Source organism: Oxyura jamaicensis, chromosome 20, assembly GCF_011077185.1.
Source record: "Oxyura jamaicensis isolate SHBP4307 breed ruddy duck chromosome 20, BPBGC_Ojam_1.0, whole genome shotgun sequence".
In the NCBI taxonomy this organism is placed as follows: Eukaryota; Metazoa; Chordata; class Aves; order Anseriformes; family Anatidae; genus Oxyura; species Oxyura jamaicensis.
This window is the reverse complement of record NC_048912.1, coordinates 15,007,847-15,073,828: the sequence shown is the minus strand read 5'-3', so window position 1 is coordinate 15,073,828 and position 65,982 is coordinate 15,007,847. Positions and strand designations below refer to the sequence as shown.

At 58.2% G+C, this 65,982-nt stretch overlaps 7 protein-coding genes across 8 annotated transcripts in view; 2 read left to right on the top strand and 5 right to left on the bottom strand.

Moving 5' to 3' along the window:
• The window catches only part of PLAGL2 (PLAG1 like zinc finger 2), a 9,150-nt gene extending 2,342 nt beyond the window's left edge, over window positions 1-6,808 (top strand). The window contains exons 2-4 of the mRNA XM_035343736.1: window positions 45-265; window positions 1,658-2,061; window positions 2,993-6,808. Coding sequence (XP_035199627.1) covers window positions 1,799-2,061; window positions 2,993-4,214 — 1,485 coding nt within the window. The 5' untranslated portion in view covers window positions 45-265; window positions 1,658-1,798 and the 3' untranslated portion in view covers window positions 4,215-6,808. The remainder of the gene's footprint in view (window positions 1-44; window positions 266-1,657; window positions 2,062-2,992) is intronic.
• A 5,790-nt stretch (window positions 6,809-12,598) lies between these two features.
• On the bottom strand, window positions 12,599-27,952 carry TM9SF4 (transmembrane 9 superfamily member 4). The gene is made up of 18 exons (XM_035344046.1): window positions 27,834-27,952; window positions 24,244-24,357; window positions 22,589-22,688; window positions 22,018-22,186; window positions 21,808-21,937; window positions 20,426-20,549; window positions 19,938-20,056; window positions 19,633-19,744; window positions 19,078-19,148; window positions 18,376-18,508; window positions 17,741-17,822; window positions 17,559-17,634; window positions 17,138-17,221; window positions 16,769-16,944; window positions 16,390-16,453; window positions 15,707-15,826; window positions 15,086-15,175; window positions 12,599-14,714 (listed from the first exon to the last, which is right to left on the bottom strand). Exons 1-18 carry the CDS (start codon window positions 27,915-27,917, stop codon window positions 14,565-14,567), a joined length of 1,998 nt encoding a protein of 665 aa, XP_035199937.1. The 5' UTR covers window positions 27,918-27,952; the 3' UTR covers window positions 12,599-14,564.
• A 1,595-nt stretch (window positions 27,953-29,547) lies between these two features.
• HCK (HCK proto-oncogene, Src family tyrosine kinase) lies at window positions 29,548-37,913 on the bottom strand. Of its 2 annotated transcripts, none has more exons than XM_035343753.1 (13): window positions 37,810-37,913; window positions 35,949-36,066; window positions 35,578-35,614; window positions 35,302-35,401; window positions 35,026-35,124; window positions 34,738-34,841; window positions 34,211-34,360; window positions 33,802-33,954; window positions 33,277-33,459; window positions 32,971-33,047; window positions 30,949-31,102; window positions 30,561-30,692; window positions 29,548-29,768 (listed from the first exon to the last, which is right to left on the bottom strand). In XM_035343753.1, exons 2-13 carry the CDS (start codon window positions 36,063-36,065, stop codon window positions 29,566-29,568), a joined length of 1,509 nt encoding a protein of 502 aa, XP_035199644.1. In that variant the 5' UTR covers window position 36,066; window positions 37,810-37,913; the 3' UTR covers window positions 29,548-29,565. The 2 variants fall into 2 exon arrangements, with proteins under 2 accessions (XP_035199644.1, XP_035199645.1); XM_035343754.1 differs by having other exon boundaries at window positions 35,578-35,616; window positions 35,954-36,066.
• Window positions 37,914-38,502: 589 nt separating this feature from the next.
• CCM2L (CCM2 like scaffold protein) lies at window positions 38,503-42,082 on the bottom strand. Its single transcript, XM_035343750.1, is given in 13 exon segments — window positions 38,503-38,551; window positions 38,616-38,912; window positions 39,138-39,276; window positions 39,400-39,544; window positions 39,654-39,708; window positions 39,829-39,964; window positions 40,096-40,494; window positions 40,496-40,551; window positions 40,976-41,159; window positions 41,254-41,337; window positions 41,643-41,705; window positions 41,707-41,811; window positions 42,038-42,082. Coding segments are annotated over 12 exon segments (1,674 nt in total). The 5' UTR covers window positions 42,068-42,082; the 3' UTR covers window positions 38,503-38,551; window positions 38,616-38,634.
• Window positions 42,083-45,387: 3,305 nt separating this feature from the next.
• XKR7 (XK related 7) lies at window positions 45,388-52,615 on the bottom strand. The gene is given in 4 exon segments (XM_035343752.1): window positions 45,388-46,102; window positions 46,104-46,738; window positions 46,911-47,110; window positions 52,167-52,615. Coding segments are annotated over 4 exon segments (1,602 nt in total). The 3' UTR covers window positions 45,388-45,784.
• PDRG1 (p53 and DNA damage regulated 1) lies at window positions 52,599-59,170 on the top strand. The gene is made up of 6 exons (XM_035343759.1): window positions 52,599-52,763; window positions 57,543-57,641; window positions 57,749-57,824; window positions 57,945-58,019; window positions 58,349-58,429; window positions 58,749-59,170. The coding sequence occupies exons 1-6, from the start codon at window positions 52,614-52,616 to the stop codon at window positions 58,829-58,831; spliced, it is 564 nt and encodes a 187-aa protein (XP_035199650.1). The 5' UTR covers window positions 52,599-52,613; the 3' UTR covers window positions 58,832-59,170.
• A 476-nt stretch (window positions 59,171-59,646) lies between these two features.
• Window positions 59,647-65,982, bottom strand: part of TTLL9 (tubulin tyrosine ligase like 9) — an 11,365-nt gene continuing 5,029 nt past the window's right edge. The window contains exons 7-13 of the mRNA XM_035344160.1: window positions 65,907-65,947; window positions 65,709-65,820; window positions 64,835-64,893; window positions 63,803-63,999; window positions 62,006-62,119; window positions 61,398-61,519; window positions 59,647-60,846 (exon numbers count right to left, since the gene is read on the bottom strand). Coding sequence (XP_035200051.1) covers window positions 60,776-60,846; window positions 61,398-61,519; window positions 62,006-62,119; window positions 63,803-63,999; window positions 64,835-64,893; window positions 65,709-65,820; window positions 65,907-65,947 — 716 coding nt within the window. The 3' untranslated portion in view covers window positions 59,647-60,775. The remainder of the gene's footprint in view (window positions 60,847-61,397; window positions 61,520-62,005; window positions 62,120-63,802; window positions 64,000-64,834; window positions 64,894-65,708; window positions 65,821-65,906; window positions 65,948-65,982) is intronic.

The window sequence follows — 65,982 nt, the reverse complement described above, 5'->3', positions numbered from 1 at the left end:
CTGACTGTTAAAGACAGCAAAGCTGAAATTTTGTCTTCTTTCAGGTAGCTTTGAAACTGGCACAGATGGCTGAGCTTGTTCGGAGGGGAATAAGCAAATACCTGGAGGAACTGGCGGAGAGACCTGGAACGTGTACGCGGCCCTGAAGCAGGACATAGGGAACGTTTATCATTCTCGGCACCCATCTCAGAGGTGAAATACTCACAGTCCTACACGCCAGCAAAGACAGACCGCTCCGAGACACGGGGTTCCTGCAGCCTAAAGGGTAGGAGCAGCCGCCATGTCACGCTGTGTCGTACCAAAGTGGCGCTCAGCAGTCCCATCCTTTTTTGTTGTGCTCTGCCTGCGTAGATTCAGCCCGCCCAAACCTGAATTCTGCTCCTAACGGACGCTTCCACACCTACGCAGGGACACATTGTCGTGGAGCCATCCCGTTTCCCGGTGTTTTGCACCCCGAGGGGCCGGCGGGCGGTCGCGTGCTGACTGTAGCTGCCGTTATTGTCAGCTCAGCTATTTATAACGTTTGGCGCTGCCCTTTCTTCATGGGGGTTGGTTGGTTCCCTCGTAGTTGCACATCCTGCCCACAACTGGCACTCTTGTTGATGTGCAGGCAGGAAGTTCCTCCCTCTGAAGCAATCATGGAGTGAGAAAGAGCTTGAGGGTTTGATGCTATTTTAAGGAGAGTTTCTTAGGTAGCTAAATTCAGCGAGAGAGCTTTTCTGAGGTTTTTGTTGCATCTCACCAGGTACTGGTGTAAGCGCTGCTAGAACCTGATGGAAACGCAGTGCTCTGCCAACGAGACAACCGAGATCCAGGAACAACCTGCTAGCGGAGATCAGTAGAGGTTTCCCTCTGCATAAAAGTCAGCAGAGAATCGCCGTAGGTTATGGGGATGCAGGAGGTGTGTTGGGTTGAGCGGGTGATAGTCTGAGGTTCCACAGCGATGGATAAGCGTGTAAAAGAAAAAGGTATTTGTTTGTTACTGTAGAAAACGGGGAATGCAGGCAGGCAGAATTTGCCCCACAGAAGAAAAGAGAAAATACAGTGACTTATCACGCCCTCGAGAGAAGTAGCACCTGCTGCCTTCCTGAAGGGGGTGGCTGCGTGGCGGTGCTGGTAGCACCAAGCTTTCTTCCGCAGCCCCGTCCACCCACGTGTGGTACCGCAGACTGGTTTGCTAGGAGACGGTCTCGCTAGTGCAGCGTGGTGGTAGGAGAGTGGATGAAAAAAGAAATCATAAAGACCGTAACTTTCTGGTCCAGGGGAGCAAAGATCAAGAGCAGGGGAGAGTAGACGTGAAGAACGTGAAAAAGGGGATGAGGAACGGTCTGCAAAAGGTGCTGGGAAGGCGAGGTATTTAGAGCTGCAGAGACAAACCCGCCTGTTTCAGGAGGAGACGCACACAGCAGGTAACGCTGCCTCTAAATAGTTGCACAGACGTTGTTCAAAGAAGCTTAACATCATTTTATTCAGGGACACGGAACAGGGGTTAAGAGAGGCAAGAACCAGGCGTGTTCTGGAGCTGGGGATTTCCCATGCCTGTGAACGTGCAGCACGAGCACCTTCGCACGTTGGTAGCGCTTGCTGACGCTCACCCGCGTTTGTGTGCTCAGGTGGAAGATGTAGTGGGTTAACGCCAACTCTTCTGTGATTCCAGATGATGATGATTTGCTGTTAACGCAGTTTGGTCACAGAGGGTTCCAGCTGAAACTGCACCCAGACAACATCACGGCGAGACGGGCAAGACGCCTGCAGGCTCGAGTTGTGCTTGACATGGCCACGTTCCACTAGGCCTGCCATGACGGCATTTTTTCCCAGTGTTCCCAACTGGATTCAAGATGCAAAGCAGGAGGAGGAAGAGACAGGCTGGAAATTAGCTCCCAGGCCAAGAGGTGAAGAGGCCGCAAGTCAGGGAAAATGCCAATGTGAACTATCAGAGACCGCCTTCACTAACGTGGACAAGCTGAGAACTCACACGCTCTCTCACACTGAGCAGAGACCGTACAACTGCCCCCAGCTGCACTGTGGCAAAGCCTTTGCTTCTAAGTACAAGCTGTATAGGTAGGTAACTGCTGAGTGCCTCTGCAGAACAATGCTCCTCTGCCAGAAGAGAGGGGAAAACCCCTCCATCATGTTTTTTTGATTGAATTTCTGAGAAGGTGGAGGAGGGGGAATGCCCTTGTTACCTTGCGAAGCAGTTGAGTCCCAGACATGACCATACTTGGCATCTCTTTAAGCACCTTCCAGAGAACCTCAGTTAATGCTTTATCCTGAGCTCAAGACGTTTTCTGTTTTACTAAGGAGGAAATTGAAGCAGAAAGTGAAGTTCACAGATTAAAAACCAAAGAGAAAAGCAAGAATAGCATTCACATTTCATGAGCCCTACCTCTGTAACTTTAATCACAGAAACATTCCTATGGCACCATTGCTCTAGCGTGAAGAAGTAGAGCTCCTATTTACGTGCTGAAATATAGAATAGAATAATTAAGCGATACGGTCGTTAGGAACTCGAAGACTAGATGAACAGTGTCAGAGTATAAGGTACCGAGGTAAAATCACTCCACAGTGGCTGTCAACAGACATTGCCACCGTCCGATGCTTCCTGGTGAAATGAAGCCATCTCATCAGCGGACGAGCATTTCTCGTCCTAAACTGCTACGACTTTCTTTGTCATTTCCCCCCCCTTTGATAGCCTCAACAGAGAGCAGGAGCCGAGTAGGTGACTGAAGTATCCGTCTGCAGAGGTGGTGCGTTCTAGGGAGGACAGGAACTGCTGAGACAGACCCTGACCGCGGCTCGAAATGTCGTGCTTGTGCGCCTGGAGAGTCGCTGCCACCCAGGCTGTCAGTTCAGCCCCGCTTAGTGGCGTTAAAATGCCCTCTGGGATTTCTGTGGCATACAGTGTAGGACGCAAGGAACATTTTGAAAAAGTAGCATGTGTTCTCCTGGGGGTTGGACACTAGTCTAAACTTTCCTGCTTTTCTCCCAAAAGGCATATGGCCACTCACTCTGCTCAGAAGCCTCATCAGTGCATGTACTGCGAGAAGATGTTTCACCGGAAAGATCACCTTCGCAACCACCTGCAGACCCACGACCCCAACAAGGAGGCCCTCCACTGTCCCGAGTGTGGCAAGAACTACAACACCAAGCTTGGTTTCAGGCGACACCTGGCCATGCACGCGGCTGCCAGCGGTGACCTCAGCTGCAAGGTATGCCTCCAGACGTTCGAAAGCACCCAAGTCCTGCTGGAGCACCTCAAAGCTCATTCTAGACGGGCTTCTGGCGGGGCGAAGGAAAAGAAGCATCCGTGTGACCACTGTGACAGGCGCTTCTACACCCGGAAAGACGTGCGGAGACACTTGGTGGTGCACACGGGGCGGAAGGATTTCCTGTGCCAGTACTGTGCTCAGAGGTTTGGGCGGAAGGATCATCTGACCAGGCACATGAAGAAAAGCCACTCCCAGGAACTGCTGAAGATTAAGACGGAGCCCGTTGACATGCTGGGTCTCCTAAGCTGCAGCTCATCTGTAGCAGTAAAAGAAGAGCTGAGTCCCGTCCTGTGCATGGCATCCAGAGACATGATAGGTGGTAAGAGCTTCCCTGGCATGCTGCCCGTGGGCATGTACAGCACGCATCTCCAAACCATGCCGAGCTCAGGAATGCCCCACTCTTTGGTTCCTAACTCTCTTCCCATGGGAATGAGTTACCCTCTGGAGCCTTCTTCTCCCATCTCCTCCCCACCGCAACCTCCTCCAAAGTATCAGCTTGGATCTACCTCATATTTGCCTGAGAAACTACCCAAAGTAGAGGTGGACAGCTTTTTGTCAGACTTCCCTGGCAGCCTGTCTCTCTCATCTGGTGAGCCTCAGTCCTCCTCGCCTCAGCCACCCCCTCTGGATGAGGCTTTGCTTTCCAAGAGCCCTGCTAACCTTTCAGAGGCTCTCTGTGCTGCTAACATGGACTTTTCTCATCTTCTTGGCTTCCTCCCCCTAAATCTTCCTCCTTGCAATCCACCTGCGTCTTCAGGGGGATTGGTCATGGGCTACTCACAGGGGGAGACACAGCCACTGCTTACCACTTTGCAACATCAACCTCAAGAATCTCCTGGAGCTGGGGCCTCCCTGAACTTTGGGCCCCTTCATTCATTGCCCCCCGTCTTCACCTCCAGCCTGAGCACAACCACGCTGCCACGTTTCCACCAGGCGTTCCAATAAGCTGAAGATAGCACTGGAGAACAGATCTTTCAGTCACCCTTCTGTGGAGAGCCTTAAAAACGCACAACTCTTACTTCCCTTTGGGGTGCGAAAGCTTTGCAAAGCTGTTTCAGACAGGAGGTTTCAGATCTCTGCAGGGAGCACTTGTAGACTGGAACAGCAGAGATCCCCATGCGAGTCCCAGTCCTGTACAGCAGAAAGTTTTCAGCTGATAGACTGGATATATTTTATCTAATTCTTAATCTGTGAATCAGGAGCCACACTTAGCACTGACCTTCCCTGAGGTCCTGGAGCGATGTTCCTCTTTGGGAAGGGATCGTCCCTGAGAAGGAGTTGAGACTCGTTCATCCGGGGCTAAACTTTTGAAGAGTCCAGCTTCCATTTCACGTTATGACACTGCAACTCTGGCAGAACAGCCAAACCCTTCACACGGAGAAGGAGAAGTCAGGACACCCGCTGTGTATGAAGCCAACGGGGAGGAGGCTGTCCTTCCCCACTACCTCTCATCACCTCGTACCGCTTACTCCACCGAATACCGCTTACTCCGCATCAGTGTTAAGCACCGAGTCCGTTTACATAGCGAGTTCAGCTACGTCACCTCGCTCCTCTTCGCGGAGCCGTTAGGTTAAACTCATGACAGTGACCTTTGTTTACACAATGCAAATCTGCTCCCACCGTTACAAACATAGGAGGCACCAGGATACACTGGCTTTATATCTGGTGTAGCTAGAACACTGTTTACACGAAGTCAGGTTGCACTGATTTCTCTTCACTTATCACGTTCTTCCCCCATGGGGAAATACACTGCTTTGTCGGACCATTTCAGCCCCTGCCCCTGCAGGCAGCAGCTTCCTGTGTATTTTCTCTGACTACCCCCGTGGCAAGGGGATGGAGCAGCTCGCAGAACTTAGCTTGTTTTTGTGGATAAAGCCCTTTTAAATATCTCCCCCAGGCAAACATCGTGCATCTGTTCTGGAAACCAAAGCATGTGAAGAAGCTAGGTGAGGAGGGGGGCAGCAGCACTGAGACCCGTCCGACCAGGCACGGGTGGGAACGAGCTTCAGGCCCCCGCTCCATGGGTTCCCTTGAGATGAGGAACAGAGTACGAGTTTCTAGTGGTTGGTTTGTTGGTTGTTGGTTGCCGTTTTGTTTTGTTTTAGCCACAACAGTTTGGTGAGGTCAGTACCCTTTTGGCTTCTCTACGAAGCAGTCTCAAGAGATAGATTTTTTTTTTTTTAAACCTCTCGTAGGGTGATAACAGCAAGGAATTGGGAGGAAAAATTGGTCCCAGCTTCATTTACACTCTGTTACTGTATTTGAAGCATTTTTCCCAACACTAATAGTTGCAACAAGTGCTGAGAGTTGGGGCCTGCAGTCACCCTTCCACTTAGGATTGGTTCCCCCGGCCTTTTTGTTCTCTCCTTTTTTTTGAGCCTTGCCTCTTGAAGTTCTGCTTCCCTTGCTCCCTGCCCCACCTCTTCAGTTCTTTCCCGGACTGTCTCCCTCCCGAGGGTTACGCTGCTAAGTGGCAGCGAGCTGTGGACGGCGTTTAGCACTGTCTCGTCTCCTGCTCTCGTTTTCCTGGGCACTTGTTTGAAGCAATGACGCGCGGAGCTCACTCACCGTACAGTAGTGCGGGTTTTTGATTACAGCCACGCAGACCCTTGTACCTCAGCACGCAGGAACCACTGTAGGCCACTATCAAGCAGGAAACCTGTCAATATTGTTCTCCATAAATCCAGAAAGTGCAAAATCTACCTCTATTCTGTTATCTCAGCTCCTTCTGTGAAGCCAGATACTGCCCTTGCCCATCTCCCCGAGCGCACCCGCTTCAGGCAGGACGCGTTACCTTCTGCCGAGCCACCGCTGGCACGGCCTGACAGCAGCCGTGCCTCGTGTTGTATGGGCTTGTCCCCGTTCCATTTTACTCACAAATTTTATTTGAATTTAGCTTAGTGACTCCTCCCAGAAGGACTGTTTAGCGATCCGTTGTTTCTCCAAACCATAGCTCATTTGTTGTAGGTTAGCCAGCGATGCTGCAGATACGACTTTTGTATCAAGATGTAATATAAGATTTACTTACCTCAGCAATATCCCGTGGCAATGATCTCCCCGAGTTAAACGCAGTACTTCCTTTTCTCCCCTGTAAAACGTTGCCTTTCAAAGTTCAACGAGTGCCTTCTTGTTCTCTAACGCAGCCAAGGTAAATCGGGCATTTCAGCGACTCTTCTGTTTACCACCACTGAATACCTCAGTCCCCCCTCCTGCCACTTCTCCTGGCAAACTGAAGAGTTTCTCCACGCTACCAGTAACACGCGAGCCTTACCCTGGTCTTCAGTTGAGATTATTTTTTTTTTTTAGAAATAAATGGCCAGAGCTGGTCACTTACTGCCAGTGAGGATCAGCAGTTATGCAATGCCATCGCACGCCTTCTGCCCTTCCGAATATTCGGCTTTCTTGCTTTTTGCCTGCATTGTACTCTCAACAGATGTCACCACTGGAATTCCTTTAGCAGCGGTAGCTAAACTTAGAGCCAGGCATCTTTTTCCTACCAGTAGTCTGTCAAAGAATAAATGGAATTCATTTCCCTGTTATTTGCATGTGTGATTTGCTTTCCACAGCCACTCTAACGATCTGACCTGCAGTAACATTTGTTAATTAAGTGGAAGTTTAAACCAGCCAGGGGAGCGTGTTTGCAGACAGCGCGTACAAGCCGATACCAGGTACTGACGCTGGAAGCTGGAGTCAAAGTCGCTGTTCCACAGCAGAGCTTAGCACTTGCAAGGAGTTTGTCAGCCAGTCCAGAACTGCAGCGTCTGAAACACTGAGCGTACACAGAAGGAATTGGAATTGCTTTCTGATCAGCGAACATCTTTTAGCTGATGGTAACAAAAGACTACGACAATCTAAGATACGCCACTTAAATCTAAATTCTTTAGGAGGCGGGCACTGAGCTGTTAGAAAAATCAGTAGAAGTCAGCTTGGACAAGCACTATTTGTAGGTAAGGTGCAGCCTCATGCCTGCCCCAGCACAGCCCGGACAATTGCTGTGGTTGTGCACAGGATATTGGTGCACGAGGGAACAGCTCCCACTACGATAGCTACATGGTGATCAAAAGTTTCAGCCCGGAAAGGTTTTTTTTTAAAGCCAGGTTTAGGGAGGTTTAAGCCAACGTGCTACTTTCTCCCATGACACCGTGATTAACAGGGAGTGGGAGACTGCACGGAAAAATGGTGAGCGTGAAGGCGTCCCTTAACCACAGACCCAGAGCGCCAGTGCCAGCGAGCACAGCACCAAACCTCACGGTTACAGAGCCGCCTTCTGCGGCAGACCGCTGAGGAGCACGAGCGGGGCTGCAGGCGCTGGGTACCTCCGCGAGCCACACGGGACAAACACAAATTAGGGCATCTGGAGAGGCACAAAATACTTCGATAGAAGAGAGGAGTTTTTAAAGCAGTATTTTCATGGAGGCTGAATGAAGATAGGAGACGGCAAGTAGGTTGGGTCTCAGGCTGAGATCGGGCAGCGGGGACGCGCCAGGAGTTGAGACGCCAAGCGCCAGTTGTAGGAGAGCAAAACTCCGAATGACTCCGAGAACTGATGAGACTTGTCTGCAATAAACACCGTGCCAGCAGACTTCTCATTCTCGTAGCCTACCAAGTACCAGGCAGACTCCAGAGATGCCGAGCATTTTAAGTGCTACGTGGACTTCAGGGGGACGCCCCCATTGTGCCGCCTTTATTCCAGGCACGTCTGTGGCAGAAAGGCGTCACCAGATTGAGCCCAAAAGGAGCAGCTACAGCAAATAACCGGCCAGAAGGGTTTAGTTCAGTAAAATATTCTGAAGTGGGGCTGACTTGAGGGCTCAAGACCTGCAGGAACTGTGCAGATGCCTGAGATACAATGAGAGAGCACGAGGCTGTGAAAGGACAGGACGTGACACAAACATGCCAGCAATTACAAATCAGAACGTCCCTCAGTCATCCAAAAGGCAAGGACACGGTGTCCCACGGAGAACAAGAACAATTCCAGCTCGTTCCTTAGGACATACGCAGGACAAGCCACGGCTGGGGCAGCGCAGGGTTAACCCACCTAGCCAGCCCTTCCCGGGCTCAGGTTTCTGGAGCTGTGTGAAAGGCTGAAGATCTTTTTCCCCATGGGATTACAGCTTGCTCAGAATCCATCTGTATGAAGGAACAAGATGTTAACTTGCATTTGTTTCCACTGAATTTCACTTGACAGAATGTCCACGGACGGCGTTCTGACAGATGCTGTTCAGCTGTCTCACAATAGTGCCTGCTCTTTAGCCTCCGTGTTGAAAAATGTTGTCACTTCAATGGGAATCCCTTTTTTCCCTCTGGTAGATTGATGATTTCAGTACTTTTGTTGGGAGCTCAGCTCTTTGTTCTTTAATTCCTTCCTTGCTGACAGGTGAATAGCAGCTGCTTGGAAGAGTTCCTGCAGCTCGCTGTTAAAAATCCCCATTTCCTTTCTCTGACATTGCATCACTTTTGCTATCTGGAAAGAATAATCCCACGGAGGCATTTTCCACCGCCTGCAATTAAAATTTTTACAAAGCAATCTTCAAAGATGCTCTCCCCATCACCCGACCTTCCTGCTTATCCTCTCTAATCCTGGCTACTCAGGCTCACTGAATTCGCCCTTGGGTGCCTATTTTTCAGCTAATTGCTTGCCCGAGCCCAGCAGACACCGCCACCAGACTGCGAGTGCACGGCTCCGAGCAGAACGGCTCAAACAGAACCACTTCATTAAAACTTCGTGGGTTTCCACCTTTTTCCAAGATCTGTTTCTTCTTCATTACTTTTTTAAATTTTATTTTTCCCCATTCTCAGAGATGGGGAAAATCCCCATGGATGGGTGCCCACGTGCAGGAGGCCGCCTGGGCTGCCAGGCTGGGGCTCAGGAGCCGCACTCTTTCGCTGGACTCACCGACCCAGGCACCTCGCGGCCCTTCTGTGCTCTTCTCCCTGTGCCAGGTCACAGCAACAGCGAGCCTGCGGCGTAAGGCAGCTGGAAGCTGCACCCTGAAGCACGCTGGTACTGCCGAGGCTTTCCTGCAGGACCTCTCGTTCCCATTTCTCACCTGTTCCCCTTCTCCCCCTTCTCGCTGCTGTCGGTAAATTCAGGTCCCGCTGTTCCGCCTGCGCTGTCAGCAGGTGCTCGGGGTCAGCTTCCCTCTGCGCTATTGCCCCAGCCCCGCAGTGTAATCGCTTCCTTCTGGTGGACAGCCCGGAGCCTTCGGGAATCCTCCGAATCCTCCAAATTTTGTAGCTTCAGGTAGAAAGTTTTCTCCCAGAGCATTTCCTCAGCAGCCTCCCGGGTGATCTGCACCCAGCGCCGCGCGCTCACACAGACCACGCACCACTGAGCGCTTCGGACCTCGGGAGCGGGTCAAGCAGAATTCTTTCTGGGTCTGATTCTGCGATGGCCAAATAGATCATTTTGGGCTTTTCACCAATCACACCCTGGAATTAGCTTTGCTTTCCCACTGAGAGCATGCTTTGTTTCTGTGCGTACAGGTAGCCTTCTGCATCGTCTGACACAGCTGAAGCGAGGGCTCCAGTCCTCTCCAGCAGTGCCTAAACACGCAAAGGACTTGACGTGGAGGTACCTTCTGTGTAGCTGGAGCTCACTGTGACAAGGAAGCTTAAAGACACTGCAAAGAAAGAGCAGGGAATTTGGAATCCATTTTTTTTTACTCGTCATTTTCAGTTAGGGGAACAATCCTCAATACGAAAACATCTTGTTAACACCCCCCCCAGCCTCCCATTCTGTTGTCCTCACCTTCACTCTCGCCCTGTTTCACGTACCGTGTCTGTGTCTTTGAAACTACTATGCAAGCGGACAGCCGGGTCCGATGGATGCTGTACTGAGACAAAAGCTCCGCGCAAAGCCCACAGGACAGGAATAGCTGCCACGTGCCGCTCAGCACAGGGGCCCAGGTGAAAAGCTCCCACGCAGGTGCCTGCCCCGGCTTCCCCTTTCCCTCTGCAGCTCCCTGTCCTGCCTTGAAGGTAACACCCGGGCTGCTGCTTTCCGTGCAGACGCCGTCGCACGCAGGCAGAGCTGGCCCTGGGCAGCTGCAGGTACTGCTGGTGGAAGCCTGGCCTGAGGTTCTGACTCCTCCTTGCCCTACTGAGTGCCTACGCCTTGACTTTTTCTTGTGCTAGTGTTCCCTAATACCTAGAAACTATTTTTAGAAAGCTTGTTTTGTAATATTTGTACTGGCATTTTACTTGAATGAGGATATTGAACAGAAAAGTAGAGATGTCTGCCTTGGAGCAGTCATGAGAGGGAACCTGTGGAAGCCACGAGGATTCACCTGGGAAGCTGTCACGCACCCAAACTGCTGCTGGAGGAGAAGCTGCTGCAGGGTGTTCCAGGCTGGGTCCTGCTGAGAATCCTGGCCCGAAAGGGCAGCACCAGTTCTGCTCCTGTTGGAAGCTGCAGGTGCAGGGGGCAGCACCTGATCCGGAGCCTGCAGAGGTCCCACTGAGGCAGAGGGCTTGGGATTTCTCAGCCCTGGGAGCTGATGGCGGGGGTTCAGCATCTTCCACTGCAGCTGCAGGCCGTGCCCGACCCAGTACCTGACCTCCTCCTGCAGCTACAGCTTCAGAGCCAGAGCTTCCCCTCGTTAAAGCTTGAGTGGTTTTCTGAAAAGAAACTTTCTAGCACTTTTACACACGCTGAATAACCTCTTAACGGAGTATTTTGGGGGCTATAAACAAGGGTTTTAAATTGTAAAAATACGAAGTGCCATTAGGAAACGTACAGCTCACGACTAAGATTAGCTCTTGCCTTGTCTTACAGAATGAACTTCACATTGGAAGTTTTTTTAATAAGGAAGGTGTTTATTAAAAGCATTTGAATTACTCAGCCTGAGTGTCGTTTGGGAGGGGAATGGGGTTTTTGGTTGGCCTGTTTTAAAGCAAAGACAGAATCATAAAGCAAGCCAAAGACCCAGCTTCCTACCTGGATCCGCACACACTTTGAAATTTCTTCCAAGCAGAGAACAAGCACCAAGGAAGGACAGGGCAGCCTGCCCGGGACGAGCAACAGCCAGTGCCACGATCTTGTGTCAAGGAGAAAAACGTTTGTCAGACAGGAACTTTGGTGATCTGGTTCCACCAAAACCGTCAGCCCCTGGGGGAGCGTTCTGGCCGAGCACAGCCCTCCCTCCCCCCCCCCAAATAACCCAGAACCATTCAGCTCCCCAGGACCGTGCCCCGCACAGAGGGACCCAGAACCAAACCTTAGAGCTTCAGCCATGCCCGTCTGGCTGACACCAGCTGCAGAGGCGTTTTGGCAGAGACAAAAAAGGACTCTGCCCTCCCAGAAATCCCTTGTCAGGCCATGGTTTAAAAGCTGACAATCACCTTCACTGCTCACACGCTTTTCTGGGTACGATCTTGTTTTTGTTCTTAATACAGACAGGAAAAGTGGAGCTGCCTTCGTTGTGTTCAGTCTTAGCACAGGAGGAAACGGCACACCTCGCCACTCTGCTTACAAATGAAAAACGAGCTCAGCACAGATTGTCCTGGTGGTGGAGCTGATGTCTTCCTTCACCCTTTTTAAGGGTAGAATTGACTGCTCCAGTGATTTTTGATTAAAAATTTAAACTATTTCCCCACTGGCCTTGGCAGCTGATCAGCGTCACAGGCATTCAGCCGCCGCTGGCAGCCCCGCAACACGTCAGCAGCCAGAGCTGCTCGCATCCCAGCGCTCTGCTGGGCAAAACGTCTAGAGGGAGCTCGCCGACCCTCCCACACTCACCCCCTCTGAGGGAAGCTTTGCCCACAAATGCCCCACGCAGCAAAAACACCCAAGTCCTGGTAAAGACACCGAGCTGAAAGCTAACGGTGAAGGGGCACCAGCACAGCTCCAGAACGGGAGGAGGGAACGCGGCTCCCTCGGCTGCAGGCTCACAGCCGCACTGCTCCAAAGCACCACAGAGCTGCCACACATGGCGCCAGCCACCGACAATCCCCTCGGGGTGCTCCAGCCACCGAGAGCCGTGGAGCTGCAGCCCTTAGCGCTGCACGAGTTGAGCGGCGCGTTTCACACCGAGACACCCGAGCTGCTTAAAGCCTTCTTCCCGCACAGCACACCGCAGCGAGGAACAAACCCAAATGCCTTGACTGGCAGCGTTTTAATCACAACACACAGCACTGTACAGGACGTGCCGTGCTGGGAGAAGCTTCAGTGCTCCGTCAAGTCTACCAGGAGAAAAATATCAGGGAAGAAACTGGAACGTGCTCCAGGCTCTGCTTCTAACTGGAGCCACACGTCAAAGACCACACAGGTGCCAGAGCAGGCTAAATGTTACGAGAAGAAAATCAAAGAGGTGGCGTGAGAGAACCCAGAACAGGACAATGGCAGATTTATTTACAGTAGGGCACAAAGAATACATACATTAATTAAAAATTACAAAGAATACAGAGAAAACACTCCGGGGGAAAGGAGAGAAATCAATGCTGGCTGAGCCTCTCCATGGGTGGGGATAGCAAAAAAAAAACAACAACAAACAAAGATCTTAAATCAGAACCGACGCGGTACCCCACAGCACAGCTGGCTCGTGCATCCCCTGCTCTCTTTTGTCCATCCTTGATTCCTGGCTGATCAGACTTTGGCATGGCGCGTGGCTGAGGAAGTTATTAGGCAAGGCCAGAAAGACTTGGGGCTGAGGAGGAATGAAACCATCTGTAGAGCCAGCTCCCTGCAGGGAGCAAGGCCACCAGTACGAGGCACAGGTCCTCGCGTGGACCTCGTGGCAACTCTTACGGCCATTTGGACTAAAATAGCCCCAAACCCCTCAAGTGCATGCATCAGTGCTGGTAACAGGGAGGGCTTGGGACAGTTGTGTTGGAATGGTGTCCCCTGGGACAGCCGGTCACCTGGAGACCTTATTTCTTGCTACAGGAAGAAGCAAAACCAAAATTGTTAATAGATCTCACAAACCACCACACCTCTCTCCTGTAGCCCCGACTGCATCCAGCTACTCTGGGGATGGAGGGAGCTTTCACTGCAACCTGCAAGTTTTTTTACTGGGAACATCAGAAATGACCGACATGAAATTCAGACCTCGTTTAAAAAGATCTTCCCAGGGGCTTATTCAGGCATCAAGCCACAGAAAAAGAGGAGCCTGCTGCAGAAGAGCCCACACTGGCTGCCCAGAGGACTTAGACCGTTTTGTGGAGAACAAAATCCAGCTGAGGGGGTGTGAACTTCTGTTCCCTGGAGGTAGAGAATCTAAGAGAGGAGAAGAGAGCAGCAAGAGCAGCTGGGGAACAAGGCAGGCAGTGAGGCAGCCCGCTTCTGGCAATGGGAGAACTCCTTGGGGCCACTCCTCGTCCCCAGCCTCTTCTGCACGGCCGGCGCACGTCTCGCTGCAGCTGAGGCCCAACACTGCATCAGATTGCTTGGCACTAACGCAACGGCGGCGCCAACTTCAGGCTTCCCAGAACCATGGGGTTCCCAGGAAGGAAGCCGGCCCCGTCTCCTCACCCGGCTGGAGCAGAGCTATGCACACCACAAACCCCGGCCGTTACCTCTGGCATCCTTCCAGTGGCGTGTTCTAGCACCAGCACAATCACACGCTTCCACCAGAACACTGCGTCCCGCTGCACCTTCCAAAGGGGAAATCCCACCCTCCCATGCTGTCCAAGGCCAGAAGCTGGGAGAAATGATGCCGAGGGGTGCAGTCCTCCAGCTCTCTCACGGTGAAATTGCACTTCCTAGGCTCCGAATGGCACCTCCAAACTGTAAACAAGCTGATGCCAGGACTTCTGCAGCGAGAGCACGCCAGACCCATGCTGGGTGAGCCGTTAGGATCCTTTTGTTTTGCCACAGTCAAGTTCCCTCTTCTGTGCAGACATGAAGGCAGGAAAGAAATCCAGTCTGATACTTGTCTGAAGAGTCTCCCTGAATCCTAGAGCACCCTAGGGGCTGGAAGAAAATGTTTTCACAAGTGTTTCCACTGCTGTCTTAAATCCATTCATCATCAACATAAAAAAAAAAAAAAAGATGAATTAGCAAAAAGGGGTTTACTTATACAGAGGGATATTTCTCTGCTAAAAAACTCCCTCAAATCTGGAACAGGATAATAAAGTTAAAATGTAAGGTATCTACAGGCCCCTTTTCCCCCCAGAAGTAGCCCAGAATCCATGTACACTGTGCCAAAAGTTACATTCCAAAATGAGGAGTTATTTATTTCTCTTGTCACTCTCCCACTGGATTTTGTTTCCTTAAAAGAATTGGGAGAAGATGTCTCCTTCGATCCCAGGAGGACATGTATTCAGAGGTGTCTGCTTTCTGCTGGCTCTGCATCTTCAGTCTATTTTCACCGCGGCGTAGATCTTCCGGACAAACATGTAGGCTGCATAGAAGCCAATGGTGCCAGTGAGGAGCCAGAAGGACAGGACCATAAGGGCGGTGTAGCCGAAGTACAGTAAGGAGGGAATGAACTCAACGATATCCAGCTAAAACAGAAGAGGAGTTAAAAATAAGTAAAATCGTGTTCAGAGGTAGCACGAATCAGCTCCCACAGCAGCCAACGCCCTCTACAAGGGGCATTCAAAGCAGAAGCAACCCCCTGCTCAGCGCATTGTGGTTCAGCTGAGATGTCCCCTTCAGGAGAGGGGCTGGGGACCACTGCTGGCAACTGATGGCTCCACGCAGGGCCCTCAGGTACTTAAATCCTCCCCCCTGCTTTGGAAATGCCATCAGCACAGCTGGCTGCTTTGTGCTAGCACAGGGATGGACTCGGACGAGGCAGCCCCACCACTTCCTTCCCCAGATCCAACAATCTCTCCTAGGAAGTGGCACTTCCATCCAAGAAGAATGACAATACCTTGTTCACAAAGTAGAAGATGGCATAGATGAGCACATAGAAGGCAGATCCTCCAGACACCAAGAAGGTCCTCCACCACCAGCGGTAATCCTGACAGGGTAAAAAGCCTCAGCATTACTCCACAGGCTTCCCTTCTGTGTCACCAGCTCCACTGGCTCAGGGGAGCGGTGAGCTTTTTGGGAGAATACTGCCCATTTTCCTTCAAAGGAAAACCGCAGTTGGGGCATGGGGAGCTACTTTGTCACAGAAGTATTTCCAAAGGCTGAAAAGCTGACAGTGAAACAGGTCAGCAGCGCAGCACTTGCTACTGGAGAACACGGCTCAGCCTTTGGCCCTGCATTTCTCTTCAGACAAGGATGGAATTAAATGGTTTCTTTGGGAAGAGATATCAGCTCGAAATACCCTGCTCCCAGCAGGATTTCCTGTACGAAACCACAGTTCCCAGCCTAGATGTCAAGTAGCTTCAACTCTCCTTCAAGTCTAGAGGTGTAAAGAACAACCACACCCACGGATCTGGGCCGTGCTAGATTTTTGCTAAGCAGCAGCAGGAACGAGACCTGTGCTCTGCCAGGAACGAGCGTGCACCCTGAGCTGCTGAAACTGCGACAGGGGAAATCTCACCTCAGCACAAAGCTGGAAGTACACCATGACAATGCTGATTTGTGAGCAGGACACCACCAGGATGATAAACACCAGGAAGAGAAAGCCAAAAAGGTAATAGAACTGGTTCTCCCAGATTGCCTGAAACAAAGACACAGCATAAAATTGTTTCCGTGCTTCTGTAATCAATCAGCAAATGTGAGACTAACTTCTTAGGGACCCTCAGCCCTATTGAGATGAGGCATCAGTTCAAGTGCATTTCCCAAAGGGACTGGGTTGCAAAAAGATACCCAAAGGCAGCTACGAGGTAGCTTGCTCACTCCCCTACATCTTCCTAGCAATGGAACAGCAAATTCCTCCTTGACCACAGAAGGGTGAGAAATAAGCAGCAGCTGAACACCTTAATGTCAGGTCCCCTCCCTGACATAACGTTACAGCAAGCTTTATCTTCACCACCATCCTTCAAATCACCCTTCAGAAGGTTCTGCAGACACCTCCGGGTGTTTTCAGCAAGAAGACAGTCTGCAGAGACCCACAGCCCAGCTCTTTCTAGGAACAACGAGACCCGGAGGGAACCTGTCAGCCCCTCCAGTAAGTACAGGAGTATGAAATTGCTCCAGGTGGGCGCTCCCTCCCCTACAGAGACATACTGGCTTTGGCACAAGAGGAATCCCATTCAGGAATGAAGTGGGTTAAATGCTTACACTGAAAATGAAGAACAGTTCAATGAACATAGCTCCAAAAGGCAGAATACCAGCCATGAGAATCCTGCAGAGCGAGAAAGAGAAAACGTTAAGCAGCAACATCACTGTCTGGCCATTAGAAGCTCCCTGTAACCACCCAGAGCACTCCGAGAAAAGCTCTGCAGCTCCAGATTGCTAGAATAAGTTTCATGCAGTAAATGACACTCCTGTTGGTACATTAAACATGTCAAGATCAAGTCTCTGATACCACATTACTCAGGAAAACAGCTCTGTGACCTGGCTGTGTCCAGACACCAGCAGGAAGGTGATGGTCAGCAGCCTAAGAGAGCTGAGGGAATGGGGCTCAACTCACCACATTTCCTAGACGCTCATCACTCACCCAACAAATTTATTCATGTACCACCTCTGCTCCGGGATCTGCCTGGGAATCTGGTTGGTCCGCACGGGATTGTCGTACGGCTGCTTGCGAAATCCAAAGTAGTACCCCAGGTAGACCAAGGGCAACGAGATCCCAAACCACATGCAGAGCAAGGCCACCATGGTAGGGAAAGGCACCTGGAATCACACAGAGTCATAAAAACAAGCAAGTCCATCTGCCATGGAGACTGAAGGCACTGGCCAGACCACCTCTCCAGTCAGCCACTGCACTGGCACCCCCATGAGAAAGGTGCTGTGAAAGGCAACTCCCCCAGAGCCCAGTCCCCCGCCTCCCGCTCCAGCAGGCTCCCGGGGTGAAGGAGGTACCTACCGCTCCAGAGGAGTGTTTTCCCCAGATGAAACAGTTCAGGACAAAGCAGATACCGAAAACGACACCCGGATACAAGGTAGCTGTCTGCAAGAGCAAACGCAGGTTAAGAGAACACACCTGGCTTGTGAACCAGATGCTTCTTTTTAATGAGTCCATTGCTGGGACAAAGCACACGTGGAGGAAGCATCCCTCCTGCTCGCTCAGCAGACGGGCAGTGGGGAGGATCTCAAGACAACCCTCTTGCTTCACAGCAGTACATGCTCTGGTGTTTACCCTTTCATGTAAAGCTACGAGGACTCAACACCAAATCTCTGCACGTCCAGCCAGCGTGCATCCAGCCACCCACAAACGCGCGTGGAACTAACCCCAGACCTTGTCGTCATCACCCTGGATAAGCAGCACAGAACACCAAGAGACTCACACAAAAGGCTCCCTTCTTCCACCGATGTCCTTTCAGAGTCCGGTACAAGCGGCCAGCGAAGAACCCACCAAACACCCTGGACAGAAACAAGCCAAGACAAAGAAAATGAGCTTTCATTGCTGGGGAAAGGGAGGGCAGGTGTAGGCAGGACAGTTTGGTTGTGGAAAGCAGCGGACACCTACCCCATGAACATGAAGAGGAAGCAGGCAGTAGTCATCAGTGCACCCCGGCTAGAAGGTGACAGCATCCCCAGCATGGCAACAACTGCAGAGGAAAACCAGGACAAAGCACGATGGCTCTGACGCACACGCGCCAGCCTGCACCTGGAGGCTAGGGGCCATCCCTCAAGCTGAATGCAGCCGCCTGGGATCGCCGCCTCCTGCACAGACCTCAGCTCCTTTAAAGCATAACACACCCACAGCCTCCAGCACTGGCCAGAGAGAAAGTCACAGCTTTGCTCTCAAGCTATAGGTCATGCTTTAGCCCAGAGATTTGAGCAGGTGCAGCTCAGAAGGCAAAGCACACGTGTGCAAAAGTCTCTCAGCCCATTACCACCCGGTGCTTGTTTCTGCAGAATCCCCGCCTCTCCTATCTTGCTTACAGAAAATACAAACTCAAAAAGCATCTCTCAGCTGAAGGCATCTATATAGAAACTCAGAAATGCTGAGCACAGGCCTACGCCTCCTTCAGGAAGCAGACTCATGTGCCTTCACTCAAGCTAAGGTGAGCCTAGATGGAAGTTGCAGTTTGGAGCCGCAAACACCCTTGAGCAGTGTTCCTCTTGTTATGGCCACTCCGTGCAACACGTGCCACTTACAGATGACGATCAGGATCATACAGAAGAGCTGAATTCCAGAACCCAGGAGAGAACTGAGGATCATGGGATACTGTGGAGGCCTGAAGACATCTCCGTGCACAAGTTTCCAACCAGATTCCTCCATGGTATCTTCCTGTAGCAAGAAGAAAATAAGGTATTTAAATACAATTTAGCAGTGGCAATAACGGTGCTATCACAGCCACCCCAAGAGGCCCATTTCCTTGTACTAGTACAGGTTCCTATCGCTCTAGTTAACAAACTTCTTTCCTCTTGCACTTAAAGCAGTTAAGTCCTGAACTGCCAGAGCCAGGACACACATTTATGGAACTGTCAGCAGTCACCACCTAGGCATGAAGACATCTGTGCTGGTAATTAGCCGTCACATACAGAGTGCCAAAGGCGTCACAGAATCACATCATGGAACAGTCTGGGAGGACCTTTAAGGATCAGCTACCTCAACCCCCCTACTACCACAGGCATCCTTCATTAGATCAGGTTCCTCAGTGCCCCATCCCGTCCGACTTTGAATACTTCCAGTGATGGGAAGCGTCCTGAGAGCACATTACGGAACCGCCTCAGGGTTCAAAGAAAAATGGGAGGCAAGGTGGGAAGAGGTACTACAGCCACATCTTCAACCAGATCCCTCCTCATCTGTGCTTCCCTCCCTCTGTGATCCCAGCCCCAGGAACAAACACATCATACAATGTCATCTTCTTTGTTGTAGTTGGCGATGTCCTTCCGGAGGGTGCGAATGATGATCATGCTGAGAATACCTGAAAACAAGTACAGGTTAGCGCAGGGGCTCCTGTGTGGCCCTGCTGCCCTCATGCTGTGCAACCACACTGATCCCAGCAACATTCACAGCTCTGGCTAGGAGAGGCCGCCTTGAATCATTACCCTTCTCCCCTAGCCTACGCAAAAACAGAACCAAAGCCCCAGGGAGCAGGGAAGGCAGAATTCCAGCATGAACAAGGCACTGTGGCTTTCCTGGTTTTTCTTTAAAAAAAATAAAAAAATAAAAAAACAACACATTAACGATTCTACTTCCCCAACTACCCCAGTCAGAGCGCAAAAGCGGGTAGCAGCCTGACCCCATGCCCAAACCAGGAGGTTTTATAGGTGCCAATGCTCATTTCCTGCCCCTTCCAAGCAGGTTCAGGCATGGCTGCTTCCTCCTTGAGCTACAGACAACCGAGGCTTAAAGCCAATTCCCTGCCTGTACGGCAAAGCCTTCTTCAGCCCACACATCTCACTCACCCGAAAGGAAAAAGACGACCACCACGGAGTTGATGATAGAAAACCAGTGAATCTGCACATCGCTCATGGTCAGGTAGGTGTCCCAGCGGGAAGCCCATTTAATGTCGCTTTCCTGAAAGAACAGCACGGTGTGACCAGAAGCCCCTCGGACACCCCAGCAGCTATCACTGCCCCGTGTCTTCTCACACCAGCACCTTCCCAATGTCTTCCACAACACCCCTGTGGATAATACTTGGAGCACGAACTGCCAGCCTGTGCCAGGCAGGGGCAGTTAGCTGCCAGCCAGCTTCCCACTACTCCCTCACCTCCCAGTGGACAGAGTACGTGAAGAGCATCTGGTTCTCCTTAGAGGGATCGATTTCCTGAGGGGCTGAGCCTGTGGCTTCAGGTAGGGTGCACATCCCCTTCTCATCAGCCTTCAAGTCTGTAACAGAAAACAAGGCCCCCACTAGGTCAGACCTTCCCTGAGGCACCACCTCTCCTGCTGATCAGCCTGGCCCCCAGTTCAAGGCACTGTGCCACTGTTACTCCAAATACAGCAGGGAAAACATTCATTCCTTTCCCAGCTGCTCTGCAGTTTGCAGAACTCCTTCCAATCAGCAATGAACAGCATAAACACATTTTAAGGCAAGATATTACTGTTACAGCTAACACTGTTCTTATAATTCAGACTCCCTCCTTTCTGTGCCCTGAGACAAGGAAGTAACAACTGGCACTGGCACATCCGTGTGTGTTCAACACCTGGCCTACAAGAGATTCTTCTCCCTTGCTCCCCTCCCTAAAAGTCACTCACCTTCTTGTTTAATGCTCTGGGGAATCACTTCAAAGCGCACAACCCTGTAGGTGGGCTCCTGGTTTTCTTCCACATCCTCTCTGTGGTAGTAAAGGATGAAGGAGAGGTGGTTGTGCAGGTAGAACTAAAACAGATTGACATTAAATATGATGTTAGCCACCCGAGAAGGGAACAAGCCAAGTTTAGAAGCAACTGGAGAAAGCAGTTTCAGTGCAGAGAAGCGAAGGCTCCCACTGTTCCCACGTACACTGTGCTATAGGGCGAGCTCAAGCTAACACTGCCACGTTTAAAAGAACAAGAGGAGAGAACACGGGTATTGGAGAGGTGACACCCCAAACACTCCAAGCATCAGTGACGAGGTTCCAGTCTATTTCTGGCCCAGACAACACCATTACGTTGAGATACAGCTCAGTCATGCGCTCAGGGGAGACTTCAGTGGCAAAAGAACCACAGAATTCATGTGGGAAGGACCTCAGTAGCTACAGCCCTGAGTTTCCTGCTTGCTTCTTCTGACAGATAATTATTAATCAGCCTGCTGGTGCTCACAGCTGTCCTGAGCTTGTGCTTTCAAAGAGCTCTTACATCACCTACGGCAGGAACAAAGTGCAGCAGCTCTCTCTGCAGGCACAGCAAGTTCATTCACCCACAAGAACTTGTACGCAAGCAATCAGAGCCGTGTGTGCAACTGAACTCCTGACCATGTTAAAAAGATACACCGGTTAAGTCAGGTGCAGCTGATCTTTAAGGCACACAATTAAAAAATTAACTGCAGGAACACACATGCTAGATTTCAGTTTGCGAACTTAAGAAGCTTCTTCTAGACAGTTACAAACAGGGATATGTTTTGTTTTTTACAATTTGCCAGTGCTTTCACTTTCTAATATCCCACACCCTTTCCTCCCCTTCGGTAGCTAGGTTTCTTTCACCCATAAGCCGTTGCACTGCACCGAAGGAATTCAAATTGCTACCTTCTGAATCGAACCTCCCGCCACGTTCCAATCTACTAATAAATATTGGAATAAATACTAAATATTAGAATAAATACTAATAAATATTGCAGTCTTTTTTTTAAACACAAGATGCTCCAAGATTGCTAAAGATCAGCCAGCCTTTGGGGTACAACACCTTTGGTCTACCAAGGGGAAACCACTCCTCAGGTACATCCAAAGCCTTACGCCAAGTCCACGCTGGGAGCTTTGGCTGTCGTAGCGGTACGCCAGCACCTGCCCTCACTCTCTTCCGTTAGAAGACCTCTTGTATTTCTATTCTATATTAAAATGTCGGTTGCATTCCTAGCCCTGATGCTCTCTGGTGGATTTCCAACACTGAGAGACTCCCACCGCTCCTCCACGCGCCCCTCACACAGCACCCAGATGCTCTACCTTGTTACCGTCCATAAACCCAAGCCTGTATCCATGCTCGAACTGCACATCCTTCTCCTTCTTCTTTTCCTCTTCCTCACGATTGGAATAGAACTCCAGCCGTGTTGCCACAGGGAGGTTATCAGCAATGCTGAAAGCACAGATTTCAGATCAAACTTGTCCACAACAGGGAATCCCCGCTGACACAAAGCCCCTCTCCGGGTGACTCACAGGTGGACATAGTAATCTTCCCTGATCCGCTCAGCGATCAGCTTGCTCTGCTCCACGGTCAGAGTGACCGGCTTGTTGGGAAGGTTGCAAAGAACTTCACATTTCTTCTCCACGTTCATGGAAACCTGGAAAGGTGTATTTACAATTCGATCCCCCCGGAGAACCTCACCTGTAAAACAGGAGAATAAGAGCAGGGTTTAAGGCTTCCAGGCTTCTTGCCACTGATCTGCTGCCCGGTTTGCAGAGCGCTGTACAGCCAGGGTGATGGGAGCAAGTCTCCCCCGTTACCACAGATGCAAAGAAAAAATTCCAGGGTAGCTGACTTTGTTGGAAGTACCAAGCCCTAGGTATGGCTGGTTGAGTGCTCTCTCCTTCAAGTAGTTTCCTTTTTCCGGCATACGGACACCCTAGTTTGCAATCTGCCAGCACATAAAGAACTGGAGGGAGCAGGCTCTCCACAAGCCGTTTATCGGAGAGGACACCTGCAAACCATCTTCCTCCTTTACACACTCTCAGCTCACGAGCAGCAGCCCGTTCATTGCTGGCAGCGTGCTGTTCAGCGGATACGTACCGAGATTCTCTGCCTTGTACGTTATCTTGGTGGGCTGGCAGAAGGGCAACGAGTAGTACTCATACGGTAACTGGGTTCGTGAGCTGGTGAGCTTCACAGCCTGCAGAAAAAGGAAGGATTATCCCCATGACAGAACTCAGCTTCCTGCCCTCTGCTAAACACACCTCTCGCTAAGATCACTTCTGTAAGAAAGGAGACAGATACTCCTTTTGCGCAGTTCCTAGTCCTACGTTCTCTACCCTACGACTCCGTAGCTTTTCAGTCACAAACAGAGAAACCCTTGAAGAAAGAAGCATGGCAGATTTTTTAAAAAAATATTATTTTTACAAGTTTATGACTTGGTGAAGTCCCACAAAACAACAAAGAGCTTGAAAGAGATTCAAGAATCAAATTTCACATGAGACTGCAGTTATTTCCTAAAAAAATAAAATTAAAAAAATAAAATCACGTCACCCCAGCCCTAGAGGTCTGGCCTCTAGCGACACGAAGAGTTGAGCAATTTTTGTCGCTAGAAGAAAAACCAGAGAGCCACCAGACTGGGAAGACAAAGGGCAGCGACAAAACCCAAACATTTCTGGAGAGTTCCCACAAATCACACGGCACAAGGGAAGCACAGACACGTACCGCCACAGCCAAGGCCGCAGTTGCTCAGAAAAACAGGAGTGTTTTGTAACGCAGCCAAGCTCCTTTATTGGAAGAGCACTGGCAAACACGCTGACTTGCCTTATCGCTTGGAGAAGCATCTGGCTCATGAAACCCCTTTGAGACCAGCCACTCCAACACCCCCTCTTCCAGGAAGCTCACTGTAGCCACAGGCAAATCACATTTGCTTAAAAATAGCCAAGGTCTGGCAGCCTGCAGCCACGGAGCAAGTTGTGTTGGGCTTCACTTGGGAGCATCAAACCTCAGCAGCCCCAGGGGTGCTGCGTTTTGCTGAGACAGAGGCCACAGCTTCAGAAAAATAAATGAAAAGGGCTATAAACTGCTGACGTCTGGAAGCGAGGCCTGGCTTCCTCCTGCAGAGGAGGAGCGGTTCCATCATTCGCTACCAGCAGCGCTGTAAGAGAACAGAACAGCCCTGCAGCACGCCTGGGCTGCAAGGTGCCAACACTCACGGACAAATGCCTGCTCCTGGGAAGGGCTTAGCATGGATTTCACTTGACTTGAAGACATTGCATGTGCAAACTGGGCAGAAGAGAGCACTGAAAAAGTCTGACTCGGCTCCTGCTTTATCCTACCATGCTCAGGCTCATCCTCCAAAAGCGCTTTGGGAGTCAGCATGGTGCCGGGAAAAAAATCAGGTTAAATTCACTTCAAAACTGCAGGAAGAGCACGCTCCTTGGCCAAACACAGCAACAACTTGAGGACTTCGGTGACATTGCTGAAGGGATTTGGTAGAAGAAATCAGAAACAAGAAAGAATCACGCAGGGAATCGCAGGGTGAGGTGACGCCAGCGACCGCTTGCGGGCTGCTTATCCCCAACACCCTACACGAAGGCAGTAAAAAAGGGAAATAAGCCGCACCAAAACTTTGGTAACAGGATCGTAGAGTTTGACTTGCCCGTCCCGTGCAGTTACACTGATATGAGCAGGGAATTAAAAACGACACACAAAGAAACAAAACAAACACCCCACCAGATCCAAGTTCCTCCCACCTTTATTTCTACGGGATCATTCCGATGGAAGTTGATAGGAGCCACGCCGGGCACATAGAAAGAATCCGTACCACGAAGCCACAACAGCAAGACCAGCAAACATCTTAGCCTTTCCTGCAGACAGGAGAAGAAACATTAACATACCTTAATGGTAGCACTAAAACATAAATCTATACATTTAATATCAAAAGCGTAAAATAAACGCCAGAGCAACGTTAGGCATGGGCAAGAACACTGGAAGGATTAATGCCAGACCTTACAAAATCTGTAAGGTCAAGGGGTTATGCACAAACTCAGGAAAGCTTTCTTAACTTCGATTTGTGACTCTCATCGGCTCACTTCCCGCTCTGCTTCTTCACCTACTCTCAGGAAAGCGGCGGCTCAGGAAAGATGCGTTTATCCGGGACGTTTCACCCAGCAGGCTGTCATCTGACTTCTCTACTCCCACCCACCACACCTGGGGGAGCGGCGCAGCCCCGGGGATTACTGGAGCACCAACCCCAGGACCACGCTGCCCACCGGGAGCTGCCCCCCACCGCTGCCTGCGGCGATCAGCGCGGGGCGGTTTGGCAGCGGCAGGGCACGTCACCTCTCCTTCCAGCCCACTCTTCTCTCCCTGCCCCTCTGGGCCACGCCACAGATCAGCATCAGGGAAAACGAAGCCTGCAGGATGGCAAAGATCAGGACAGGGCTTTGGAAGGCGCTCTGAGACACGCGGGCATGCGGACGGTGAAGTCTGCGATGACACCTCTGGCAGAAACCGGGCTCCCCGCACGCAGATGACGATGACTCAGGCAGTGCCAAGCAACAGGGAAGGCATGGGGGGGCTACGGAAAGCGCTGCCAGGAAAAACCATTTGGTAACAAGAAACGGGAACACCGCTACGCAACAGGTGGGGCTGAGTTCTGGAAGTGAAATTTGAAGGGAAATTTCCAGTGCGGGCTCCTCAGCAGCCAGCTCTGCCTGGCAGAGCACGTGCCGGGAGAAGCTGGGAGCCTTCCCGAGCGGGATCTGTGCTTCCACGCTGAGGGACGTGCTGCTCCTCCGGCACTTAGCGTGGCAACGCGGACACGTGCCCCAACACCCGCACAGCTCCTGGGCCCGGCCCGGCAATCGGCTCATTTCAGATGCCTGCAGGGCAGATCTCCTCCTGCGCAAGATCAGAACGTGATGCATGCAGCCCTGCTTTGGGTGAGCCCCAGAGCGCTGGCGAGGCACAGACTTCAGATGGCAGGGGACTGCCTTTGTGGCCTTCCCCAACTCGGTACGCTTCAAAAAGCCGGCATGAAAAATCACCCACGTGACGGCCTTTACTCTAAGGTGCCAGGGAATGGTGCAACGGAGCACCACGCAGCACAGCACACACGCACAGCTCCCACGCAGCACAGCACACACGCACAGCTCCAGACCTGGAAAGTCACCCCAGGGAAACAGCCGAGAGAGCAGCCGGCACGTCACCGAGGACACCTGTGGCGGGGTGGGTGCTGCCACACGAGGCCACCCTCGGCAGTGACAGGGGCAGCCCATCGAGGGAAAGTCAGCCCCCCCGAAGCCTGGGGACCTCTGTCAGTTCTGAAAACGGACGGGCAGTGTCCTCTGTGATTAACCTTGGAGGGAAGCTCTTGGCACTAAGAGTCGTTTGACTCAAGCCTTCCTTGCGGCCATTCTCACAGCGCGTTCCTTGTCCTATGCACAGGCACCACGAGAAGCTCGCACAGAAACCCTTCCACGAAGCTACTTCTCACTAATTATCACGAGGCTTAACATCTGCAAACAATTGCAGGACAGTTTCTTTGATTTATCTCATTTGGAAAGATTTAAAAATATTGCCTTTTTTTTTCTCTCCTGAAGATTCCCCAAAGCCTTACCAATCGCTGCCAAAGAAGCGGGGCTGTCGAGCTACACCCCGGCCCGACCGACCGGAGACCCCCCAGGACAGCTCTCTGCGACCACACACGTGCACGCACAGTTTGCAGGCTCGGAAGCTGCCGGTGCCGGAGTCTGAACTCCAAAATTTCCAAAGTTTACTCAGGGGAAGGGGCAGGCAGGAGCCCGAGGCGCTCTGCCAATGCGCTTCAACATCGCCCAGCGCAGCCGGGCCCGGGATGTCCCTGCTCGGCTGCTGGCAGGCGTTTCCTAGAGGCTGCCAACACGAAGAAGCCTGCGAGCAGCAGCGATTTCCAGCTCCCTGCAGCCCGGCGATACGCCTGGCACCGCGTTAGGGCTGGCTTCCTGGTTGATAATTCACCCAGGAAGGTGAGAACACAGCGAGGCGTTTGCTTAAAGGGAAGAGAAGGAAGCAGGAAACGACGGCAATGGAGAGCATATGAATGAGATAAGGGAGATGCAGCGTTAGCTCTCACACAGAGAAGGGCAAAAGGTACGACCAGCAGCAACTGAGGGCTTCTAACTTTCGGTTTTGAGGAAAACCAGGGGAAACGACCTGTGCGCAGCCACTCGTCCAGGCAGATGCACAAGGCTCTGATGACCTGGCCCAATTACCAAGACTTTTTGATATCGGGTCAGAAAGGGAAGACGGACATCGCCCGTTAACATGTGGCAGGAAACAAATGCCAATGGACACCAGAGCACCCAAGCTCCCTGCCACGTACGATCAATATCTGCTCGGTGATCAGGTTAGCGGGGCGCAGACAGCTCCCGCTCCTCGCCCCTGCCAGGTGCCAGCCTGTCACCTACCTCCCCGCTCGCAGGCTGCCTCCTCGGGTGTCCCCCAGCCGTTTGCACAGGCCCAGCTTTATCGCCGGTCTGCCCGGCGTCAGAGGAGTCACTGCAAGGCTTTGGGAAGGAGACAAGCGCCGCGTTCACGTTCATCTCCGAGAGCCCCTCTGACACCAGGAGGGCTCTCAGCAGTCTCTGCCCTTCGTAAAAGAGGCGGGTACCGGGAGATTCCCCCGAGAACCGTCTTCTGCTCTCGACACCAGCTCGGGCCCTGCCTCCTCCCTGCCTGGGAGGGAGCCGGCAGCACGTAACGACGCCTAAAGCCGCATGGACCGGCAGCTCCACTCCCCGATCCCCGATCCCCGTCCGGTTCCCGCTGCGGGGATTCCCCGCGCCCTGGTGCCGGCCGGCAGCGCCCACCGCTTGCCCGTAACCCTGCTCCTGCAGCGCCTCCTCCTCGAAAACCTTCCCCGAGAGCCCGGGGCCACGCTCGTTGCTCCACCGGGAGGCTGCGAGCCGCTCACCGGCACCAGCCGGGGCCTCCCTCAAGGGATTCCCACCGGGAACAGCCCCGGGGCACAGCTCGGTACAAGGGGGGAGCGACAGGCTCCCGCCCGGCCCTGCTGAAAAGCCGCAGCGGGCCGTGACAGCCTCGCCCCGCGGCGCCTGGGGCCGGCCGCCGCCTCCCCGCCGGCGCTGCCCGGGAGGGCCGGGGCCGCCCCGGGAGGCTGCGAGGCCTCGGCCCGACCGGAGGCGCCGCGCCCGGCCGCGGGGGAGCCGGCGGGGCTGCAGCCGGCACCGCGTCCCCGTCCCGTCCCGTCCCTCCCGTCCCGTCTCGGCCCGCCCGGTCCCGGTGCCGCCCCCCCTCCGGTCCCGGCCCGGCCCCGCTCCGTGCCCGCCGCCGCGCTCACCATCGCCGCCGCCATCTTGGATCCACGTGTCGGCGCTGACGTCAGCGGAAGCGGCCAGCGGTTGGCTGCGGGGCCCGTTGCCATGGCGACAGCGGCCTCGGCGGGCCCGGCCCGGCCCGGCCCGGAGCCGCCAACAGCGGCCGCGCGGGGCCCGGCCCGGCGCTAACGGGGCTGGGGGAGCGGGGGGACGGCGGCGGCGGCCGGGGCGACGCTGGGCGTGAGGCGATGCCCCGAGGCCTGCGCCGCCATCTTTACTGAGGGCAGCGCACCGAGCGCGGGCATCGTGGCCTGGGCGGGCACCGGGGCCGCGGCCCGGCCCTCCCGGTACACGGCCCCCTGGGCCTGCCCCGGGCGGCAGCGACCCCGGAGAGGCCTCGACAAAGCCCCGGGGGCTGAGGCTCCGTCTGCACCGGGGGCAGCCGAGAGGAGGCGCCTCGGGAGCGTTTGGCGAGCTCTGGGCCCGCTGCCACCGGGTCGCCCCGGGGGGTGCTGCAACGCTGGGGCTGTTTAAATAGTTTATTGACTGTAAAAAAAAAAAGCTTCTGAAAGCTGATAATAAAAGCATCCAAAAACGGTATTTGTCTGTATACGAGGAAAAAATAATCAGTCGTGGAAGGTCGTTGGTGGAAGAAGTAAAGAACACCCCCTAAAAACCTTACTTCCTCTATTCCTCTTCCCTAAACACCCTGCCATTAAATACTAAAAATGATCAGAGCCATAAAATGAGCGGGGAAGGAGCGCGTGGCTCGTTGCTGGTAATGCAGATCAGAGGGAACGAGGTAAATGACATCCGTGGGCGAAGCAGAGGCGTTGGAGCGGAGGGGAGCAGCCCCGGGAGCGCTGCAGGGGCTGCAGCTGAAGCAGGGGCCAGGCTCCAGCAAGGGCTCGAGGTCGCACGGGGGCAGATCGGGGGGGGGGGTAGACCTGTCCCATCGCTAAAAAACTCGGTAATTGCATAGCCATACACTGCATATATGCTGCCCTCCGTGCTGAAGCGGGCTCACCAAAACTTGCACTCAACAGATGAAGTGCCACAAAAAAAAAGTACCACAAAAAAAAAAAAAAAAAGTAAAAACAAACAAACAAAAACCACAGATCCAGGAGGGCTTTGGGAGAGACTCGTTTCAGTAACGCTTCAAACCGAGGCCCCTGAGGCAGAGACGAGCTGAGGTGCCGCCACGCAGTGCCATTGGGGTTTCACCAGCGCGCGGGCGCGAGCGGCCAGTGGGCACTGCACAGCGCGCCCAGGGCAGAACGGCTTTTCAGCAAGCACCGTGCAGCACAAGCCCCTACTTCTGCAAAGCGGCACGATAAGATCTCAGACGGCTCAAAAAAAAAAAACAACTATTTCTTTTTTCCCCCGTAGCCGAAGCAGCCGTGGCCCCAGCCCTGTTCGCGTGGTGCTCCCATGGCAGCTGGACACCCACCAGCAGGCACGGCCCGGGGTGCTGCTGCCCCGCAGACTGCCACGTGCGGAAGGCACAAGGCGCAGCCCTGCCTCGCTTATCCCCGCTCTGGCAGCCCCAGGGGTGGCCGGAGCACTGCTTCATCATGCCCTTGCTCCTAACCAAGCCTCCTCAGGAAGTCTTTGGTTTCTGGGCCAGGCCAGCAGACGAGGAAGGTGTGCACAGATCGAGAGCGGGACAGGGGAGAGCAGGGTGCATGTGCTCGCTGCTGCTAACACGGCGCGCACAGTGCGGGGCTGTCCGCCGTGTCCACCAAACTTTCTGCGTTATGGCTGCTGCTGATACTGGCCCTCTGTCGCAGTGAAGAAATCCTCCAAAATACTCTGCGTGTACTCGAAGGTGGGGCGATCCTCTGGTCTGGTCTTCCAGCACCTCAGCATAATGTCGTACAGCTCCTCGGGGCAGTTCTCCGTGCGGGGCATGCGGTAGCCGCGCTCCAGGGCCCGGATCACCTCCACGCTCGACATCCCTGGAGGAACGGAGCAGAACGGGTGAATGTTTCACAGCTGGTCACTGATTTCTTGAAAAGGCAACGAAGAAATATAACCCAACAGTTTGGACACTGTCACTAGGGAGAAAAGGGACAGGCTGGAGGAGCAGGGGAAGGGGAGCTCCTACTGTTCAGGGAAACATGCGAACGACTGGGCTGGTGCATGCGGCTTTGTACCCCGTTTGAGCAGATCAGATGGGAATTGTTAATTGTTTTGTATAAATTTCCCCCAAAATAAAGGCGGCATTTCTCCATCTGCTGAGTCTTTAATGAGCCATTCCTTCCAGTGTCACCGATAAAAATAAGCTAGTGCCGATGGCAGAGCTGGTCCTTCCCTCACAGCCCTTCAAGCCACCCCGCAGCCTTCACGGACCACTTGTGGCAACGTCCTTGTGCAGAACCCTTTTCCATTGAAAAAGGGCACCAGAGAAACAATTAGTATACAGTACAGGGTGGCTCCTAATGATGACGATTTGCAGATCGTTTGAGCCTTCCCTAAAACATCTGGCCCAGCTATCAGCCCTGAACTCCTGTGCTACTTCCAAACACGCTTAATCTGCAGGCAGCAGAAGAGCATGGGTTAGTGGTGTGCACACAAATCCGTGTGCTGTCCAGGGATCTTCCAGCTCTGCTCCCAGCGTGAGATTCAAATTTCCTGCTATTGCCCCTGTTTTCAGTGACCTAACTTCACGGAGAAGCAGATCCCATAGACGGGACCCAGAACACGGAGCACATCTTTTGGAAGCATGAGGAGGCATTTCAGCTCCGTACCTGGGTATGGGATGCGCCCGTAGGTAATGATTTCGGTCAGGAGGATCCCAAAGGACCAGACATCTGATTTTATAGTGAAAGATCCGTAATTGATGGCTTCTGGTGCAGTCCATTTAATGGGAAACTTGGCACCTGGACAAAGAGATCCAATGAGAAGCATGAGCTATAACCCAAATGCTGAGAAACTCGTAGTGAAATATGGGGAACAAGAAGCAAACAGGAAGGTGTGAAGCAATGCAAATGAGCTTCCACTCATCTGTCCATTTACGCAGTGTGTCCCTCCCTGGGCCCTTGCTGCCAAAGCTGCACGTTTTAAGTGGCTTTAAGGGAATCCCACAACCCTTCACCATCTCAGAAAGCGGCCAGGCTCCCACAGCAGCTCTCCTACCTTCCCGGGCCGTGTACTCGTTGTCTTCAATGATCCTGGCCAGGCCGAAGTCTGCGATCTTGCACACCAGTATTGCTGACACTAGAATATTGGCAGCCCTCAGGTCTCTGTGGATGTAGTTCCTCTTCTCAATAAAAGCCATCCCTTCTGCAATCTGCAAAAAGCAGAAAAAGGCAAGGGGGCTGTCTGAAATAACACAAAAACCCTAAAAGCGGCTGTGCTAGGAATGGAAAAGAGCTGAATTGCTTCTGGCGAGTACAAGAGAAGCAGGGCCAAAGGCGGCTGAGCCGTGGCTGTGATGGACTGCTGCATGGGAACCACTCCCAGCACAGGGAGCCCCTTGTGAAAGAAATGAGGGGTTTGGGTGGCCAGGCCAGCACAAAGGCCACACGTGAAAAAAGCAGCGAGAGCTGGTGTCCGAGGAGCTGACGTGCTCGTGAGCGAGTGTCTGTGGATGTCCACGGGTCGAGGTGTAACAGCTGGGCAAGCCACGCGCTGCTGAGGGGACACCAAAGGGACTTTACCTGCTGCAGTCAGAGTCTGTCAGCAGTACAGAGCTTCTCTGGGGTGGACAGAGAAAACCCATGATGGTCCCTGGGCGAGGACAGGGAGGTGCCTGAGGGCCTCGAGAGCAGCCCACGAAGTCAGCCCTGCCGTTGCACCCACAAGGCTGGACCGGGGCAAGGTGCAGAGACCCACAAAATACAGAAGTAAAGCAGCACCGCAAGGGCGGAAGGATCATTTCCAGGGCCACGGGCGGTTTTGCTTGCAGTGACTCAGCCCCAGCCCGGGCTCACTGGCTGCTGCCCTTGTGCAGGCACTGCGGGCTCTGCCCCGGTGCTGCAGCTGCGGCACGAGGTCTGGAGGGGACAGGGGGACAGCCTGCCGGGAGCAGATGGCTGCACGCCTGCCTCGCTGCTCGGCGCGGCCACAGCCAGCTCGAGGAGCCAGAGACCTGCCCTAAACCTCCTGCGCCTGGGCCCTGCTGTTGCTCAGGTTCCTCCATGAATTATTTCACCGAGGCACCAGGCTCAGCTCAGTGGTCGCTGGCTGTGGCCGCCGGCTGCAAGTGCTGCAGAAGCAGCGGCGACAAAGCAGTGGTTGCACAAATGATTGCACACGTAAAGCTGTATGTGTAAGAGCACACTCAGCTGTACCCAAAGGCAGCTCCTGAAAATAACCCCGACACTGCTTTCACTGAGTACCCCTTCCTCTCCACGTGCCTTCCTCCAGCCCGTGGCTGGAAGATGATTTTAAGTGCAGTCACTGCCATAAAGCTCCCATAGGCACTGCCGTGGGGGGAAATGGCACGGTATGTTCCTTGCAGTGCTCTCGTGAAGGCTGTCCCCTGGGCTGTATCACACCGAGCACTGTTTTCAGGTGACTGTCACATCAGCAGCGATGGACATAGATCTGTAGCTCCGATGCTGCTGCTCCCCAGGGGGGGGCCATGCCAGCCAGACCTGGGGTGTCCTGGAGACAGGACCGGGCAAACGTGAGCAGGTGAGAACCAGCTCCGGCCCCTCACCCCGTGGCTTCCAAAATGCAGAACTGTGCCGCGGGCCCCCAGGGCTGTGACCTGCAGGGCAGAGACCCTCGGCCCCAACAGAGGTTCCTTCCTGGCTCCTGACAGGGTCTGTGCTGCTTTGGGGTGCTGGGCACAGCCCGGTGCTGGCTGCAGCTACCGGGTTAATGGGGAGGAAGCAACCACTTCTCCTTTCCTGCACACCTGCTCCCACGCTAGGAGCACGCAGCGGGCTGCCTCGCATGGCACCGTGACCCTCACCAGCCCCTTCCCCAAATTTCCCAGCCCATGAGCCTGTCCCCGGGGGGCTCTGCAGGCCCTACCTGCCCGAGCTGTGGACAGGCTGCTCTCAGGCTGCCTCCCAAACGCCTGGAGATGAGCTCTCAGGGGGATCGGAGGGGGTCGAGCTCAGCTTTGCAAGCCCCAGGGTGCCAGCAGCCGGCCCCATGTCCCGGGAGCTGGAGCAGGGAGCCAAGAAAGGTCTGTCCCCTCCTCACCTGGGCAGAGAAGTCGATCAGCTTCGGCAGCGGCTGCTTGTTCCCCTCCTCGCTCTTCAGGAAATCCAGCAAGCTCCCTGCGGGCAGGCAGGGTGCTGGGCTCAGCTCAGCCAGGGCCGTGACGCTGCTCCAGGACCCTCTGGGGCTCACCGGCTCCCAAACCCACCCGCAGGCAGCACAGGTCCCATCCTCCTCCATCTGTCCCCATCCCTCCTCTCCCAGGGCCGTCCCCACATCCCCCCAGAGCCCACGTCTTCCCCGGGGATGGGGGGAGCCGGTCCTGCACCGCAGGGACGCGGGTGGCACCTTTCTCCATGAACTCGGTGATGATGTAGATGGGCTCCTCCTTGGTCACGACGGCGTGCAGCTTCACCAGCTTGTCGTGCTGCAGGGTCTTCATGAGGTTGGCCTCCTCCAGGAAGGCGCTCACGGACATGCTGCCGGGCTTCATGGTCTTCACCGCCACCTTGGTGTGCTTGTTGTAGGTAGCTGGGGGGGGGGGGGACGCAGGCCGTTCCCCAGGGTGCCCAGCCCTCCCCAGGCACCCCACGCTGGGAGCACCGGGCTTTGCAGCCAAACCCCCACTCCCGCAGGCAGAGCTGCTGCGTGACGGCTGGAGACCACGCGCAGTCCCTGGCTGTCCCTGCGGGAAGGACAGGGCCACCACTACTTCCCAGTGCCCCTCTCTCCTCCCTCCAGTTGCTTCCTCACTGTCTGCTCGCGGGGCACCCCCCCACCCCCTGCCACCCCTCCACCTCCTCTCCCACCCCTCGCCCTTCCTCCTTCACCATCACCTTCCTCCTCCTCCCAGCCGCCTCCCCCCGCTCTCACCCATCCACACTTCTCCGAACTGCCCGGCTCCCAGCTTCCTCTCCAGCTGCAGAGACTCCCGAGGGATTTCCCACGCGTCTTTCTCCCAGGGCTTCTGGGGTTTGGGCATGCAGCAGGGGTAGGTGAGCTTCTGGCACAGCCCGTCGCTTTGCCCTGCCGGGGAGCGCCCAGTGCCATCAGCCGGGCTTCGTGCTACGAAGCGCAGAGCCCGCCACAGCCCCCGTGGGTGCAGGACACGACCCAGTGTCAGACACCAGCACCGCAACAGGGACGTGGCACTGCCAGGGCACCGGCCTGGGGACGGGCAGCCCTGGGCACTGCAGGCATTCAGGGCACCACCACCCGCTGCTGGGTACCACGAGCGGCGGTGCCGGGCAGGACCATGCTGGAGCGATGCCCCGGGGCTCACCCTTGTAGTGCTCGACCAGCTCCTGCAGCGTGTCGAAGCTGCTGCGTGGGGAGATGTAGAAGCCGCCGCTATCCAGCGTCCGGATCTTGTAATGCTTCACGCTGCCTCCCTGCAGGCCGTCCCCGTCCCGCACCGACAAGGAGTAGCAGCCTGCTCGGGGAAGGGCGAGCTGCAGCATGGGGCAGTGCCCCCCCGGCTCCCGGACACACATGCGGGTCCCAGCAGCACCCGGCCGAGCCACCAGCTCAGCACTGTCCCCTGCTTGCCACCATCACCCCCTCAGCCCCAGAACAAGGCCAGATGAGCCCCAAACACCAAAGGCAGCCTCGGAGGGACCGGGCATCCCTGGACCCTGCAGGGCTCAGGCACACAGCAGTGCTGCGGCTCTCGTAGGGGTGCTGGCAGAGGGAGCGGATCCCAGCTCCTGCCCAGCAGGAAAGCAGAGCTCCCTGGAGGGTCCGGAGCCCCTCACCCAGGCAGATCTGCATGAGGGGAGCTCTCCCTCACCCTGTGGGGTCCCTCGGTACCTTTGGTGGTCTCGCTGTCCCGTATCATGAAGGATCCGATCATGTTCCCAGGGCCAAGCAGCAGCCGCTCCGCATCCTTCCTGCTGATGCCCTTAAAAAACCACCTGCGGCAGGAACAGAGCACGCAGCAACCTCCGTCAGGGACCAGAAAGCCAAGGCCGTGTGGGCTGGGGGGCGTCAGCCCCTGCCACAGGGGGGACACGGGGCAGGAGGGGGGATGGCCACGCTGGGCAAGGCAGGAGCTCGCGGGGAGCACACAGGAGGGGCTGGCCCCGGGGGGACGCTCACTCTTCTGTCTCCAGCGAGTCAGCTCGGGCCACGTAGTTGCTGGGGATGAAGCCCTCGTGCCCTGTCACCAGCGACCGTGCCTGCCACCACTCCCCCTTCCTGAGGATAAAGACGGCAGCGGGTCAGTGCTGGGCACCACCAGCTCCTTCGTGCCAGCGGCACCCAGGGCGCGTGGTCACCGGCACGCTACAGCACAGAGCAAACGGGCAAAGTCCAGACAAACAGCAAGCAGGGCCACACGAGCCTTCAGGACACCCTGCGGCGGGGGACACTTACTCCTCCAGGACCTTCAGCCGCTCTCCCTTCTTGAAGCTCAGGTCCCCAGCGTGCATCGCCTCGTAGTCATAGAGCGCCAGCACCACGCTGTCCCCCGGGCCTGTGGCAAGAGGTGGTCCTGGGCACCCGTCCCTGCGGTGGGACCAGGTCCCTGCCACCCTGCGCCACGGCCGCACTGCGCTCGGAGGGAGCCCGGAGCTCCCAGGCTGCCAGGTCCAGCTGGGCTCGATCCTGGGCTGAGGACCCCCACGTGCCCGCAGGACCACGCGTACTCACCATCCACCGGCAGGGGCACAGCGCTGCAGGCATTGTGCTGGAAAGCAGGACAACAAACAGAGGGAAGTCACGGGTGGCAGAGACCGGTACACCACAGGAATCTCAGCCACTGCACCAGCATCTCCCTGCCTCCCTCCCCGAAACCCTCATTTTTCTCCCTCTTTCTCCATAATCCCTTTATTTCCACCGGGTTCGCCCTGTGCCTTGCTCCATCCTGGGCTGGGCAGGCCCTGTGCTCCCATCCCAGCGCCCCCGGCCAGCCCCAGGCTCGGCGCTCCCGCAGCTCCAGCGAGGCCACGGGCAGAGCCCGCATGGGTGGCTCCAGGGCTGAGCACCCCCCTCCCAGCGGGGGCACGACGGCTCCCACTTACGTGCTTGTTGTCAGCCGTGGGGTCCTTCACGTAGTGGCCCAGCTGCAGGCTGGGGCCGAGACCCGTTTTTATCACCTTGTCTGGGATGTCAGCTTCCTTCGACTTCACGCAACCCATCCTGTGAAGGGGGGCAGGGGAAGTGGAGCCGTTGCGACAGAGCAGAAAGCCCCACGCCTGCGGCTCCTGCCCCGGCCCCGCTCCCCCGGGCAGGACGGGCTCCGCTCCCCCAGCACCACGCACAGCACCAGCACCCAGCCCGGATGGTCGGAGCCACGGGCAGGGGCGTCAAGGGGCGAGAAGGAAAAGGGATCTTGTGGTGTAGGGAAAGCCGTAGCAGGAGGTGAGTTTGGGACAGGCAGGGTGCCAGGACGCAGCTCCGCTGCTCCCCCAAAAAGCTTTCCCTGCCCAGGGTGCCGGGGCTGAGCTCCGCAGCAGGGAAGCGGGGCTCCGGTGTCTCCAGGTGCTCGGAGCTCACCAGCCCAGCACGGTTTTGGCACTGTTATTCTTTTTTTTCTTTAAAAGAAGGGAAATGGAAAGTGGTTCAGCCCAGGACACGACCACATCCAAGACAATGGCTGTGCTGTGGGCTGGGCCCTGCCAAGACCTGGGGACGGGTACAGAAGGGTGGCCAGGGCCAGCAGGGGCCCGGGGAGCCCATCTGGGCACTGAGCCCATGGGGTGGAAGCCCAGGGAGGCCAGGAAGAAGGCAAGAGGAGCCCTGGGTGCTGGTGTGGGCTGGCACCCCTCGGCACAGGCCCCCAGACGTGCCCTGCAGGGTGAAGCTGCCTTTGGCAGCCACCAGCCCAGGATGAAGCCAAGTGCTCAGCTTTCCCCAGCTCCCCCCAAAGAAACATCAGCAGGAAAACCTGCTGCCAGAAGCAGCAAGTGCTGGGGAAACCCCCCCCAGAAAGGACACTTCCCTTTGTCCGGTGGAGACCTCAGCACAGGGGAAAGGAGAAGGGTGCAGGCAGTGACGGCGAAGGAGGAAGCAAACGGCCCCTGCATCGCAGGGGATGTGCACAGCACTGCCTTGGTCCCACAGCCCTCGAGGGACCACCGCTGTCACCTCCCAACCGAGCCACCGTCACTCCTCATCCTTTCTAGCATGCCAAAGCCTCCGCCAAACCCCTTGTCAGGGTGGCAGCAGCAGCCCGAGCCGACAGGGGCAGGGAGCACGTCCCTCTCCCAGAGGACACCCTGGACTCAGACATTGGGACCAGCTCCCAGCAAAGCCCAAGGGCCCAGTGCTGAGCAGGACAGCACCAGGCCCCTGGGGAGCCGAGCATCCCGCGGCCCCAAGCCCTGCAGCACCCCAGGTCACCATCACACGCAGCGACCCGGTGCCGAGGGCTTTCCCGCAGGCTCCGGTGGCACCGGGGAGCACCGGCGCTGGGAGCTGCTCCCTGGCACATCCCGGGTCCCGCAGCTGGCCTGGCCGTCCCTGAGCGCTGGGGACAGGACGGGAAGTGGCGGAGGTGTGAAGGCGTGGGCACACCGCAGCTCAGCCGCCCGCGGCCCCGTGTCCTCACTGCTGGGACGGGGGCGGCGGGGCCCCTGCAGCCCCCCGTGAGCCCCGCATCGGGCGGCACCTCCACGGAGTGAGCCCGGGGCACCCCAGTACCACCCCAACCCTCCCCTCCCCGCACCCCGGTGTCACCTTCCCACCTCCCCGGACATCGCCTCCCCCCCCGAGGCCCCCCCCCCGGACCACCCGGGGACAGGACGGGGCCAGACCCGTGCCAGCACGGTGCAGGACCCCGGCAGCACCGGCTGTCCCGGGCAGCGACCGTCCGGCCGGGCAGCCCGGTACCGGTACCGGGAGCTCCGTGCGCCCTGCCGCCCCCCGGGGCTCCGCTCTCACCTCGGCCGCCGTCCGGGGCCACGTCCCGGGGCACGTCCCGCTCCCGGTCCCGCTCCCGGAGCCGGGGCTGCCGCCGCGGCGCTCAGCTCGGGTGCCCTCCGCGCCCCGCCCCGCCTAGGCCCCGCCCCTCCCGGTGTGGCCCCGCCCCTCCCGGTAACGCCCCCACCCCTCCCGGTAGCGCCCCCTCCCCTCCCGGGTGCAGGCGGCCGGAGTGGGACCCCCGCGCTGCGCCCCCGGGGAGCAGGGACGGGGACAGCCGGTGCCCCCCGTCGGGCCGTGCCGCTCCTCTCCCGGCCCCGGTGTCCCCGGGACGCCCGTCCCACGGCCCCTGCCCGGCTCCGTCACCCCGAGCGCCCCCGAGTGGGCTGGGGGCGACGGCAGCTCAGGGGCCGTGTGGCACCCCCGTGGCACCGAGCAGCCCCCGTCGCCCCCGTGCCGTCCAGGATTTGGGGACAGCGCTGTTAGGGGACAGCTCTGCGGGCAGCACGGCCCCTGCCCGCCCTGCTCCCCCCTGCCCCATCCCGGTCCTGCCGGGGGGGCCCCCGAGGCACTGCCCCGGGACATCAGGACGGCGGCTGCTCCCAGCCCAGGCGTTTAATTGCGATCTGCCAAAATGACAGCACGGGGCGCTGCTGGGGGGTGGGGGGGCTGCCCTGCCTCGCCACCAGCCCAGCCGAGAGCTGCCAGGGCAGTGCAGAGCCTTGTCCCCTCCCGTGGGGACAAAGTGGGGACAGCGCCAGGCAGCCGGCACCCTGCCCATCCAGGCGTGGAGCTCCAGCACCGCGCTGGAGAGCAGCGAGGGGCCCGCCGGGTTGCAGCAGCCCCTCACAGATAATTGTCCTCCTCCTCCTCCTCCTCCTCTTCGTCCCGCGCCAGCGCCTCGATGTCGTGGGTGATGTCCGTGATCATGCGGTTGAAGGACTCGGACTCGGAGCGCAGGGACCAGCTGTCGTAGCTCCGCACGGCCGAGGCCGACGTGTTGCTCATGCTGCGCTTGATGCGGCCGAAGCTGTCGGTGAGGATGCCGCCCTCGCGGATGCCGATGCTCTCCAGGAAGGTCTCGAAGTACCCGATGTCTTGGTCGGGGATGAAGGGCCTCATTCCTGCGACAGGCGCCGTGAGGCTCGGGGTGACCGTGCCCGGGGGGGGGCCAGCCAGCCCGGGCAGAGGCATTCGCAAAGCAGCGGGGGCCCAACACCCCCTGGTGCACACCCAGGACCAGCTCCCCATCCCCAAAGGACACACGGACACGGCCAACGTGAGGCAGTAACCCACTGCTGGGGCTGCTCGGACACCCCAGCGGCTGGGGCGGGTACCCCTGCGCTCACCCAGGAGCAGGAACTTCCTCCGGTCCCCGTAGAGGCGCAGGAGGTCGGCGCAGTACTCCTGCACCGGCGTGCCCAGCCGGTACTCGCGGAGCATCACGGCGAACTGCTGGATCTCCTGGGGTGACAGCTTGTTGCGCAGCTGCGGGGACACGGGGACGGCTCGGGGCTGGGGGCAGCGCACAGCCTCAACCCCACCACCCCGCACCTGGCCGGCTGCTCCCCGGCACCCGGAGAGGAGCAGGGTCCCCCCCCGCGCCCTCACCGTCACCATGTAGTCCTGCAGCTGCTCCAGCCCCGCGCTGCTCTGGTCGCTGCCGCTGCAGGCGGTGGCCAGGCTGTGGTGGGACTGGTGGAAGGAGGGCGAGGAGGCCCCGCTGTAATACGCCTCGAACGTCTCGGAGCCATTGCTGTGGGAGGGCGGGGGCGTGGGGTCAGCGGGTCCGTTGGGCAGGGCTGGGGGGTCTGCAGCTGGGACGGGCACCCACCATGGGGGCACCCGGGGGAGGCCAGACTCACAAGGAGCTGAAGTCGGCGTCGTAGCCGTACGTCCCGTCCGTGCGGCAGCTCTCACCTGGGGAGGGAGAGCCAAGCTCTGAGAGCCAGGGCAGGCCCCCCCCGTGCTGTGCCCAAGCCCCCCAGCCCCCTGCAGTCCCACGCGGCATCCCACCCCCCCCCCCCCCCAGCCACTCACTCCTGCTGGAGAGCCAGGGCCGCGTGGGCGTGGAGGTGTAGTGGTACCCGGCGCGGTCCACGCACTCGATGCTCTGGTCCCCGTAGATGATCTGGAAGACCTGGCAGATGAGCGCGCAGGACTCCTCGGCCGCATCCTGCAGCAGGAAGGGGGGGAGAAGGGAAGGTGGGCGCATGCCGGGGGGGGTGGGCACATGCCAGAAGGGTGGGCGCATGCCAGGGGGGTGGGCGCATGCCAGGGGGGTGGGCGCATGCCAGGGCCGCTCACCCTGTTGGGCACGGCGAGGATGACGAGGTTGGAGTAGGCATCGGGGCAGGGCTCCTGGGGGTCCAAGGGGTTGCTGCCGGCGTGCCGCCGCTCCCAGCTGCCGAAGCCGGTGCCGCGCTCCCAGCTGCCGCCGGCCGTGCCGGCTCGACGCCGCTCCCAGCTGCCTCCGCAGGGCTGCCGCCGCTCCCAGCTCCCCGAGGGCCGCCCGCGCTGCCGCCGCTCCCAGCTGCCGCCCCGCCGCCGCTCCAGGCTGCCGCCCTGCCGGCCCTCCTGCCCGCCCCGCGCCGCCCGCCAGTCCAGGCTGCAGATGGTGTGCCGCCGCTCCATCGGGCCCCCCAGACGCCCCGGCTCTGGCCAGGCGCCCCCCCGGACGCTTCTCGGCGGGGGCTGCCTCCGGCATGCCGACCGGGGCCGCCTCGGGGTGTGCGCCGGCAGGGACCGGGTCCACTCCCAGGCCTGGAGGCAGCGAGGAGGGACGGGGTGTCAGGGTGGGGGCTGCGATCCCCAGCCCACCCGGCCCCCAGTTCAGCCCTGGCTCCGCAGCCGGGTGGGAAGCAGAGGGGCTGGGGGTGGCGGGGGGATATGGGAGGCCCAGTGAGCTGGGGGCGGTGGGGCTGGGTGGTGGGGGCTGCGGTGGGGTGGGAGCAGGGGGATTAGGGCACAGCTGTGGCTGGTGGCTGAGCACAGGGTTGGTGATCAAAGCACCGGAGCCCCTGTGCGCCCATCACGGGGGGGGGGGGGGGGCACTTCCAGGATCCTTTCCCACCACCATTATTTAATGGTGGCAGCCGGTGCTGGGAGCAAGGCTGCCGCCCCGGGAGGGCACACGGGGTGCTCGGGGTCAGGGCATCGTGCTGGGACCCCAGCAGGGCGCCCGCACCCGTTTTGAGGATGAGGAGGTGCAGGGCGTCGTCGCGCAGGTAGGAGGCTGCGGCGATCTCGTGCGTGGGGATGCGCAGGATCAGCTCCTCGTCGTCGCGCCAGGTGAGCAGGAGGCAGCGGGCGGACAGGCTCAGGATGCTGTCCTGCTCCGGCGTCGTCTGCAGGGGCAGCTCCTTCAGCTGCTGTGGGGCAGAGCGAGTGCCGGGTCATGGGGGGACCGGGGGCACCGCGGGGCAGCGCGGGGACGTCCCCGTGGGGTGCCGGGCGCCCTCTTACCCTGGCGGTGTCCAGCAGCTGCAGCACCTCATCCCGGCTGGAGGGGTTCAGGGAGGCTGTCACCCAGGTCAGGTGCCCTAAAAACTGGGGGGGGCAAAGCCCCAAGGGGTTTTGGGGAAGGCAGGGGGGAGCCCTGTGGGAGGAAGGCCAGCCCTGGGGGGCACTGGGGCGGGGGCTCTGCGTCCTCCCACCGCCACGGCCCCACGGGCAGCCTGCACCTCCCTGGGCTGGGGTGGTGGGGAGCCTGCCCGCACCCCCAGCCTGCTCCCCCCTTCCTTGGGGGTTTGTCCAGGACAGGAGGGGGCCAGGACCCTGCTGGCCACTGTGGGTGGTGGCCTAATGCATGGCAGGTGGGGTCGCTGGTGACCCTGGCACCCCCAGCCCGTTACCTTCACCTCCTTCTCCACGTAGTCGTGCAGCAGGATCTGGGGGTCTATCAGGTAGTCGGGGGGGGTAGAGGGGCACCGAGTGCAGCGGCCGCCGGTAGACGCTGCTGCGGAGCGCCGGCTTCCGAGCGGCCTTGGGGAAAACCAGCCGCTTGATGGGCGACACGAAGCCCTGCGGGGGACAGCGGGGTGCGGGGGCACGTCACCACGGGGCGGGGGGTCAGCCCCGGCACTGCACAGCTCCTCCTCATTGGGGCCCCCAGATCTGCGCCACTTCGGGGCTCAGCCCCAGGGGACAGCAGGTGGGGACCCCCCCCATCTCCCCACCCCTCGCCCCAGGCACCACGGGTGCTGCAGAGCTGCTCCTGCCCGCCCCGCGGCCCCCGAAACGCGCTCACCTTCTTCCCCCTCTTGGCCTCGCAGTCCATGGCGCTGCCGCCGTCCTCCCCGTCCAACGCCTTTGTTGTTTTCCTGTGTCGGAAACTCCACCAGGACGGCTCTGATGTGAGTTCCTGCCCCGCCGGGGGGGTGCTGGGCTGGGCTGGGACGGGACTGGGACAGGACTGGGACTGGAACTGGGCTCAGGCTGGGACTGGGGCTGCGGCGGAACTGGGACGAGACTGGCACTGGGACTGGCGCTGGCACTGGGACAGGGCTAGGACTGGGATGGGACCAGGACTGGGGCTGGGGGTGCCCCGGGACCAGGCAGCAGAGCAGCCCCTGCCCCTCGCTGCCCCGCGGCTCCCATGGCCCCGCATCAGCCCCCTCCCCGTGGCTTCACTCGGGGGCTCCCTGCCCCTCGCTGCCCCTGTGCTGCCCTGCCTGCGAGTGGCCCTGCCACGGGGGAAGGCTCCAGCTGGAGCCCACGCAGGAGCCCCTGAAGCACCCCGACCCTGCAGCTGCCCATGGGGCTCGAGACCCACCGTGGGTCTGGGGGCTGGATGGGGACCAGGGCCTCCGGCAGGGAGGAATTCAGCCTGGGAGAGCTGGGCCGGGGCCGTGTCCGGCAGTTTCCTCCCGGCACACCGCATCCTGCCCGCGCACCCCTTCCCTGCCGGCCGCTGCGCCAGGGCAGTGCCAGCGGGGGCCTTGGACAGGCGGCACCTCCGCAGCCATCCGGCCCTGTCCCTGATGTCCCCAGCACCCCAAGACAGAGCCCCCCCAGCACCCCGGCACGGCCACGCAGAGCCCTGCTCCCCTGCAGAGCCCTGACCTGGAGCCACCGGTGCAGAGCAGGGAGAGCTGGAGGTGCCAGCAAGGACAAGCTCCGGCAGGCAGGGCTTATTGAAATGAATTTAATATCTCATGTTGCAGCAAAATTAAAAATATACAAAAAGTTTGTGGTATACAAAAAAGTCTCGGTCAGACCCCGGTCTCCCGCTCACCCCCTGCCCGCGCCGAGGGTCCCAGAGAAGAAGGTGGCACACGGAGTATTTACAGTACGTGACAGCCGGGCTCCCGGTCCCGAGCACCATGGGGACGTGGCTGAGACCCGCCGGGACGCAGCCCCCAGCTGCCCCCTCCGGGGAGAAAACAGCCCCGGCCGAGAGCAGCAGAGCTCAGCCCCGATCCGAACCACGTCCCCCCACCCCCCCATTCCCTGAACCCGGGGCAGCCCCGCTGCCTGCCCCGTGCTGCCCCCCCCCGGGACCAGGACCCCCTTCCCCAGGGGGAGCTGGAGCAGCCCCGGAGCTGCCCCGCAGCGCCCAGCTCAGCCCTGGGTCGAGCCCCCTCGGCGCTCCCTTGCCAGCGGGTGCTGATGGCCTGGCACCACCATCATCACCACCACCAGCCGGGTTGGCCCCCCCTTGGCGCTGGCTGTTCAGCCCCCGTCGGCCTGGGGCTAAGCCAGGCATGGGGGCTGCAAGCGCGGTGCGGGGGGAGCTGTGTGTGGGGAGGGGGCCCAGCCCCACGTGCCGCAGCCAGCCCCGGCTCCTGCACCCGCTGCCCTGACCCCGACACGGGAGCAGCCCGGGGCTGAGGGGACCGTGGCTTGAGTGCATAGAAAAGTGTCCCTCCGACCCGCGCCCCCCCGGGGAAAGAGCACACGGGGTGGGGGGGGGCGCAGATGACCCCCGGCTGCGTGGCTCCGAACCCTGGGGGCACGGGCAGAGGGTGCAGGAACCGGCACCGGCACGGCACCGCTCGATGGCTCCCAGGGCCGTGGGGCTCCTGGCTGCCCCCACACCCCAAACCCCCCCCCTGGGTCCCATCTTCCCGTCGCGCTTCCCTGAGGATAACAGAAGCCTCCTCCGCTGAGAGCCCGGCTGGACAAGGGGCTGTCCCTGGAGCTCGGCTGGATGGGGGATTTTTTTGCCCGTTACTGGTGGGAGAGGAGGAGTGCGGGTCCCGGGGGGGGCCAGCCCGCTGCCCAGACCCAGCGATGCTCTGTGCCCTCCTCCAAAAGGATTTCCGAGGCTTGCAGTTAGCACCAGTTAGCACCAGTGACCCCAGCCCGGCCCATCCCAGCCCGCAGTCATCCGGGGCCTTCGAGCTACGGAGAAATGGGAAACAAAAGCAAGGGGGCACCAGCGGCACCACGCACCCCGCTGCGCCTTGGGGACCCCGCTGCGCCTTGGGGACCCCGCTGCACCTTGGGGACCCCGCTGCGCCTTGGGGACCCCGCTGCACCTTGGGGACCCTGCTGCACCTAGGGGATCCTGCAGCACCATGGGGACCCCGCTGCACCTTGGGGACCCCGCAGCACCGTGGGGACCCCACACCAGCCCGGCCCTCAGGGGCGCAGCGGGGCTGGGGCAGGGCTCCCAGCCCGGGGCACAGCTCAGCACCACGGGGCCGTCACAGCTTGGGGACCGGGGGGGGGGGACCGGTGCTGGAGGAAGGCACAGGGGGGCTGTGGGTGCGTGCGGGGGGGGGCTCTGCACGTGCTGCGAGCGGTGCGCGGCCTGGGGAGGCCGGCAGCTCTGCCCTGCGGACCCAGCTGCAAACACAGAGGACGGACACACGGACACGGGGGGGGGGGGGACGGGGGGGTACATTCAGCACAGCCCTTCAGGCAGGGGCCCAGGGAGCCCGGCCCCATGGGAGCAGGGCACACATTCAGCCCCGGAGCCCAGGGCAGCCCCGCTCCTCGGCAGGGGCCTGGGGGCGCCGGGGGTGGGGGGCAGGATCCTGGCTCGGGTTCACACCTCTGAGCTGGGGGGGCTGATGCTGATGGGGGCGTGGATGGAAATGCCCCCCGCTGGCAACGGGGGGGAGAGAACAACTGTGGGTGAATCCGGCCTTGGGGAGCCCCCCGGGAGCGATGCCACCACCCTGCAATGCCCCCTCCCCACCCCCCCGGTGCCAGCCAGGCCCTGCCCCACCAGCGTCAGCGGAGGTAGAAAATGTCACACAAATGTCACCTACCAGGTGAAAACAAACACGATGCGATGAAGCGGTTCCCAGAAGGGTGGGAGGGGATGGTGGGGTGCAGCCACCCCCCCAACACACCATCCGGAGGGGGGCCAGGCTCAGGGCTGGGGGCTGGGTCCCACATGGAGCAGGAGCCCCCTGGGGCGCAGGCACGGCCAGAGCCCACACCGGGGGGGAACCAAGGGCTGAGATGAAGGGAGACCCCGGGACCTGGGGGGAAGCAGGAGACATGGGGGGGGTGGCCAGACCCCCGCTGTCCCCTGCTCACTCCTCACCACCACCTGCTCCCTGGGGGTGACAGGAGCCCCCCACACCCTGCTACAGCCCCTCTCCAGCATCCCAACGGCCCTGTCCCACCACCCGTGTCCCCTGCATATCCCCTGTGCCATGCCCCACCGCGCCCAAAGCCCCTCACCGGAGCGGGGCACCCACCACCCCTGAGCCCCGGGGCGCCCCGCGGTCCCCACCCGGTGCCGCCGACCTGGCCAGCCCGGCCGGGAGCCGGGCGCTGCGGGGCTCAGGCACAGGTGAGGTATTTTGGCAAGGACAAGCCCCCGGCGCAGAGCCGGGTGGGACGAGGAGCTGGGTCACAGGAGGGCGGCGTGGGGGGGGGGGGGGAGGATAGCACCAAGGGACCTCACCGGCCCCTGCCCGCGGGGGCGCTCGGCGCGGTCACCCCTCGGCGCCGGTGAACCGAAAAGAAAGGCAAAACGCTGCGAAGAGATGGGACAGCCCGGCCGGGGAGGCGCCACGGCGGCCCCGCGCCCACCCTACACGGTGGTCTCGTACTCCAGGAGCTCCTGGGAAACGCCGGCGGTGCGGTACTGCAGGCGCGGGGTGGTCGGGGAGGCGTACTCCAGCGCCAGGATGGTCTTCCGCAGGCGCCGGTCGATGAAGTGGGCGTCCCAGGCCGGGTACTTCTTCCTGGGCAGGTCTATGCGGATGACGGGGCCCTCTGTCCGCGGGGCGCGGGCGGCCGGCGGCGGCGGGGCGCAGGGCCGCACCTGAAAGACGGGCACGCAGCTGTCCCGGTCCCCCGGCACCCCTTCCCGTTCCCCCCCTGTAGTCCGCGGCAGCGAGCGGGGGGGGGCTGGTGACGGCGTCCGCGGGGGACCCCGGCGCCGGTGCCGGCTGCTGCCGGAAAATGCAGCCCCCGGCGTGGGGGCCAAACATGGGGCCGTTGGGGTGCAAGAGGCAGTAGTAGATGAACATGAAGAAGATGCCGAGGGCGAAGCTGGAACTGACCACGCAGACGAGGATTAAGGCGTGGAAGTCGGACGTGGTCTCGCGGTTGTAGTAGAGGAACCAGAGGACGGTGAGGGCAGCGTTCTCGGACAGCGTGATGACGTAGTAGATGCACATGCGGTAGCGGCTCCGTCCCTCCTTGACGTTGAACCAGCAGAAGATGTAGATGATGCCCACCACCATGTTGTAGATGATCTCCTCCCACTTGGACATGCAGAAGTCCGTCTCGCCCTGGATGATCCAGAAGGTCATGATGCACCAGTGGGTGACGATGAAGATGCCGAAGTAGAGCTGGAACACGGAGGCGAAGAGGGCGAAGGCGATGGCGCGGGCGGCGATGGTGAAGAGGTGCCACAGGATCTGCACGATGGCCCCCTTGTAGGACATGGGCATCTTGTCCTCCCGCGAGTCCCGCAGCACCTTCTGGTAGGAGGCGATCATCCACGCCAGGGAGACGAGCGAGGCCGAAGCCGAGAGCCCTGCGGGCACAGAGCGCGGAGCGGGCGGTGAGAGCGGGGTCGAGGGCGGCAGGGGGACACGGGGCTGGGGCCGAGGGGGTTGACGTGGCCACTGTTGGTGGGGTCCCAGCACCCCGGGCCCCTCCAGCCCCTTCCCCAGCCGTGGGGGCCGGTCGGAGGGGGCTGTGCCTACCTTGCAGCGGCTCAATGCTGTTCTGCTGCACCATGATGCTGAGCTGCAGCACGAGCTGGGGCGCGCTCTTCAGGAAGGTCTCCAGCAGGCGCAGCATGCTGATGTCCGCGCTCTCGAACATCATCCGCCAGTAGAAGTGGCGGCGGCGGTGCTCGGCCTGCCAGCGGCTCTGCAGCCCCAGGTACAGCGTGCGGAGGTACCTGCGCAAGGGAGGGCAGGGGCGTGAGGACGGCCCCTGCCACATTCTGTGCCAGGCATGCCCCGGGGCTGCCACCGCCCTGCTCCAGCACGGCATTTCCCCTCCCATCAGAGGCCGTGGGAATCCTCCTGCCACCGAGGCGCAGGGCAGCGGGGTGCTGTGCACGTCCCTGTGCTGCCCCAGGAGGCTCCACATGGGGCCCCAAGAGGCTGGGGAAGGGCAGCTTGTGCCATGCCAGCTCAGCACCCGCTCCCCTGCACCCTCTCTCCCCCTGCAGGGTCCGGTTCCTGCCCCCAGATGGGGACCTCAGCCCGTGGCCCCGCTCTTCATCCCCAGGAGCATTTCAGGTGCCCCGGTCCCAGCCCACCGGCTGTGCCCCAAAGGGGATATTTTCGCCCCGGCCGGCGCCCAGCCCCCCCTGCCTCCCCCTGCCCCAGGCGGGCGGTGGTAGAGGAAGGAGGGAGCAGGAGGGACCAGCTGGTCGTGTGGGGTGCCCGCGGGGAGCCCCCGTCCGCCTGTGCTGGTGCTGCCTCGGCTCTTGGCACGGCCGCAGGCACGGGCACGCGCCGGCCCCGGCCATCTGGTCAGCGGCCGGGGGTCAGCGGAGCTGCGCGTGGCACCGACGCATGCACCGGCTGAGTCACCGGGGACCCCTTCCCGCGGCACTGGGCCAGCTCCAGCAGCCACAGGGCGCAGGGAAATGCTCCTTGTCCTAAGGAGGGGACACGGGGCCGGGCGCGCAGGGTGTCCCCGAGCTGCCGTGCCCGGGCAGAGCCGCCTCCGCCGGCCGCTCCGCACCGACCGCGCACAGGTTTGGGGGGAGAGGAGGGAGACGGATGACTACGAAAGCAGAAAGATTAAGGAAAAGGAAGTCAGGCCGTAAAGCTTCCTCCCAACCTAGTAAAACTGCCATGCAAACTGATGGCCTTTGCATCAGATCCATAAAACGCTGTCAGCCGACTCCATTAGCCCGTGAGTGCCGGGAGAAGCCCTGAGCCCAGCACTTTCGGCTCATCCAGCAGCAGGAAGGAGGCAGGAGCCGGCCCTGCTCCCGGGGACATCTCAGGGCCTCCCGCACCCGAGCTCCTGAGCCCCTCCTGCGGCCGGTGCGGGGCGGGGGGCCGCACAGCCCGGAGACGTGGTGGGGGCCGTCAGCTGGCACCACCACGGCCCCCCCCAGCCACCCCGCTGCCGCTGCCATCTGCTCCTGCCCCAGGCAGCCCCGCTCACAGCCGCAGCGGGCAGGAGGGGAGGGCAGCACCCGGTGACCCCACGGAGCTCCTGGTGCCGCTCGGCAGGGAGGGGGCACCGGGCATCCACGGGGCATCGGCTCCAGCACCCTGCCGGGCTGCCCCCAGCGTCCTCCCGCCTGGATCATGCGAAGCCAGGGCAGCCCGAGGGCCCTGGTGAGGCCGGGGCTCAGCCGGGTTGATTTCAGGCTTCCCATCTGGCTTCCCCCTCTCTGCAGCCCCGCTCCGTATGGCTCCTTCTGCAGCCTCCTTTCTCTGGAGGGGAGCCCAGCGCCGGGCAGCAGCGGCCGCATCCCGCTGGGCTGTGCCGCGAGTCAGCGCTGGAAAGGGCTCGGGTGGCCAAGCAGGGCAGCAGGGACAGAGGGAGGCCGGGTGGGGGAAGGAAGCTGGGCTCCACCAGCAGCTCGGGGACACGACCGGCGTCACCAGCAGCTCCGTGTGCCCCAGCAGCCCACGGTCCCACCAAAACCCTCTCTGCTCAGCATGCAGGGGACAGCAGAGCCGTGTCCCGGCGTGGTGAGGCTGGAAAAGCACAGATCCACGCCGGGGGAACACGCTGGCAAGGACCAAAGACGCTTTCCCACACGATGTCCCCAGCGAGGCCGGTGGAGCCCCCGGCCGCCCGGCACCACCTGCCCCATCCATCCCTCCCGGAGAGCCTCGCAAAGACCTTCTGAGCACTGGCAGCCACACAAAGACATCCCTGTCAGCAAACGACGTGATTTTAGTACTTCCAGCCCAATTTCACAGTGTGCCAACTGCTGCCCAGTGCTGCCCCACGACCCCGCAGGCTCCTGGTCCCCGCTTTTTTCTCTGCCTTAACATAAAAGCAGGAGCCACGACCGTGCACGTCTCCTGCGTGCGTGGTTCCCGGCTCCTCGGCACTCAACAAGTGACCCTCGGCCTCCCCCGCTTTTGGCGGGGCTCAATTATTCTCCCATCTCGCTGTCAGCTCCGTAGATCTCATTAAAATGAGATTTCGTCTCCCATCACGTTGCCAGAACGAAATGTTGGTTGTTATTTGTGATGCGCTCGGTCACGGGGTTTGTGTTTCAGCCCAGGCAAATATCCCCGCGTGCTCTGACGGAGCACCGCCAGGTTTTTATGAACCGAGCGCAGCAGCAGCTGCACGAGAAACCCAGAATCAATTACCTTAAAAAAAAAAAAAATCATTTAATTTTCAAAAAACTGATGACGAGGCAGAAACCAACAGAGAGAGCTCTTCGGGCTAATTACTGCCTCCTTTGTATTAAAAACGCCCAATCTAACAAAAATCTCCACCGAGGGCTGGGGCAGGGCAGCAGCACCGTTTGCTCGCCCCCAGCCCCGCAGCGCAACGCGGGTCCTGGTGGCTCAGCTCCAGCCATCGGTCACCCCCGCGCCCCTCGTCACCGACCGGGTGCCCAGTGCTCGGGGATCACCCCTGGGAAATGCCCACGGCCGCTCTGCCGGGCAGCGCTGCCCCGACACCGTCCCTGCGGCTGCCTCCGGACCCCAAGCTCTGGGAGAAAAGAGGTGCGAGGAGAAAAGGCAGGCCCTGGCACAACCAGTGCCACCAGTCATCGTCCTCGGGAGAAGGAGCCGGAGGGAGCCAGCAGCCCAAGAGCAGAGTGCAATTTTCCCGAGAGGTAATTTGGGGTGTCATCCCGTAATCCTTTATTTAAGCAAGGAGAGGATTGCTCTCCTGCTGCCGCCATCCTAATGCATGGCACATCCCGCAAACCCGGAGAGCCCCGTGTGACACGGACGTCACGCCAGCACATGGAGGAGGGCCCCCGTGTCCCTCCTTCCCCGCGCATCCCCGGCTGCCAACCCGCGGGGCGATGCGGGGACCAGCCCCTCGCCCGCTCCCGGTGTTGTCACCGCAAAGGAGACCAGGTCCCCGCGGACCTCCCTTCCCGTCGGTGTTTCTGCACGTGGCGAAAAAGCTGCTGACCTTCTGCGAACAGAGCGGGTGAGAGTTCCTGAGCTGCCGAACCCCAGCAGGCGCGCGGGGAGGCTCCGTCCCGCGGGGCTGGGACCAGCAGCCCCCGGCCAGCACCCGCGGGGAGCATCCTGCTGTCCCGCTGGCTGCGAGCACACGTTCCTGCCGCCGACACGTCTCCAGAGGGCACCCACGGCAGCACGTTTACGTGCGCATGGTGAAGGCGCGGATTACAGCTGCCTTCCAGGAATTCTCGATTCTCGCCGCAGCTTTAATCTGGGACGGTCTCGAGGTCGGTGCTCGGAGCTAGCACGCCTGTGCGCCCGGGAAGCTGCCGCAATTGTGTGAGCTGGGGCTCCTGGCTGGAGCGCAGCTGGGGCCGGCGCTGCGCAGCGATCGATCCTGTAGGGTGAGAGCTGCCGAGGGAATCGAGGCTGCCCAGGCCAGGGCCGTGCAGATAAATCAGGGAAGGGGGAGGTGTTTGGCAAGGGGCTCAGCAGGGCCCCAGCACCCTGGCCAGGGAAAAGCCTTCCCTGCGCATGCAGTATTTATTCGGTTATAATTCAGCACTTCTTAAACTGTCACATCCACCTGCACCGCGTCCGGCCCCACTAATGGGTTTAGCAAACTGCATTTAACCGGTCACCCGAGCAAACCCCAAATCCCGAGATTCGGAAGAGCCTCAGCTGCAGCCTGCGCCCGGCACGTCCTGGAGGGTCGGTGCCGAGTTCCCGCTTTAATTGGCTTAAGAGCCTCCGCGGCGCAGCAGGCAGGAGACCCGGGAGCAAAACCCCGAGCACAGCACGGCCCCGGCTCAGGCCAGGCCCCGGCAATGACCCGCGGGGCCCTGGGGCTGCTGCAGGGGGCTCAGCAGCCAGCGGCCCTGGGAGCCCCGTCCTCTCCCTCCCCAGCACACAAAGGCCGGGCTCGCACCCATCCTGGGGCTCGCACCCATCCTGCCCCCACCGAGAGCTGCCGTGGGGCAGAACAGAGCGGGGGGGTGGCAGTGCGAGGGGATGGAAGGGGCAGGAGCCTCCCTGGCACGGCGCACGGTGCACCGCGGAACGAAGTTAGTGCTCCCCGGAGCATCCCAAGCAAAGCAGCAGCAAAGCGCGTGCAGGCAACAAGAAGGACTGGAGCAGTCTCTGTGCTACAGTAGCTCGTGAGGGGAAGCAGCGCCGAAGGAGGCCCGGGGAGCGTGGCTTTGCTCAGGGCATTGTTTCAGGAATTTGCCATTGTCTCCGCTCCCTCCCAGCCTCCCCAGGAGCCAGCTCCATTACAGCGCCGAGGAGGGAGCGGCACCGCTCCGTCGCGCAGGGGAGGAAGGTGCTCAGAGGGAAACCATCCTGCCGACAGACCCCAGCCCGGGCTGCTGGAGGGTTTGCAGAGCTGCAGGCAAAGGGGCTCGAGCTGCTCAGGACCTGCCTGCCGCTCGCCCTCCCTGCCCAGCCTCAGGCCCGGGAAAAGGGGCAGGCAGCAGCAACGCAGTCCCCGGGGGAGGCTGGGGCACAAACTCCCCCCTTACACCCCCAGCCGACTGCAAGCAAGGAGCCTGGGGACGCGCCTGGAGGAGGCTCTGAGCCAGGGGTGCTTGGGGCTGCCAGGAGCACCCCCACACCCCCAGGATAAGGCCACAGCGGGCCTGTGCCAGCAGCGGGGCTGCGGGCTCCCAGTGCCAGCTCCTGCCCACGGCCACCCGCACCCCCAGCCTGGCTCTGCCGGGGGCTCCCTCCCCCCTGCCCCTCCTGCTGTGGCTGCACAGGATCGATCCCACGCCCACCCCAGCTGCCGGGGCCCCTGCTGAACCTTCCCACCCTCACCTACATCCCCCCCGTGCCCCCCCCCCCCCCTGCCCCCCCCCTCTCACCCCAGCCCCCCCGTACCTCCAGACCTGCCCCAGCTGCAGCAGGTGGATGCAGCCCTGCAGCAGCCAGACGCAGAGGCGGCAGCAGCCGCGGGGGCCGCGGGCGCTGTCCTTGGTGCTGCCGGCGCTGCCCTTGGTGCCGGCGGCGAAGTCGTAGACGAACCACCTGAAGCTGAGCAGCTGCACCACGAGCGAGGGCAGCAGCACGAAGAGCAGCGTCAGCCCGAACCACCACCGCTGCCCCCGCACGTAGTAGTGGGCCGCCAGCCACAGGTCCGAGGCGCCGTCCGCGAAGCAGACGAGCAGAGCGCCCAGCACCCAGCAGCCGTCCCGCAGCCGGTACCGCCGCGACGGGGGGGCCGCGACCCCCGCCCGCCGCCCTCCGCCGCCGCCGCCGCCGCCGCCGCCGTCCCCGGGGCTCTCCAAGCGCACGGCCGGGCCGCCGCCGCCGTCCGACTTCGCGGCCATGTTGCGGGGAGAGGAGGAGAAAGGAGGGAGCGGGGGAGACTTCCGGGGGGAGGACGGCACCGACGAGCCCGCCCCGGCAGCACCCGCCCCCGCCGGCCTCGCCCCGAGCCCGCCGCACCGGTACCGGCACCGGGAACGGGCGCCGGGAACCGGCACCGGCACCGCCCCCCTCCGGGAACGCCTCCTTCCCCCCCCCCCACCCCCCTCCTTCCAGAGGCACCGGCAGGGCCTTCCTCCGCTCGCCCCCCACCCCGGGATGGGCACCCGGTACCCCCCGGTCCGGTCCCGGTTCCCCGCCCGCCGGAGCCGCCCGGTCCCCGCCGAGCCCCCGCGGCGGCCGGGGGAGCTGCGCGGTGCCAGCGGGAGCAGCCCCCGGCACGGCCCAGCCCCCGGGACGGCCCCACGGAACGGGGAGGGTCGGGGGGGGGGGGTGGGCACACGGGGGTGCGGTGCCTCTGCTACCCCAGCGCGGGGACGTGGGGACATGGGGACATCAAGGGACATGGGGACACCACAGGGACACGGGGATACGGGGATGCCAAGGGACACGGGGATACGGGGACATGGGGACACCAAGGGACATGGGGACATGGGGATGCCAAGGGACACGGAGACATGGGGACACTAAGGGACATGGGGACACCACAGGGACACAGGGACATCCCAGGGACACGGGGACACCACAGGGACACAGGGACATGGGGACACCAAGGGATACAAGGACACGGGGACACCAAGGGACATGGGGACATGGGGACACGGGGACAGCACAGGGATATGGGGACATGGGGACACCATGGGGACACCAAGGGACACGAGGACGCAAAGGGACATTTGGACACCAAAGGACACGGTGACACCACAGGGATGCAGGGACACCACAAGGACACAGCCACCAGGCTCCTGCCCAAGGCCACCAGACCCCTACCAGGGCAGCCCGAGGGAGGGAAGGGGGGAGCCGCTGGGGCTGTCCCCCCCCTCCCCAGCCAGGACCTGCCGGACCCGAGCCCTGCTTCGGAAGGAGGGACCCAGCTCTGGGAAATCCCACGCGGAGCCACACGAAGGTGAAGTGCCGAGGCCTCCGGGCAGACCGTGGGCACCGATCCTGCCCCGCTCCTCGGCCCCGCTCCATTCGCTGCCCACCACCGCTCAGTGCCAGCAGCGCCAAGGGACCCAGGAGGGAGGGAAAGGGCTTTTTGCTCCCTTGCAGGGCGTCTCCAGGGAGGGTGAGCGCATGAAGGCAGCTGCCTCCTTACGGCAGCCCCGGCCCAGAGGACAGACCCCCACTTGCTGCATGCAACCCCCCAAGGCTCGCCCCGGCTGCGTGCGGAGGAACCGAACGCGTGGACGGAGCCCACGGCGGGCACGCCGCAGCATGCAGCGAGGGGGAGCCTGGTTTATCCCAGAAAACGTGGCCAACTTCCCAAGTCCGCCTTGTGCAGCAGTGAGGGGATCAGCCTGAAGCTGGGCAGGGTCTGGGTGCCTGGTGCGTGAAGCAAGGGAGAGGGCTGGGGGAGGAAGGCGTTCGTCAGCCCGAGGGAGCAGAGTCAGGCCCTCCGCGAGGCTCCCAGTGCTGCATGTATTAGCATGGGTAATGTGACTTAAATGCCTAACCTTGAGATGCTCCTGACAGATCCCCTCCGCAAATGCCTGCCTGGGGGAGGGGACGCTCCCAGCATCCCGGAGCCAGAAGAAAGGAGCCCGGTGGGGCCGCTCAGCGCCAGGGCTCCTCCAGAGGGAGGGCTCCACGGGCCTGAGCCTGCTGCAACGAGGGGGATCTGAGTGCTGCTGGGCACCCCCAGCCCCGAGGAGCCTGTCCTCGCTGGGCGATTTGTGCCACAACCCATGGGTGATGGTGGGCACAGCCCCAGGGCGAGGGGATGGGGAAACCAGGGGGGGAAAGGAGCTGCCTTCCTCCTCGGATCCCGAAACGCCCCCTCCAAAAGTGGAGTTGAATGTCCAGAGTCTGAAGACACGGTGACTGTGGCTGGATGTCTGATTTATCTTAACAACAGACCCTGGCAGTCACAGGGAAAAAATGAGAAAAAAAAAAAAAAAACTATAAACATCCCCGAAGCCTTCCCATGCAGCTGTCAGCAGGCAGGCAGGGAGGGTTTCTAGCTGCATAAATAAAAGTGCTGCAAGGAAAAAAAGAAAGAAAAAAAAAAAAAAAAAGAAAGGAACACGCTGAAACCCAAACCTTCTCTTTGCACAGCAATATACAGAGTGATGCAAACCAGCCCGTGGCAGCGGGCGGGTGGCTGCTCGCTCTGGCTGCACAGTTTCCCAGGAGGGCACATAAACATGCAATCAATCCAAATGGGCCTCCGGTCTCCGGGCTGAGTCCAGCTTCCAAGCAAGCGGCTTGCCCGTGGCGCCGGATCCAGGAGGAGGAAGGTCGCGATGATTTGTGGCTGGCTCAGAGCCTGGCTCAGGAGAGGCCTGCAGAGCGCGGCACCGGCAGCCGCTGCTGCCCTGGGATCGTTCTCCAGGTGCCCAGGGCTTTGCTGTGCCTCCTGCCGCAGCAGGCTTGGCCGCAGCTCCCCACACGCCTGTGCTGAGCTGTGCCCCCCGCATCCGAACAGCCCTGGTGAAATCGTGCCTGCATTTCGGTGTGTGCTGGCAACCAGCACGGCCTGCCGCAGAGATGGTCACTGAGCATCTCTCGCTGCTGCCAGGACATGGTAGAGCATCCCCACCCCATCCCGATCTCACCCCATCCCCATCCCCATCCCATCCCATCCCCATCCCCATCCCATCCCCATCCCATCCCATCCCATCCCACCCCCATCCCATCCCATCCCATCCCATCCCCACAGGGGATCCCCTGCTACCCATGGAGCTTTTTGTCACTGCTCTGAGAAGTGCGTGTCCCCGGGAGGTAAATCCATCTCCAGCTCTAGTCATGCTCCCAGCACACAGGAAAATCAGGCACGCTGCCTTCTGATCCCATCAAAGCACTGAGGATCAAATGCTGCCTTCGCGCCAGGCAGAAAGCTGGAGCTGGTTGCTCTGCGGTGGATGCTGCGGTGTGAGGCTGCAGGGGCAGGGCAGGTCCTTGCCCCACGCCCCACGCGTGCCGTGCCCTCTGCAGCTGACCCAGCGCCCACATCGCACGGGGACTCCGCAGGAGCAAACGCTGGGGCTGTGGATGGGGAGCAGCTGGCTCCCAATCCAGCCCTGAAATCTCCAGCCGGCAGCCCCCACCAAAGGGAGTGTTTTTCAGCTTTGGCATTTAGCCCCAATCCTGCTGGTTCTTTTGGTTGATGTCAGGAAAAAATCCAAACCAAGCCTGAATCACTCCCATCCCGGCCAGGATGCTGTGCATAAGTGCTCATTTCCATCACTTCGCTGGGAGCCTTCTTATTTTAGCACATGCTGCCGCAGACTGAGATCTCTCCAGTTAACTGCAACAAACGACCTTATGCGATTAGGGCCAGTAATCTTCCAATCTGGTTAATCTTCCTCCGGGGATTATTTGCACACAAAGTGTGGTGACCACCGGCCAGCCACCGCCTTGCGCCCCTGTCCCCATCCCCTGCGACCACCCCACTTGTCCCGGCGGTGCCCTGAGGCACTGGATGCCACCGCACCCACCTCGGGGCATCCCTCAGAGCACGTTTCCACCTCGCAGCCCACCAGGGCCGTGAGCCTGGCACTCTGCTCAGCTGTTATCAGCATTTCCATGCGCCCAGCACCGCAGCTCTCCAGGCTCCGCAGTGGCACCTCCCAGCACAAAGGACTCCCCTGGCTGCGGATCTGCTGGTCTGGGCTCCGAGTCACACCGAGTCATCCACCGAGTCACAGAACCATCGAATACCTCGGGTTGGAAGGGACCCACCAGGAGTCCCACTCCTGGCTCCGCACGGGACCACCCAAAGCCAGACCCCGTGTCTGAGCGCTGTCCAAATGCTCCTTGAACTCCAGCAGCTCGGTGCTGGGACCTGGGCAGCCTGTGCAGTGCCCGACCACCTCTGGGTGCAGAGCCTTCCCCTAACACCCGCTTGACCCTCCCCTGCCGCAGCTCCGTGCCGTTCCCTCGGGTCCTGTCCCTCCCTAACAGCTTTGTCCTCAGCTTTGCCGAGCAGAGCAGGACCCCTTCCCTTGGCCAGCAGCCGTGCCGTGCCTGAGGCACCAAGGCAGGGCTGGCCCTCCTGGCTGCTGGGGTCAGCTCGCTGCCCGATGGGTCCCCATGCCACAGCAGCAGCGGGGACCTTGGAAGGGTGGGAAGGAGGCGGTGGAAGCCCTTGGCCTGGAGATGCTTGGCCTGGAGATCCCTCGCCTGGAGGGCTGAGGGAGCTGGGGTTGTTCAGCCTGGAGCAGAGGAAGCTCAGGGGCGACCTTATGGCTCCCTACAGATACTTTAAAGGAGGCTGTAGCGAGGTGGGGGTCGGTCTGTTCTCCCACCTGCCTGGTGACAGGACGAGGGGGAATGGGCTAAAGTTGCACCAGGGGAGGTTGGAGATTAGGAAGAACTTCTTTACTGAACGGGTTGTTAGGCACTGGAATGGGCTGCCCAGGGAAGTGGTTGAGTCTAAATATCTCCAGGGAGGTATTTAAGAGACGTTTACATGTAGAGCTTATGGTTTAGTGGAGGACTCGTTAGTGTTGGGTCAGAGGTTGGACTCGGTGGTCTTGGAGGTCTCTTCCAACCTAGGTGATTCTGGGATTCTGTCCCTGCCCTGCAGGTCCCCGGCCTGGAGACCCTTGGCCTGGAGACCCTCGTCCTCCTTGGCCTGCAGGTCCCTGTCGCGGCGGTCCCCGGCCCGGCGGCCCTTCCCCTAGCGAGGCGCCGAGCTCCGGGCTCCGCTCCCGGCCCGGTCCCGCTGCGGCCGCGCGGGGGCGCGCTGCGGCCCGGCCCCTCCGGGCGCGGAACTCGGGAACGCGGCCGCGGCCTCCGCCGGGCGGGGAGCGGGGACGGAGCGGGCCGGGGCCGGCGGGCATGGCGAGGGACCCGGCCTTCGTGCTGCGATACCTGGCCGAGGTGGAGGAGCTGGCTGAGGACGTGCTGGCGGCGCGGCAGCAGGTACGGCCCGGTACGGTACGGGCCGGTACAGCACGGTACGGCCCGGTAAGGCCCGGCCCGGCCCGGCAAGGCCCGGCTGAGGCCGCCTCTCTCCCCTCCCTCCGCAGATCGTGGACCTGGACGTGAAACGCAACCGAAACCGCGAGGCTCTGCGGGCGTTGCACAAGGACCCGGAGCCCGACGGTGAGGCCCGGCCCCGAGCCCTGCCCGGTGCCGGCGGCGAGCAGCGGCGCGAGGGGACGGCTGGCACTGCGGGGGCAGCGGCTCTCTGCTGAGCCCCTTCTTGTCTCTCTCCCCCCGCAGGAAAAGCCATGGTGTGCTTCGGGAACATGTTCGTCGAGCTCCCGAAGTCCCGCACCAAGGAGATGATGCAGAAGGGTACGGAGGCCCCGATGGGGCTGGAGATGAGCAGAGCGATGCTTTTGTGCGGTGCTGGGTGCCCAGAAGTGCTTACTGAGGCTGGCCGCTGCCATCGCCCCGCTGCCGTCACCCCGCTGCCCCTGGCAGGGCCTCAGGGCACGTTTTGGCTCGAGGCTGCGGGCACTGGGGGCTGAGGTGGGACCTGGAGGTTCAGGAACGTGGCTCAGGAAGGGCCCCTCCTGCCCCCAGGTCTGCACTTCAGCACTGAGCGTCCCGCAGGTTGTGTGTTGTTTCTGTGCAAACTCCAGAGCCCTCAGTCCTCCTTATCCCTGTCCCCCTTTTCTCAGATCAGGAACATCTGGATGAGGAGATAAACAAGCTGCGGAAGGAGCTGCGCGTCAAGGTCAACCGTCTCTATGAAGCTCAAGGTAAACGCTCCTGTTCTTGAACCCTACAGGGAGCGTCTGAGAGCAGACATCAGGAGGAGATTCCAGATACTCGAGGTCTGGAGGCTCCTGGGGCCCCTTTTCCTCTCACTTTGCAACTCCTTCCCTGTTCCAGCAATATCATGCTGCTTTTGCTAGGAAGCTGTCATGCAGTAGCTGAATGTACTCCCAAAGCACATGGGGGAACCCTGCGTCAGCTTCCAGTGCTGCCATTGCCCTCCCCACAATTCCCAGAACAGTTTAATGGGGGCTACTTAACTTACTTTATAGCAAAACCCTGATTTTCTGCACGTTCTCACAGGTAAAGCTGAGCTGAAGGGATTTAACCTGAACCCCATGACCGCAGAGGAAATGAAACTCATCAATCGCATACTGGAAGGTTGAGGCGGTGGTGCCATCGCTGGGGCTGTTTGCAAACCCCACTCAACGTGCTGTGTTCAGGCTGTCACTCGCGGCACTCGCTCTCTGTCAGCCATAGCCTCAAAGACTTCAGAACACCTGTGTTGCTGGAGCCTCTCTCAGGTGGTTGACTGAGCAGACACAGGGAAACATTTGGCTCCTCAGCTGCAGCTCCTCTGGCTCCAAACCCTTCCTGCTCCTTGCTGGGGACTGGGTGGCGGAGCAGTGCAGAGGCAGTGCTGGAACACAGGCGCATTCATGGCCTCTGACTAACACCCTCTTGCAAGTGGGATTATTAAAATCAGAGCTGTGGGACATTCCTAACTGTGCGTGTGTGTTTTCAGATTTGTGTGTGAGAGCTTCTGTAGTTTGGCTTCAGAGCTAGGAACAGGAGTAGGAGGAATTGTAAATCCACAGCGTGCCCAAAGCATAGAAGAGCTGTGTGTGCCTGTGGTATTAAAACAAAGTGAAACTGTGCGCCTGAAGCATGTCAGGAATCTCCTTAAAGAGGTATAGGGATGGACAGAAGGCAGCATCCTTCTAGTCTCCCTGGGAAAACACATTCTGTTGTCATGTTGAGAGGCAAGAGAACACAGAAAGTGAGGCTTTCAAAAACAAGATGAAGGGTTAAAATGTACGTACATTAACAAAACCTGCAGCTGAAGGAGGGCTGACCTAGGGCTATTCACTGGGCCTGTCCAGCTGACATGACCAAGGATTTCTTCAAAGGCTTTAAGATTTGTCTTCTGTACTACCTTCTTTAGTCTGAACTTTCTACCTCACTACAAGTTAAGACCTTATTAAGTTTTTGAAAAATTTAATCATAATTAGGAATGGACTACAGTGATTTTTTTTTTGGTACAGGAAACCATCTGTCCTTTCTTTTCCAAACTTCTGTAAAGACTGTCTTTAATATAAATTAAGGACTTAAAGACATTGCACTTGTCCCTGTTTCACTGTCTCTCCAGCTAGCTCACCTGTTCTGTCAAACCTAACACAAAGCTGGATCTGACTCTGCCCTCGCTGTGCCTTTCTGCAGCTTTTGCACAGCCCTGCAGGACTCCACACAGCACCACTCTTTTCCTGGCTCCATGACCCACCTTCCAGCACAGCAGGTTAGAGGTGTGGCCTCCAGGCAGCCCTGCATTGCCTTGTCTAGTTCCACACGCACTTCAAATTATGCAGAATTCAAAAAAGTAATCCCATCGGACTCATTAAAACTGAGGGATTGCTCATTTTTAAAGTCTATAAAGCCAACTTCCAGTTATTTGATCTACGTTTTAAGATTCTGCAGCTAACACAACATAGCTTAAGTGCTCAACTGCAAGAAGCAAGGCTGTCCACGCTTCAGGCACAGAAATTAAGAGTAACATCAGCTTATCCGATCTGTCTTACCAGTAGCTTTTCAGAAAGCTGCATCTCTTCTGGAGGTGAATGGCAGCACCCTGCCAAGTGCCTGTGTTGTAACTACGCTCTTACATAACCTGTGTAGTACAGCCAGGAAATGTCTCCTTAACATGTGATGGCAGGGTTATTTTTACAGTATCATGGCAACAGGTTTTATGGTCTGACATGTTTCCATAGTAGTAGCAGCAGAAGGATCAGGTGCCCGCCTTCCTTAAAAGCTTTGTTTTGCTATGCAGAATGTGTTGAGCTGCTTTATTTTCTCACCGTCTGCATAGGTTGCAGGTGGGCAGCTGAGAAGCCAGCATCGCTTGTGTCTTGTGTCAGCCATTATGAAATATTTTATTCAAGCCTGTTGCAGCCTCCCAGCTGGGGAGCCCTTAGGAAACAAGGTCGGCAGTCTTGTGCTGAGGCAGCCATGTCCAGAGAGGAATGGGAACTGCTGCTGCATGAGATGAGGAAGAGAGGGAGAGACACCACAAACTTCGCCTATGGTGATCTCCCAGCCCAGGCTTGGTATCGGCCTTACGCTGTCTGCTGTGCGGAGAGAGTCCTGAAAAGCTGCTTCAGTTGTTGCTTCCTGTCATTATAGCAGCCTGCAATGAAAACACCAACGGGAGTTGCACATGACCTTACTCTTCAAGCCTGTGAAGGGCAAGGTAATTGCTGTAGTCGTGCTTTATTAGTTAGAAACTACAGGCAGCGATGATTGTATGCACACTGAGCACTACAAAATAAACTTCAGATACATTAGCCTCTTGGAAGTACGACTTCAGAATCCATGTACTACTTCACAGCAGTAAGATACACAGCTGGCTTTAGGGGAGTGCTTAGTGAATGGTTACCACGATGACCATAGAGCAGATTTTCAGCACAACTGACATGAAAAAACTCTGCAGTGACTTAAAACTTGAGAAGCAGGGCTATAAACAAAGTTGTTCCCCTACACTTATGTGCTTGTTTTCAACAGTGCTTCTGCAGTCTGGTTGCTTACATCCGCTTTTGGAAGATGTTTGTTCCTTTTGGACCCTTAATCTCAGAGTCCACACTCCCCGTTCTCTTGTTCTCAAGTGCAAGGTGCGTGCTCTCCTCTTGTTGAGGAGAGGATGTGAGTAGGGCACCCGGCCAGCGCTGGGTGAGTACGTACCTAAATGCGTGTTTGCCATGAAGTTCCCATTCAGCGGGGTACCCAGGTTTCCATCTCCGCTGACAGGCCCGTCGTTCCATATCAGATCAAAGCCTCCAACACGCTTCTCCTTCCCTGTCAGCCTACAACATCAAATACACGAACTGAAGTACCTGAGTAATGATTATCTGTCTGTGCACGGGAGTAAACTCCCTGTCAGAGACAAAGCCAAACAGCTGAAAGCAGTGGACATCTTTCTACTATTAATATCCGAGGTTAGCACAGTTGTAAAGTCAATCACAAAGTGATGCAGGACAAGCTTCTTGGAACAGATTGCTCCAGAAGCAATAGGTGTGGGAGGCACAATGCAGAAGAAACTGAAAGAGTTCTTGTGCAAGTCCCAGCTCTAACACTGACTTAATGCCCTTTGCAGCCCTGGGCTGTTTTGTTTTCCCCACTGAAGTGGCAGCAGGCTTGCTTGCTTTGTTCCGTTTCTGGAAATCAGTTATTTAACAGTTATAAAGCTTAGAGCATTACAATCGGTCGCCAAGACCAGACAGGACAGAAACAGACCACCCGTTTCACACATTAATAAAAGCCTTTAGAAGGTAATAAGCATCTCTGCCCACCTGCCTTCCATGTCCACAATATGAAGCGTGTCTTTGAGAAGATGACACTTGAGCTCATAGTCTTCCTGGCTACTGGCAACAAGGGAAGGTGAAGCATTTACCTCCAGAAGCCAGCTGAGGAGATAAGACAAGAGTAACTTAGGGGCAAACAGGCAGTTTTGCCAGTGGTTCATCTAACAGAAGCGTCCATCTGCAATAACCCTCCTGCCTGCTAGCAGGATAATAAGTGTGAAGCAATAGGAAATCTAACCCCAAATCTCTTTACCGCACACCGAGCCAAAGAACATTCTGAGCTTATTGCAAAGTTTCTATTCCTGTTCTCAATAGTAATAAAGAAAAAATCCCTCTAGCATCCAGAAAGTCATGCAAGTTAAAACCAAACTCTGGATGAAGCAGCAAGCACTGAGGGTAATTCACAGAATAAGCACTAACCCGTTTCTGGTGGAAGAATGCAAATGTGTCCTGGGAACAGTTTGCTAGCACAACAGCGTTCAAATAGCTCTCCTACGAGAGCCAAGTAAACATGGCAAAAAGCAGCAGTGGCCTCTAAGCGCTGTAACATCAGTGGCTTCTATTCCGATTCACCCCTTGGATTTGTTTCCTGACGAACTGAAGTCACTCCAGCTGTTCCTGTGCATGCTGCCTGAGCAGTAATTCGGTTTTAGGTTATGAACAGAGCAGACTGTACAAATCAGAGCTACCAGGACCACAGCTGAGCCGCATTTACTCGCTCATTTGAGATAAAGCTGTCCCCAGTGGCACTACATGAAATACTAGGCTGATGCTGACAGGACCCAGGGCTGTAACAGGTATGGCAGCTACTGTGTGTTGTAAGAGGAAACAGTTTAAAAGAAGTAAATACACTTCATAAGAGAACACCATCAACATAAGTCATATCTGAGGGACATTTCCTTACCTATGGTACTATTTGCATTTTATATGATTCAGGCTGAAAGAATTACCCAATTTAGTTGTCATTTCTGAAGCAGTGCTTGCTGTTTCTATTTTTCTCAACTCGCGTAATGACAAAACAGTTGCGCTTTCAGGTTCCTGCTGTTGCAATACTTGGGTTGCATACGGAGCAGATAAAAATCTGAGAATTTCAGCTGAACCTTTAGTCATGTTTTTCACTTAGTGCATAAAAGCTGTATTTAAAGATATCTAGAGTCAATTTATGTTTTCAGGTTTTGGGGGAGGAGGGGTTGTATGGTTGTTTTAAACATCCTCAGCTCCTGTGAAGCCTCTTTTTCCTCCACAATTAACAAAAGGCATCTCTTCCAGTTGGGGTCTCCCTTTTAGCCCGTGTACCACAGGCACAGGGGACGTTTTAGTGCTAGCAGCCTAATGGTGCTGGCTGGGGGTTTATCATCGCCAACAGGACACCGCTGCTCATGTATATTGCATCAGAAGAGATGATGGTAACCCTCCCATCTCCGGCAATTGCTGTGATACACTGATACTTAGGGGGAAACATCACAGAAATAACCAAATTAGCAGGTTTCCACAAAACAGTGCCAGAGATCCGACAGACAGACTCACATGGTGCTGATCCCAGCTAACACACCCTGACACTCTGAGCAAAACCAGCTGTATTCCTTCTGTATTTCAGCTTCCTGTGCTTAAAACAATTCAGACCTCTCCATGCTTCGCTTGCAGTTCCTGGACTGGCTCACTCGTAGCCAGCCTGCAAGCAGCTATCTATGCAGAAGACAGAAGCATCTCGAGGTGTCCCCACCATCACAGGGAAAGCAGCTGGCCTGCTACTCTAATCCCTTTTATGTTCATTAACACCCTTACGGTTTCAGATCCCGATCGATCAAGATGTCATAGCCGTAGAGCTCAAAGCAATGCTTGTCACTGATAATCACTTTCTGAACACTCTGGAGGCTCTTGATGAAAATGTTGTCCATATCCGCGAAGAGAACTTCCACCGATCCTGCTCCATGCTTGGCAGTCAAGTACTGCCTGAGCTGCTGAATCATCCACTTGCAGCCCTGAGACATCCAAACACAATTATACAAAGCTGTTCACAATGGATGAACACACATTTTATCTGCATGATTTTCAGACATCACTCCATAATCTCTACAGCCAAGCAAGAATTCTGAGTAAAAACCCCAGAGAGCAGAAGGCAAGGGCCACTGACCCCACACTGCAGTTAAGCAATTCAAGCTTTATTGTGCAGCTAAAAGGGAAAAAAAAAAAGTCTCCAGGTCCCCATCAGAAGTTCCCCAACAGCAAATCACCATCTTGTCTTCTGTCAGGGTACTGCAGACACCCTCCTTTCCATACAGATGAGAGATTTATAGGAGGGAATACACTATAAAAATGGGAAGTTCAACACAATCCTCTATTACTCTCAAATGTCAACCCTCATCTCAGATTCAGTAGGAATCTGACATCTCATTTAAGATTATTTTCTCTTTCAGCTGCCAGCTCTTGAGACACGAGGCTTAAGAGTGACAGTTGCGTGCAGCAATGTTAACCTTGTTGTATCGCTGAGGTCTTAGAAATGAAGGGCTAAGCGATAAGCTATCTACAGCTCAGAAGAGTTCTAAGCAGAAAGCTATTAAAGTCAAACACATCAGCCTTGTAGATGAGCAGACGGCTGCAATGCAATAGTTAAAGCAGAACGCTCGCCCAGCCTCTCTCCTATCAATGAAATCACATTTATGGGTGTCTGGAGACAAGGCAGCACATTTAAGTGGCTGCCGCACATGTCCACAGCATGGCAGCTGGCATGATGAGGTCAGCTCGCTCGCATCTGCCAGCAGAGCCCAAATGGCAGGCATCAGGGGAGCAGTCTGCAGACAACACACGCTTGCTCACCTTCTCGGGATCATAATCAGGAGCAGTCTTTTGCACTGCCACATTGGTGAGATGAACATCTGGCATAACGCAGAGATAAGGATCAAAGACACACAGACGCTGAACAAGCAAATGCTGAATTTTACTCTACACCATCCTCCTTTGCCTCGGTACCAATTAATTATCCTCCCTGTCAGCCACCTGAGCTTATATACAGCACTGCATGGTATCTTACTAACAATTGCGGGAAAAAATAAAAAAGAGCAGTCACTTTCCAAATAGCACTCTCAAAAGAGTGACGGCCCTGAACAAGCCATGTACCTCCTGGCTGGAACGAAGCTCTTCATGCAAGTGTGCCTCCAGGCCCCAGTGCACTCCCACCCAAGACTGCCTGCTGTACCCCCATCCTGGTACGGCTTTGGGTCGCTCAGAGCACGCTTGAACTCTGCTGAACTTTCACTGAGAGATGTGATGGATTTTCCTGCCTCCTAAGCCATCAAATTAAGACGTGTTAATCAAGTAAAAGCTATCAAACTCAATACAGTAACAAGCGTGACACACAGGAAATCAAATACTTCTATCCCGTGAATCACTCTGTCCTTCCATTCTCTGAAGCTAAGGGAGAAGAAAGGCTGCCAAAATTCAACCACTAACAATAAAACCAGGACTGACATTTCAGCATGGGTTCCTAGCTGATCTGTCAAACTGACATTTCCCATGATCCGGTGACACCAGCCTTCCAGTGAAAAAAAGACAGGAGAAACAGAATAACAGTGGCAACAACAGGACAGGAGAACCCCGTAGGTGTTTGCAGGTGTCAACAGTGACAAGGTTCATCTGATGTATCTACTACCAAGCAGTAAAATTGCACATTTCTTTTCTTATCCCTCCTCACCACACACCCAGACAGGTAGGATACAGTGATCATCTATGCTATTCAGAGTGAATCGTGTGTTGGAAAAGCGAGCAAATCCATCTCTGTATAACCAGGCCTTCAGTGGGATGTACTGGGAGAAAAGGAAAGGAACAACTGAGCACTGAGGAAAAAATCCAGGTTTGATGCAAGAATTTAATAACAGTGGCTTGCACTTACGGATGTCACTAGAACATAAACTCTCAAGTCAAACTTTCGACCTACAAAGAACAGAAAAATATTGCAATGCAGTTGT

Coding starts and splice junctions, on each gene's coding strand:
- TM9SF4 (XM_035344046.1), bottom strand. CDS start 27,917: ATGGCAACGGGCCCCGCAGCCAACCGCTGGCCGCTTCCGCTGACGTCA. Junction 16,454..16,768: donor TACATGAATAAATTTGTTGG/GTGAGTGATGAG, acceptor CTCGCTCTGCAG/GATTCTCATGGCTGGTATTC. Junction 15,827..16,389: donor AACTGTTCTTCATTTTCAGT/GTAAGCATTTAA, acceptor TCTTTGTTTCAG/GCAATCTGGGAGAACCAGTT.
- HCK (XM_035343753.1), bottom strand. CDS start 36,065: ATGGGTTGCGTGAAGTCGAAGGAAGCTGACATCCCAGACAAGGTGATA. Junction 35,125..35,301: donor CGGCTGAAGGTCCTGGAGGA/GTAAGTGTCCCC, acceptor CTTTATCCTCAG/GAAGGGGGAGTGGTGGCAGG. Junction 34,842..35,025: donor GACTCGCTGGAGACAGAAGA/GTGAGCGTCCCC, acceptor TTCCTGCCGCAG/GTGGTTTTTTAAGGGCATCA.
- PDRG1 (XM_035343759.1), top strand. CDS start 52,614: ATGTTGCGGGGAGAGGAGGAGAAAGGAGGGAGCGGGGGAGACTTCCGG. Junction 57,642..57,748: donor TGCTGGCGGCGCGGCAGCAG/GTACGGCCCGGT, acceptor CTCCCTCCGCAG/ATCGTGGACCTGGACGTGAA. Junction 58,020..58,348: donor CAAGGAGATGATGCAGAAGG/GTACGGAGGCCC, acceptor CCCTTTTCTCAG/ATCAGGAACATCTGGATGAG.